The sequence below is a fragment of the Carlito syrichta genome, unplaced genomic scaffold (genome assembly GCF_000164805.1).
Source record: "Carlito syrichta isolate Samal-C Ts95f unplaced genomic scaffold, Tarsius_syrichta-2.0.1 Scaffold301776, whole genome shotgun sequence".
Classification (NCBI taxonomy): domain Eukaryota; kingdom Metazoa; phylum Chordata; class Mammalia; order Primates; family Tarsiidae; genus Carlito; species Carlito syrichta.
In genome coordinates, this window is record NW_007245872.1 from 19,101 (window position 1) to 91,189 (window position 72,089).

The 72,089-nt window shown below is 37.9% G+C and overlaps 1 pseudogene; it reads left to right on the forward strand.

Moving 5' to 3' along the window:
* Nucleotides 1-43,182: 43,182 nt before the first annotated feature.
* LOC103257502 lies at nucleotides 43,183-47,665 on the forward strand (annotated as a pseudogene).
* Nucleotides 47,666-72,089: the final 24,424 nt, after the last annotated feature.

Here is a 72,089-nt window from a genome sequence, read left to right on the forward strand (position 1 = left end):
GGCTCAGGCAATCTTTTCACCTCAGCCTCCCAAATTGCTGGGAATATAGGAGTGAGCCACTGTGCCCGGCCTGAGATTAACTTTTTAGCTCCCACATATGAGTGAGAAGATGAGATATTTGTCATTCTGTGTCTGGCTCTTTTCAACTAACATAATAACCTGTGGTTCCATCCATGTTGCTGCAAAATACAGAATTTCATTCTGTTTATGGATGAATAGTATTCCACTGCTTATATATACCATCTTTTCATTATCTATGTATTATTGATGGACACTTAGGTTGAATTCATATCTTAGCTATTGTCAATAGTGCTGTAAAGCATGGGCATGCAGGTAGCTCTCTTATATACTGATTTTTTTGCCTTTAGATAAATACCCAGTAGTGGGATTGCTGGATTGTATGGTAGTTCTATTTTTAATTTTTTGAGAAATATCTATGCTGATTTTCATAATGGTTATGCTAATTTGCATTTACACAGTGTATAATAATTTGCCTTTCTCCACATCCTCATTGGCGTTTGTTATTTTTTTCTCTTTTTGATAATAGCCACTCTAACTGGGGTTGGATAATATCTGATTGCGATTTTGATTTATATTTCTCTGATGATTATATAACTTTAAAAAAATGTAACTAGTGGCCATTGTACGCCTTCTTTTCAGACATGTCTATTAAGATTCTTTTCCCACTTTTTAATAAGATTATTATCATTATATATACATATATACATGCATACGTACACACACACACACACACACACACACACACACACACACATTGCTGCTGAGTTGAGTTCCCTGCGTATTCTGGATAGTAGATTTTTGTCAGATGAATAGTTTACAAATATTTTACCCCATTCTATAGGCTGTCACTTCATTCTGTTGATGTTTCTTTTGCAGCGTAGAAATTTTTTAGTTTAATATATTTTCGTTTGTCTATTTCTGTTTTGCTGCCTGTGCTTTTGAAGTAGTCATAAAATCTTTGACTAGAGTAATGTTCTGAAGTGCTTTTCCTATTTTTTTTCTAGTTGATTTACAGCTTAGGATTTTATGCTTAAATCGTTAATTCATTCTGAGTTAATTTTTTAATATGGTGAGAGAGAGTGGTTCAGTTTCATGTTTCTGCGTATGAATATCCAATTTGTCCAGCACTATTTATTGAACATACCCCAATGTATGTTCTCGGCAGCTTTGTTGTAAATGACTTGGCTGGAAACATGTGGTGTTATTTCTGGATTCTCCATTCTGTTCCATTGGTCTATATGTCTGTTTTTATACCAATACTGTGCTGTTTTCGTTGCTATAGCTTTGTCGTACATTTTGAAGTCAGGTGATGTGTGGCCTCCAGATTTCTTCTTTTGCTCTTGATTGCTTTGGTTATTTGGATTCTTTTGAGGTTCCATACAAATTTTAGAATTTTTTTTCTATTTCTGTGAAGAATGTCCTTGACTTTTTTACAAGGATTGCATTGAATCTGTAGATTGCTTTGGATACTATGGTCATTTTAATAATAATTATTATTCTGATTTTTGGGCATGAGATATCTTACTATTTGTTTCTTTTCTCTTCAATTTCTTTTATAAGTGTGTTATAGATTTATTGTGAAAGCTTTCATCTTGGTTAAATTCATTTCTAGTTATTTTCTTTTTGTAGCTATTATAAATTGAATTGCTTTCTTGATTCTTTTTGCAGCCAGTTGCTTACTGATATATGAAAACACTGCTGATTTTTATATGTTGTAATTATATCCTGCTATTATACTGAATTCATTTATCAGTTCTAAGAGTTTTGGGGTGGAGTCATTCAGATGTTTAAAATATAAGATCATGCTATTTCCAAAGAGGGATCATTTGATTTCTTCTTTTCCCATTTGGATGCCTTTTGTGTCTTTCTTTTGCTTGATTTCTCCAGCAAGGGCTTCCAGTATTCTGTTCAGTAAGAGTGGTGAACGTGGGCATCCTTCTTCAGGTTCAGATCTTAGATAAAAGGCTTTCAGCTTTTTCCCACTCATTATGATGTTAGCTGTGGGCTTGTAATATATGGCCTTGATAAGTTTCTTCAATGCCTAGTTTGTTGAGAGTTTTTATTATGAAGACCATTGATTGAGATAATTATAAGATTGTTCCCTTAATTTTGTTGATATGATGTATATTAAATGTATTGATTTGCATGTGTTGAATCATCCTTGCATTTCTGGGAGAAATTTAAAATTTATATTGCCTTTTTTATGTGTTCTTGGAATTTATTTGATGGTATTTTGTTGAAAATTTCTGTATCTGTGTTCATCAGGGATATTTGTCTGTAGTTTTCTCTTTGGGTTGTTTACTTGTATGTCTTTGGTATTCAGGTAATGCTGGTTTCATAAAATAAATTAGGAAGAGGTTCCTCCTCTTCAATTTTTTTAAATAGTTTAAAAATAATTGGTGTTAGTTCTTTATAAACTTGGTAGAATTAATCAGTTATCTATCCAGTACTGGCCTGGTCATTGTTGGGAGACTTTTTATTACTGATTCAATCTCATTACCAATTACTGGTCTGTTCAGGTTTTCTAGTTCCTCCTGGTTTCATCTTGGTAGGTTGTGTGTCCAGAAATGTATCAATATCCTCTAGATTTTTCAATTCATTAGCTTATACTTTTTCATGATAGTATCTAATTGTTCTTTGTATTTCTGTGGTATTGTATCTTTTTTCATTTCTTATTTTATTTGTCTACTCTCTTTTATTCTTGGTTATCCTAGCTATCAATTTATCAATTTTGTCTATCTTTTCAAAAAATAGAAAACCCAGCCTTTTGTTTAATTCAATCATTGTATTTTTTGCATCATATTTTTAGTCTTGATTTTGTTTACTTCTGTCCTGATCTTTATTATTTCCTTGCTTCTACTAATTGTGGTTTTGGTTTGTTCTTGCTTCTCTAGGTTCTTGAGGTGAATTATTAAGCTGTTTACTTAAAATCTTTCTACTTTTTCAATGTAGGTGTTTATTGCTATAAATCTCTCTTAGCACTGATTTTGGTATATTCCATAGTTTTTGGTATGTTGTGCTTTTTTTTTCCCAGAAAGCTTTGTATTTTCTCCTTAATTTCTTCAAAAAATCAATGGTTTTTCAGGATTATGCTGTTCAATTTGAATGTATTTGTACAGTTTTCAAAGTCCCTTTTTTGAGAGATTTCTAGTTTTATTCTATTGTGATATGAAAAGATATTTGATATGATTTTGATTTTTGAAAAAGTATGAGTATCGTTTTGTGTTCTAATATATGGTCCATGAGAATGTGCTATGTGCTGATGAGAAGACATGTATTCTGGAACTATTACATAAAATGTCTGTACAGGTCTGTTAGGTCCATTTGGTCTACTGTGGAGATTAACCTTGAGGATTCTTTATAGATTTTCTGTCTAGCTGATATGTCCAATGCTGAAAGTGGGTTGATGCATTCCACAACTACTATTGTATCAGAGTCTATCTCTCTATTTAATTCTCATAATATTTGCTTGGGTGCACTGGTGTCATATGCATATATATTTACAATTGTTATATTCTCTTGCTGAGTTACTCCATTTATCATTATATAGTAACCTTTTTTTAAAAAATGCCTTCTGACTTAGTGTCTATTTTGTCTGATACAAATATAGTCACTTCAGTGCAATTTTGGTTTGCATGGAATATTTTTTCCATTCCTTCACAGTTTATATATGTCTTTATATGTGAAGTGATTTGTTTTTGTAAGCAGCATGCAGGTAATTCTTTTTTATTTATTCAGTCAACTAGTTCATATATTTTAATTGGAGAATTTAAACCATTTACATTCAAGATTATTATTGATAGGTGATGACTTACTACTGTCATTTTGTTGTTTCCTGATTTTTATATATCTTTTGTTTCTTTCTTCTTTGTTTATGATTTGTCTTACCATTTGGTGTTTTTGTTTGTTTGTTTGTTTCGTAGTGATAACATTTGACTTCTTTTCATTTTTCACTTGTGTATATGTTCTATCAGTGGATTTTATATTTTCATGTGTTTTTATAATGGTATATATGATTCTTTGTTTCCAGATATAGGACTCCCTTATGCATTTCTTGTAGATTATGTCTATTGGTGATGAATTGTTTCAGTTTTTGCTAACCTGGGAAAGATTTCATTTCACCTTTATTTTTGAAGAGTAGTTTTGCTAAGTATAGTATTCTTTAAAAAAAATTTTTTTGTTTTTATTTTAAGGATGTGGAGTACAATTCAGGGTTAGGTATGCAAATGTCCATTACACAGGTACCCTTGTAGATGAGGTGTGCCCCTCCTTCCCTTGGCAGTTTCCCTCAACTGCCAATCCCACGCTCCCTTCCCTGGCAGTTTCTCACTTCTGCCAATCCCTTTCTTATAGTATTATGATAATTGTCTAAGGTCTGCTTATAAGTGAGAACATATGGTACACTGTTCTTTGTTTCTGTGATAAATTGCTGAGTATGATAGACTCTAACTCCATCCAAGTTGCTGCAAAGTTCATATGTTTGTCCTTATTTATGGTTGCATAATATTCCATTGTATATATGTACCACATTTTTTAATGCAGTTCAGGATTGATGGGCTCGTGGTTGGATCCATGTTTGTGTTAATGTGAATAGAGCTGCAACAAACATGCATGCGCAGGTATCTCTTTGGTAGAATTATTTGAGTTCCTCCTGGTATATTCCCAATAGGGGAATTGCTGGGACATATGGAATGTCAATTTCTAGTTCTTTCAGAAATCACCACACTATTTTCCAAAGAGGTTGTACTAGTTTGCATTTCCCACCAGCAATGTAGAAGTGTTCCTTTTTCTCCACACCCTTGTCAGCATCTGTTTTTGTTTGTTTTATTACTGATGGCCATTCTTACTGTGATTAGGTGGTATCTCAATATGGTTTTGATTTGCATATCTCTGATGATGAGTGAGACTGAACACTTTTTCATGTGTCTGTTGGCTGCCTGTGTATCTTCTTTTGAGATGTGTCTATTCATGTCTTTTGCCCACTTTGTAATGGGGCTGTTTGTTTTATTTCCTTTTGGCATGTTTGAGTTCCTTGTAGATCCTAGATGTTAGGCCTTTGTCAGATATAATTTCTCAACCAACTAATCTTTGACAAAGCCTCCAACAATAACCACTGGGGAGAGGAGAACCTATTCAGAAAACGGTATCAAGAAGCTAATGAATCACAGAAGATTGAAACAAGACCCCTACCTATCACCATAGACAAAATAACTCTATGTGGATCAAAGACCTAAATGTAAAACCTCAGGGTATAAGAATCTTAGAGGCTGAGGTGAGTGGATTGCCTGAGCCCGCGGGTTCAAGACCTGCCCGGGCAACTTGGCGAGACCTCATCTCTACAATAAATCAAAAAATTAGCTGGGCGTGGTAGCACGCACCTGTAGTTCCAGCTACTTGGAAAGCTGAGGCGGAAGGATTGCCAGAGCCCAGCAGGTCTAGGCTGCGGTGGCCAGGAGTGGCCTGCACTCCAGTCTGGGCGACAGAGTGAGACTCCAACTCAAAAAAAAAAAAAAAAAAAAGAATCTTAGAAAATGCAGGAGACACCATTATGGAAATTAGAACTGACAACCAATTACTGATCAAAACCCCAGGTGCCCATACTATCAGCGATAAGATAGACAAGCGGGACCTCATCAAACTGACAAGCTTCTGCAAAGAAAAATAAACCATCAAGAGAGTGGGGAGACAGCCCACAGAATGGGAAAAACAACTTTCCAAGTATAGTATTCTTGACTGACTTTTTTTTTTACTCAGTGCTTTGAATATATCATTTCATTTTATTCTGTCTATAGCGTTTCTTTGAGAAGTTCCCTGTGTGAAGGAGAGACTCTCTTATGTGATTTGACTGTTTTCTCTTGTGACTTTCTCAGTTACTACTTCATTTAGGTAGATTTGCTACTCCTTTGTCCAACTTTTTTCACTCTGGGACTTCCAAAATGTGACATTTGTTTGCTTTATGATGTCTAATATGCTATGCAGTTTTTCTTTATTCATTTTTTTTTTTTGGTTTTACTTGGTTATTTCAAAAGACCTGTCTTCAAATTCTGAAATTATTTATTCTGCTTGTTCTAGTGCACTGCTGAACATCTCAATAATATTTTTTATTTCATTTCTTGAATTCTTCTGTTCTAGAATTTCTATTTGGTTCTTTTTTATGATTTTTATTTCTCATTCAGATGATGAACTCCTTTTTTGGTATTTTGTATTGTTTACTTGTGTTATTTTGTGTCTCACTTAGTTTCTTTAATATCATTATTTCTAATTTGTTTTCAGGTATTTCATAGGTTTTCTGGGGGAGATCTTTTACTGGAGAATTATTGTGTGACTTTGGAGGTGTCAAATTCTTTTGCTTTCTATGTTTTATGTGTTGTTATATGTTAATTTCTGACATCCAGTATAATATTCATTTATTCTAATTTTATAGATTGGTTTTCTTTTATAAGATGCTGTTTTCTTATTTAAAAAGTCTTTTATAGACTTTTTCCTGTAGTTGTATCTACAGTGTTGTTTGGGTAGGGTTCTTTGGCTTTGATTCTTGATGGACCCAATGATATAGTCTCTATATAATTTTTTTCTTTGGCTGCAGTCAGTGTCAATGGTGTCTGCAAGTTCATCAGTAACTTAGGCTGTGGTTCTTAGTGGAGCCTGTGGTGAGGCTTCCCTGGGGATGAGAATGCCAGGGAGGTCATTCCTGAAGCACCAGTGGTGGTGGTGGTAGGCTAGAGGTGCCAGCCCTCAGGCCTCTGGGAAGCATACATGGACACTTGAGTTATTGGGTCCAGGTGGGCCTAACCTCAGGCCTTTACTCAGCAAATTTACATGTTGGTCAGCTGTAGTGGGCTGGGAGGTCAGTTCTCAAACCCCTGAGTGCCGTGAGTGGAGTCAACATAGGCAGTAAATGTAGCAGACCAACTCTTAGGCCTCTAAGCAGCTTGTGCAGCTACAAGTAGTGGAGACAGTGAGTTAGATGGGGTGGTCTCCATACTCCCAGGTGGTATGGATGGGTTGGTGCTGGCAACAGCAGTGGTAGACTGGATGGGCCAGTTTCCAGACCTCTAAAAGGTATGCATGTGCACTGGCAGTGACTGAGGTAGACCCATCCTTATGTTCCTGCATGGAAATCACTTGCCATGTTAGCAGCAGGCAGGGCATGCCTGTCCCCAGCCCCATAGGCAGCATGTGTGGGCAGCAGTGGCAAGTGGAATGGGCCTTTCTTCAGGCCTTCAGACTATGTGTGTGATTACCAGCAGTGGTGAGCAAAGTGAGTCAATACTCAGGCTCTTGAACTATGCATGTGAGTGCTGGTGTCAGTGGGTGGTATGGGCTTGTCTTCAAACTTCTTCACGGTATGCATGGGTGTCAGCTGCAGTGAGTGATACAAATCAATCCCCTTATGTTTGTATGGCATACTTGGGTGCTGGCTATGGTGGCAGTGGGTGAGGAGGGATTTTTCTCAGAGCCCTGGATGGTGCATACCAGCAGTGGCAAGCATGGCAGATCTGTTCTCAGGTCCTGGGATGGCATTCAAGCTGGCCAGTTCCCAGGTCCCTTGAAGGTGCATGCAGGGGTGTAGGAACCCTGTGACTGGGGTGGCAAAGTTGCTGTCAGTGACAGCAGACACAGGTATATGACTTTTAGGCTCACGGGTGAATTCTTAAGCTTCCTTTTTCCCAGGGGCAGCTTTCCTGGTGAACTAAACTGCCTGTCCCCAGGGTTTGAGACAATATGTGAGCTAGAGTTTTGGGGAACCAGCCACAAAGCTGGACCCAACTTTTGTCGCAGTGCCGCAATTTTCTGGGTAGACATCCTAAAACACATATTCTAAGAAAGCATCTAAGTATCTACCCTGCTACTTGCCACACCCTGAGTCTACAATTTTATAAGTCAAAAGCTAAGGGCCAGAAATACGACTTGCCCAAGATCAATCTTATGTTAGCAGAGGTTAGATCGGACCACTGTCTCCTAACTCCCAGTTTTATGTGTTTTCATGTTGAAAAGGCAGAAACTGAGAGGAAGTGAAAATCAAATGCCATTATTACAAAAGACATGAAGGGAGAAAATAGCCTTGTTCACAAAAATTCAGAATAAGATAACTTGGAGCCTCTTTCCTTAAAGTTTTAAAGATATAATTTTAAGGCAAATAAAAGAAAATCATATTATGCACAGTAGATGGCAATTTTATGCAATTGTTATTCTAAAAGAAGCATAGAGTAAAAATTGAAATAAAATCCCACAAGGGTTAAGTAGTCATAGAAGACAAATTAATAAAAGGTTGTTATTAAGGGAGGATACTAAGGGAATGTGATATGGTGCAAACAACAGAGAACTATAGATTACTGAATTCTAGACCTGAGTTCTGGCTTGCCACTGAGGCACTTGGAATCTTCATGTATGTATGTATGTATGTATGTATGTATGTATTTATTTATTTATTTATATTATAAAGATGTGGGGTACAATTCAGGGTTAGGTGTACACATGTTGATTATGCAGTTACCCTTGTTGATGAGGTGTGCCCCTTCCTCCCCTAGCAGTTTCCCTCAACTGCCAATCCCACCCAGAAATTTGGAATCTTAAGCAAAATTATTTTTTTCTATCTTTCAAATGGAGGAATTAGACTTGATCAACTTTACCTTAAAGTGTGTTCTTTAGAACATTAGTTCCATAAAATTCTATGCAAAGGGGGCTTACGTATCCAAATGATTTAAACAAATGTTACTTTTCTCTTAGAGTTTTATAATACACATTAGAATATTAAGGGGTTTTGGAAATGCTAAAATACATAGCATTATTAAACTTTATTTCACCTAATATTTTTCAAACTTATCTAATCACAAAAATTATTTTTCTTAGACTACTTACTAACATTATGCAAGAATTATGTTCCATGGAATCTTTTCTTAAGGAACTATACTCTTTCTTTGAGGGCTCTGGAAGCTGGTTAAGGAAGGCCTGGCATGCATTCTATGGTATACTGTCTTTTTATATAGGATAGAAAACAATGACATGTTTTGGGGAAAAAATATACACACACATATGTATAAATTCATATATACCTGTACACATGTGCATACATAAAAACATACATATGCCACGTATCTTCCATTTGTTCCTCAAAATCCGCTCCCAGGGAGGCTGACCTGAATAGACTTCATCTTCTAAATTCTCATGCACTTTGGGTTCATCCAAAAGAAAACAACATTAGAAAATTGGATATTCGCCAAGAAAAAGAAATAAAAAGTCCAAATAAACACAATCGGAAATGCGAAAGATCAAGTTACAACTGACTCCAAAGAAATTCAAAAGATTATCAGAGATTATTGTGTACACCTGTATGAAAACAAACTTGAAAAGCTAAATGAAATGGCAGAATTTCTGACATCACTCAGCCTCCCAAGTTTGAAATAAGAAGAAATTGAGACCCTAAATACACCATAACTACTCAGGAAATTGACTTTGTCATTAGAAAACTACTTTCAAAAAAAACAAAAACAAAAACAAAACCTGGACGAGAGGGAAATTCTACAAAACATACAAGGAGGAGCTGATACCAATCCTATTGAAAGTATTCCAGGCAATCAAGAAAGATGGAACTCTCCCCAAATCATTTTATGAAGCTAACATCACACTGATATCCAAACCAGGTAAAGATCCAACAAAGAAAGAGAATTACACGCCAATATCCCTAATGAACATAGATACAAAAATTCTCAACAAGATTCAAGCAAACTGGATCCTACAACACATTTCAAAAATCATCCACCATGACCAAGTAGGCTTTATTTCCAGAATGCAGGGCTGTTTCAACATTTGAAAGACCATAAATGTAATTAAGTACTTCAACAGATGTAAAAACAAGAATCACATGATTATCTCATTAGAAAAAAAGCTTTCAGTGAAAGCCAGCATTCCTTCTTGATAAAAACTCTGAACACCTAGGCATAGAGGGAACATACCTCAAAATAGTAGGAGCCATCTACAATAAACCCACAACCAACATATTGCTAAAAGGGCAGAGACTGGAAGCATTGCCCCTGAAAACCAGAACAAGAAAAGGCTGCCAACTTTCATCCCTCTTGTTCATCATAGGACTGGAAGTCCTAGCTAGAGCAATCACACAAGAGAAGGAAATCAAGGATATGCAAATAGGAAAAGAGGAAGTTAAGCTATCCCTTTTTGTGGATGATATGGTTCTGTACCTTGAAAACCCAAGAAAATCTGTCAAAAAACCTCCTAGCATTGGTAAAGGACTTTGGCAAAGTCTCAGCATACAAAATAAAAGACCAGTCACATTCTTATACACCAACAACAAACAGGCAGAGAAGCTAATAAGAACAATCTCATTCACAATAGCCACACACATCCACACAAAGAAGTATCTCAGCATCTTCCTGACCAGAGAGGTGAAAAACCTTTATGACAAAAACTACAAAGCACTGCTCAATGAAATCAAGATACAAATAAATGAAAAAATGTTCCATGTTCATGAATTGGAAGAATCAACATTGTTAAGATGTCCATCCTACCAAAGGCAATGTACAAATTCAATGCAATATCCACTAAAATGCTATCATCATTTTTCTCAGACCCAGAATCGACAATACAGAAATTCATATGGAAACATAACTACGAATAGCCAAAACAATCCTTAGCAACAGAAACAAAGCAGGAGGAATCATACACTTTCTTATATTCAACTCTACTATAAAGTTGCAATAATCAAAACAGTCTGGTATTGGTACAAGAACTGGCATATAGACCAGTGGAAAAGGACAGAGACTCTGAAAGTAAAACCTCAATTTCTCAGCCAACTAATCTTCAACAAATCCACCAACAACAGCCACTGGGGAGAGGAGAACCTATTCATACACAAAAATCAACTCTAAATTGACTGAAGACCTAAACATAAAACCTGAAACTACAAAAAATCTTTAAAAATGCAGAAGACATCCTTACAGAAATTGGAATAGGCACCAAATCCTGACCAAAATCACAAATACCATGCCATGAAAGATAATACAGACAAGTTGAGCTTTATCAAACTGAAAAGCTTCTTCAAAGCAAAGGAAATTATCAAGAGAATGGGGAGACAGTCCACAAAATAGGAAAAATATCTGCCAACTGTATATTGGACAAAGACCTAACATCCAGGAATTCAAACATGCCAAAAGGAAAAAAACACATCTCTATTACAAAGTGGGCAAAAAATATGAATAGACACTTCTCAAAAGAAGACATATGAGCAGCTAACAGATACATGAAAAAAAAATGCTCAGCTTCACTAATCATCAAAGAAATGCAAATTAAAACAACACTGAGATGCCACTTAATTCCAGTCAAGATGGCCGTCCTCAATAACTTAAAAAAACAACAGATGCTGGAGAGTATGCAGGAAAAGGGAATGTGTCTACACTGCTGATGGGAGTGTGAACTAGTAAAATCTCTGTGAAAAAAAGTGTGGTGATTCCTAAAAGATCTGAAAATTGACCTTCCATATGACCCAGCAATTTCCCTTCTGGGAATAGACCCAGAGAAACTCAAATCATTTTGTAAAAAGAACACCTGCACATGCATGTTTATTGCATCAACATTCACAATAGAAAAAACATGGAACCAACCATGTTGTCCATCAAAATTAGACTGGATAAACAAAATGTGGTATGTGTACACAATGGAACACTATCATAAAGAAGGATAAAATTATAGACTTTGCAGCAACTTGGATAGATTTAGAGTCTCTAATACTCAGTGATCTATCACAGAAACAAAGAACTGAGTACCACATGTACTCACTCATAAGCAGATCCTGAGCATTTATCATAATACTATAAGAAAGAGATTGACAGTAGTGGGAAACTGACAGAGGAGTAGGGGCACTTCATATCAACAAGGGTATATGTCTCAAACCAGGACCAAAGGGGGACTAAAAGTTTACCTGTAAAATGACCATTTATCTACCTAATCCTGAACTGTACCCCACATCTTTAAAATAAATAAATTTTTAAAAAGAAAAATAAAATTGGATAAAGGACAGTAAGGTCAGGATCATTATTACCCTTGGCTTCCTCTCTGAGAACTCGCCTTAGGAAGCCTGAGTTTGTGAAGAGGAAAACTCTTTTCAAGGTGAGCAACTTTACAAAACGACCACTTCCTCCAGATTCTAGCAACTATTCCATCCTCTAGTTCTCTTTTAATGGTAATAATATCTCAAGGGCTACTGTCTTGACTTGCTTCCCTATCCCTTGTTGCTCTCTTACATCTACAACTTTTGAAAACAGCCCCTTTGTAAAGAAGCCTAGATGAAATGATTTTATATTTAGGGTGTCATATACTCCCTGTTGGAACCCTAACTAATACACTGTTTTCAGCAAGATGAGCATGAAGTTTATGTGAAGTCTCCATGTGGAGAGATATAGTAGTTGGGAATTGTATCTATGAGTTTAGAGCTCAAGAGAGGAGGCTAAACAAGATTCATTGGTTATGGGAGGAAGTTGAAGCTATGGCAAAGGAGATAATTGCCCAGCAAGAGTGTAGAGTGAAATGAGGACTCAAAACAAGGAAGGAAAGTATATTAATATAATATACATGGAAAGCATATTACCTCCTGTAAAGCAAAATTATTACACAGAATAATAAGGTTGTTAAATGAGAAAGTACTCAGGCAAAAAGGAGGTAGAGTGATTCATACCTATAATCCCAGCACTTTGAGAGGCAGAGGCAAGAGTATTGCCTGAGCCCAGAGGTTTGAAACCAGCCTGGACTACTTGACAAGACTTTGTCTTTACAGAAATAGAAAAAAATATCCAGGCATGGTGGTGTCTAACTGTAGTTTCAGCTACTTGGAAGACTGAGGTAGAAGGATCACCTGAGTCCAGTAGGTTGAGGCTGAGGTAGCCATAATCATGCTATTGTACTCCAGGCTGGGTGATAGAGTGAGACTTCAACAAATAAGTTGGGGTGGGGGAGAGAAGATAGGTAATTTTAAAAGATATTTTATCAGCCGGCCTCGGTGGCTCAGCCTATAATCCTGTGCCTTTGGGAGGCTGTGGTGAGTGGATTGCCTGAGCCCGCGGGTTCGAGACCCGCCTAGGCAGTGAGACCTTATCTCTACAATAAATTTAAAAATCAGCCAGGCGTGGTAGCGCATGCCTGTAATTCCGGTTACTCGGAAGGTTGAGGCAGAAGGATCGCCGGAGCCCAGCAGGCGAGGCTGCGATGGCCGGGAGCGGCCACTGCACTCCAGTCTGGGCGACAGAGTGAGACTCCAACTCAAAAAAAAGATATTTTATCCAGACCATCTTTACCTATTAAAAACACTTATTCGAGTGACTTGAGTGTGGGAGTCTTTTAGATTTTGGTGGCACTTGGACTTTCCAGTATACATACTGTCAACTTCAATCTCTGACACCCTGTTTTTTTCTGTGTCCATGGTGATTCCTTTTCTTCCTGATTCACACATTATCCCTCTCAATGTTAGCACAATTGATTAAGTTATAATTAAGTCATTCTTTCTGCTTCAGGAAGAAAAATATATTTTCTCTTAACAGTGTGTGCTGATTCTATTGGTCATTTTCTGAAATCTGAGATTATTCCATTGTCTTTGTATATGCCACAAAATGTATCACAACAGAGTTCTCTGCCAAATTAACTACCAGGGGGATATCTCAGCTTTCATTCTTGCTATAATACAAAAAGTAGCCTAACCTACAAGACTTTAAGGATAGACGTATAAGAATATGCAGCTTAGAATTATAAAGGGTCCGTGGATTCGCAATCAGGAAATTTAAGTTTCAGGTCTAGAAATGAACTAAATTTCAGAGTTACTTTTGGCCTCAGTGTTTTTTAAATCTATAATATGAAATAATTGGACTAGATTGGTATTTTTCAAAATGTGTTTCTTAGGCTGGGGAATTACTTCAGAAGTCACCACAGGCAGCAATGGGAGACTGAGAAGGAGGGCTCTTGATTCATATTCTTGCTCTTTCAAAGCAGTTCTGCTTTTTCTCTTACAGATCTTTGATTCCATGTAAGATTTTATTTGAAGGAAAGACTTCATTGCAAACCCAACCGAACAACCAAAACAGCTTAGACGATTTTTGAGATCCCTTCTAGTTTTGACAGTCTAAACCTTTAAAGGTGAAAGCATAAATTAAAATGTCTTAAGTAAAGAGGACTGCTTTGTAAGATCCCTCTTTTTATTTTTTTTTTTTTGAGTTGGAGTCTCACTCAGTCGCCCAGACTGGAGTGCAGTGGCCGCTCCCGGCCACTGCAGCCTCGACCTGCTGGGCTCCGGTGATCCTTCCGCCTCAGCCTTCCAAGTAGCTGGAAGTACAGGCGTGCGTTACCACACCCGGCTAATTTTTTTGATTTATTGTAGAGATGAGGCCTCGCCAAGTTGCCCAGGTGGGTCTCGAACCTGCAGGCTCAGGCAATTCACTCACCTTGGCCTCCCAAAGCGTGGAATTACAGGCTGAGCCACCAAGCCCAGCCAAGATCCCTCTTTTTGCTACCAGGTATAGTCATCCTGAAGACAAAAAAAGTCACAGCTGACTAACTTTAGTCTTCTGGTTCTGGTGTTGTCTTAGTCTGTTTTAATCCTTGATATCCTGCTTTACAGTGGCAGAAAGGGGGAGCCTATGCTTTATTATGGTGCGCTTTTTGCCCTCCCCCAGGTGTGCATTATTCAGGATTATGTGGGAGAGAGTTACTATTTAGGTAAGATGGGCTAACCTCCAAAATGAGAAAGCAAACAAACTCGGAATGTTTCACTCACTAAATTGTGATCTCTACTCTCTCCCTTCCATCTTTATTTATTCTTCTGCTAATTTTGTGGTTGGAACAAGTCTAAATATAAATAAAATTTTCCCCAGCTGGCCACCCTTTCCAGCCAGATCCCAAAGTACAAGGAACTGTATTGCTATCACCATTCCATATACATCTGGAGTCTCAAGAAAGAATGGCATAACTTAGCCTATGCCTCCTAGCAGAGATTCTGATGGTGGACTGGGGGGATATTGAGCCAGAAAAGACAATGAAGAAAGCATCCTCTTTGTTTTAGGAAGGAATACAAGGAAGATAAGCTTCCATAGAAGACATGAATAGGTTGTTGGGAATGGGATGTGCAAGGCAGGCCAGAGAAAGACTAAATGATAGAAGCTGGGAAAAGAGGCAACAAACGTAATGTTAGAGGATCCACACAGTCACTTCTTTGTCAGGGCTGCTGCTTTTTCTCACTGCTGTTTTCTTCCCCTTATTCATTTCTAAGTGACATCAGTTTTCAAGTTTGTCCAGAGAATAAGACTTTTTAGATATTGACTTGGGTGCCTACTGAGTGATATATACCATGTGTTAGGTCAAGAAGTTCACAGCGTAATAGGAGAAAGAATAAATATGGAATTTCAACACAAAGCAGTAGGTTAAGTGATAGTGGTCGGAACAGAGTGTTACAGAAGCATGAAGGAGGGGCACTTGACTTAAAGGCACATGGTTTCATGGAACATCAAAGTTGGAAAGAATCAGAAGACATGCAGTCCAATTTCTTCTATTTATATATGGGGAAATGTGATGTCCAGAATACTGAAAGGACTAGGTCATTGAGCCAGTCAACAGCAGAGCTAGACTTCTATTTCTTCTAGTTTAGAGAATCAGGTTCAATCAGCCCTCTGTCATTCGGCACAGATAATGAATTTTTGGCTTGTTTAAAGATGGACACTTTGGCCTATAAATTACCCCAGGACTCTGGCCTGGCAACATATCTAAGAAATCTGGCTCAGGGTATCTGCAGTGTGGAGGACATGCCTGTTGATCACCTGGAAAGAGTAGAACTGTCCCTATGTGTTTTTTCTCTTCTTATGATGTGCTCCACATGAACTATCCTCACCTAGTTGTGTATACCATCACTTAGTTGTGTAGCAGTACTAGGGGACTCAGGTTTGTCATCCCAGAAGCAGTGAAATTCTGATTGGAAAAGGGAGCTCTTGGATCCCCTTCTTTCTCTGCCACTTTAACAGTTGTAGTTACTAATAATCTCGAGGTAGAACAAGGGTAGACAAGTTTTCCTAATACAGTTTCACTTAAAGGTTTTATATTTCAGCCAGGTGTGATGGCATACATCTAAAATCTCAGCTACTCAGGAAGCTTAGGCAGGAGGATTGTTTGAGTCCAGGAGTTTGAGACCATCCTGGGCAACATAGCAAGACCCTGTTTCTAAAAAAAATTTTTTTTGGTAATCATTCAACCCCTTCTTGTACACCTCCAGTAACAGGAATCCCACTCTTCTCAGGGATAAACTGTTTCATCTCAAGATAAATCTGATAGATGACACTATCTTATGGCCAATAGACAGCATCTAATTCCCTGAAGTGTCTGGACTTTGGGGATATTCTCATTATGTTGATCTTCTCTGCCTTTCAGAGATTTGAAGATCAAGATTATGTCATTTAGAGGGTTTTTTTCCCCCTCCAAGCTCAACAGTCTCACATCCTTCAGTTGTTTCTCATGTGACCTAAACTCTAGCCCTCCCCTTGACTGTGATACTCTGGACCTGTTCTTGCTAAGGCTCAAGAAGAGATTGTGTAGAAACATATATATATATGTTTGCATATTTGTTGAGAATGCTATTTAGCAGAGATTAAGAACAAGATAAGTTGTCAATATCTATAAACATTTTCAATATGTGTACCCTATGACTCAAGAACTCTACATCCTACAGAAAGAGCAGCATAAGAGAATAGATAGAAGAAAGATAGATGAGATATAGATAGATAGATACATAGACAGGTACAGAGATAGATATAGATAGATGACAGATAAGAGATAAAGATGGTATTGCTTATCACAGGAAGAAAACTGTAAAAACTTGTGTCTAGTAAATGAGCATTGATTTTTAAAGATTTACTATAAGTGTACTATGAAATAAAATGCTAGCACTGATATGATTAAAGTAGAGCTACATAATAATATGGAAAGATGCCAAAGGTACATTAAGTGGAAAAGATAAGTTAAAAATAAATATTAACTGTATGATTTCATTTTTGCAAAAAGAATTGCATACAGGAATATTTATATGAAAACAATTTTATAGACATATAAGGGATCTGAAAATAAATACATTAACTTACCTCTGAGAAGTGGACTCAAGGGGACATGCTTATTTCCTTAATCAATTTTTACGTTGGTTTCAATGAGCATGAATAACTTTTGAAATTGAAAATAAAATAAGATTATACAATAAAAAGATAGCTGAAGAAATCAAGTTGACCCATTCTGTCTACTTCCTCATTACAGTTCCTCATTCCTCATGACAGTTACCCCAAGGGTATCTATATAGAGGTAGGTATAACGTAGAGTTGACGGTGGGTCTTGGAACCAAGCTGCCGATGTGTGAATCTAAGCTTTTTGATTTAGCAGCATGTGACCTTGGTGAAGTTACTTTATACCTCAGTTTCTTCCCCTATGAAATGGGGATAAACAGAGTTCTTAACTCATGAAGTTGTTTTGAAGATTAAATCACTTAATACATGTAAAGCACTTAAGTGTTTACTGGCACAAAACAAATGCTTAAATAGATATAATAACAAGTACAATTATTATTGTCTTATAACCAATTGCATTCTAGCCTTTCCATTGACCAAGACTTGAAATACTCTTCATCTGTAACTTCTTTTCCCTCGCTTCTTACAATGTCTATTAACAAGTCCTAATTCTATTGGGTCAAGCTATATGCAATTTCCATTTCTGTAGAACAAAAAAAGTTAAATATAAGTCATTTCATATAGTTCAACCTAATACCCTTCCAAAATTTCACAAACTTTTTTGTTATTTTTCTACATTAGGCCATTAGCTTGTACTGTCACAGCACTCAGTCCTTTAATTAGTCTCCCCAATCCCTGGTTCTTTTCTTACACTAAGCTTCTTTACATACAACTCCTGATGAGGTTGTTACCCTAAACCTACTGCTCATGGCTCGTCTTACTCACAGAACACAAATGACTTCCTATTGATCACAAAAGCAATTTTCATCCCTTTTTTCTAAAAATTTACACATGACATGTAATTTTCACATGTGTGATACTCTCTCATGGACTTACTCAGATTTTGGCATATTCCACATCAAATTGTGCAGGGAAGTGAAGCACATTCACTGCAGATTTTTCTGATGTATTATTCATATAAGTGTTTTACGAAACTTTGAATAATGAAACCAAACACTTAAATTAACTTGGCTATTTTTAATGATGTCAGAAGAAGTTTACCTTGTAACTTTAAGGATTTTTTTTTCCATGTATCTGTTGGCTGCTCATAACTTTAAGTATTTTAAGATAACTTCTAATGACAACTTTATTTATTTTAATGAGAAACAAAGTTGATGGGAGTAACCTGCCAGCTTCTAGACAACTTGCTCAGGATTTGATTTGAAATGTCTCTTTAACTTGTTTGAAAGCATTGATCAAGTCTACCATGGCTAGACACTTTCCTGAACATGGCATTGTAGTTTACAATTGTTTCTCTCATCAGTCAAACTGAGCCTGAAATTTATAAATTCACCTTTGTGTTTATAATAATGTAAACAGTATATATTCATTAAGTGCGTGCTATGCAACAGGCACTATGCTTTTATGTGATCTTATTAGCAGAAACATTCATAGCCTCATTCTTGCTCATTTACAAAGCAAATATAGAGGTAGTAGTACCTTTTATTTATTTATCCTTGCCTTCTTTCTAATAAGGAATGCACCTTTGTGTAAACTTCAATAGAAAATTATTGTATAACTGCAAAGTTGCAGCTTACAAGCCTTATGACTTCCAAGTCTTTATAATCATGATCACTCACTGTAGAATAAATCAGCTATAAGACTGTAAATATAAGGATGAGAGTTTTATGTAACTCTTAGTAAGTTAACTTATAACTCCACCCAATCTAGTATTCTATTCAAGAAAGCACATTGGAAAACAAGTTAGTAAAGATGATCTTATTATAGGATAACTCTGAGTCCACTTTACTTGATTTTCTTTTAGGTAAATCATTTGCAAACTTTGATACTTTAACTCTTATGGGTAACAGATTACTTTTGACACATTGATGTGTTGCAACACTGGGTCTAGTCTTCTGAATAAAGTCCAAGGCCTTTTGGCTGGTGATCAGGAGAGGCTGTGCTCTGGCCCTATCTTTTGTGAGTACCATTCCCATACCGAGTTCTCTAACCAAATGGACCTCTTCACTGCTCTCTAGTCACATCAAACTGCAGTTCTTTCTCTTCATATCAAGAACCAGTGCTTGAACCAGAATTTCGTTTCAGGCAGGCAGTCTGGCTACAGAGTTTGGGCATTTAACCATTGCTCTCTATCGCCTCTCATATAGTTCTTGAATTATAATGCTTGTTGTCTGGGGCAAGAGGAAGGCAAAATGTCTTTTTCTTGTGCATTTGTGTCTTCTGTGGAAACTTGCATGTAGTAGGTCTATTCAGTTAATAAGTGTTGAATCAATACCCTAGTTGTCTGGTATGGTAAAAATCTGAGCAGCATTTTAAAATGAATGCATTAGAGTTGAGGGAAGTTACATTAAAAATTTTGCACAATGTATTTTTATATCACACCTTGGAGATAAAAAAGCAAACTGTCCTGTGATTCACATAATCTAAGTCATTATCAGCTGTGAGAATACAATTCACTATTTATTGCTTCACAAAGATGGTTTCTAACATAGCTACTCCAAGTTTAGAAGTTAAAAGCTCTAAAGCTACAGGACAATTTACAAAGTCCTGCTTTAGAATTTTACTGCTTCATGCATAGTATGTTTTATGTCTTCCACTTATTAGTTATTTGACATTGAGTGAGTTGAATGTCTGAGCTTTTTCCCATCTATAATATGGAAATAAATATTTCACAAGGTGACTGTAAGAATTAAATATCATGATGTATATAAGACACCTAATAGAGTGCTTGGCATCTATTAGAGTCCTCAAACATATTAGTTTTCACCCTCATCCTATCTCTTCACTGAGATTATACATTTCTAGCATCAGCTAACTACGAGAATTACAGGGGAGGATTATAGTACATACTGGGATACATAGGTTCTGATCAGTGGCTGTGGGAAGACAAAATTGACACATATAGAATGCTAACCAGCAATTCAGTGTAGGATTTCTTTCTTGAAATCTGAAAATCATAACTGCCTATTCTACATCACTAATTTCTCATACTAAATATAGCACCAACTCTTGTCTATTCTACCTCCTAAGTATCTTAGCAAAATATTTCCCTTTAAGGACTTTTTTCATCGGGGAAACAGAAAAAAAGCAAAAAGTTGCTCAGGGCGAGATCAAATGAATAGGGAGGGTGGAGCACGAAGGTCATGCCGTTTTTGGTTAAAAACTGCTGAGCACTCAGTGCAGTGTGGGTAGGTGCATTGTCATGGTGGAAGAACCAGTCATGTGTTTACCACAAAAAAATTCACTGAAGCCAAATGCAGACTCTCACAACAATGCTAGCTGGTACACTGATGCTGATTTGTTGTTCCTAGAACACTTACCTAGCAGGGGAAACCTGAACTATAAGGGGCCCTCAAAAAGACAATTCTGGGGTAGTTTAGATTCCCCATCCTATACACCAATGCTCTAAAGCCCTTACAGTGACCTAAAAGGCTCTATATATCTTTGCTCCAGTTATTGGATTGCTTTCTGTTTTTGAACACATTGAGCACACTCTCAATTTGGGGTCTTTGCACTTACTCTGCCTGAATTGCTCTTTCTCTCTATATATATACATGGATCCTTCCATTCATTCACATCTGTCCAAACATCATCACAACTCTATTTATAATAGCACCCTATTTTTTAATGCTTTATCCTCTACTCTTTATCTTCTTGTACTACTTACTTTCTTCATTATGTCTGATTATACATACATACATATATATATTATCTGATTATATATACATATATACAATCAGACCATGTGTGTCTGTAACACCCTCCCAAAATATTTTCTCCATGAGAGCAGAAACTATGTGTTTTGCTTGTTGTGACATTTCTTGTGCCTGCACAGTGCCTGTCATAATAGTCAATGAATATAAGTTAAGTGAAATGCATGAACACTCTTCTGTCTCAAAAACTTTTATTTCCTGCATTTCCAACCTTAGCCAGGGTAATGTGCATTTACTCTTCAGATTATATCTTTTTTTGCAGCAAACATCTGGGTTAGGCACCCTTCCTCCAACCTTCCCCAGTTTCCTGTGTTTTCTTTTATGACAACATTAATCAAATTATTTCTCTGAGAAAAAAAACGAATGGGCCCAGATCATGGTAGTCATTGAATGCCACATAAGGCTGTTCAAATTTCATCCTATTAGATGTGAAATCATTGAAAAAATTATTCAGGGACAATATTGTTCCTTAAAAGAAAGCCTTCAAAAGATTATAATGGCCACAGTGAGCAGGATATATCAAAGGAGAGGTAGGAGAGCCGAGAATTCTAAGAACAATGATATAAGGACTGACACAAGGAAAGAGATCTGAAGTATGCAGAATTGAGAACGAGTTTGGAGCTGTCATTAAGGAAAAGTTAACAGGATGATGTGACAATTGGATATAAGTAAAGATGTAAATAATGACAATGATAATAACAAGGTATTGAATCTGGATGGCTGTAGCATTTAGCTGGAATGGTTTGAAGGGAAATTTAAGTGGAAATAGTCATCAAGCAGTTGAAAATATGAAGTCAACAAAAGGTTAAAGATATCCTGTTAGGTTTACAGATCCCACTTGTTAGAAAGACTGTATTCTTTAGGAAGACAATGGAGAGGGAAGAGATCTCCACTTGTGGTGTTAATTTTATGGTGACACCTAAAGCTAAAACTCATTGCTCTTTTCGAAGACTAGAGGGAAGACTCCACTAAATAGAAAACAAGAAAAAATTTGTTAAGCTCTGCTCATGTTCTAGTTGCTATGCTATGCCTGGAGTAGGCACTTGAACTTCACAACAAATCTGTGTACTAAATCATGTTATTTCTATTTTATAGATGAAGAAACAGAGGCTCAGCATACAGCCAGCAAATGGTACAGCTCATACTGGAAACCAGATATTTGTGATTTCTTTCTACAGCACCACCTCCCAGTGAACAATTACCATCAGTAGACTTCTTTGTGAAAAAATATCGAAATATTATGTCCCATTTTGTTCCCCTATTGCTAATTTTTGGGGTTTGGGGATTACATAACTGATGAGAAAGAGGATTTCCCTGTGATGCATGTGTAGTAGAAAAAAAAAACCTCTATGGTTTGGTCTGAAATTGTAAGAGCCAAAGAGATTTATTGACCTCTGTAGCAGGCTGCCCACTCCCCATAACGTGTTATGGGCACTATCAGTGGTAGTGGGGACACTCTAGTACCTTATTTTAGAAATTAACCTGGGTTTATGGATGCCCTTATGGAAAAAAACAAAACTAACTTCAACTCTTTCCTAACTCTTTGCACTATGAAAAGCAGAGGCCTAAAAATCATATATGAGGGTGTAAACTCTTTTTTTGAGAAAAAAACCTAAACGGACCTCATAAGTATGAATATTTAAAACCATAATCTTATCCTCAAATGAGCAATAAAGAATTAAAATCCGTTTTAATTTGTTTGTAGTGGTTTGAAATTAGCTTCCTCTGTCTGAGGCTTATGGGATAGATTTGGGGTCACGGTTTCTGTTGAGGACTGAGAAGGTCCTAGAGAAACACCATCCGGCAACAAGAAGATAGGCTGAAAAAATGGGGCTTGTTAGATGGACTCCAGGAGCAGTCCTCCCTATTCAGTATAAATATGTCCCTTCTATATTGTAATTCCTTTCAGGTTGTTGCTTCCTGTGCCTTGGGGAATGAAGAGAGGAGGAAAGAGCCTGCATCTATTCTGGGAAAGAGGGAGAAAAATTGATACCTGGTGAATTGGTGGTTAAGAGACAGATTGAGAAGAAAGATAGAGAAGTTTGAAGTTATAGGTGATGAGAAACCACCAGGAAAGATTTGCAGCAAATGTAAGCACTCACCAGGGAGTCTCAGAAAGAGGTAGGAAGAAGAATCAATAACCATGGGGTTTCTTCTGCCATCCTAAAGTCCCCTACTATTCTGACAACCCAGGCCATTCTTTGGGTTGACACTACTGCAGTTCTTGGCTATATTTTGAAGTACAACTCCTTCTCCTGAGGCAATCTCCTCACTAGTTCTGCCAGTTTCCTTCTTCTAGTTCATAAGCCTTGCTGGTGGCAGAGAGGAGGGGAGCTTCTGGAGTTATCAGCCTGCATCATAATTCCTGCCCCTCTTCCCCCTAGGAAGCAGGGGTGGGGAAGGGGGGCTGCAGGTTGGAACAGCAAGCTACCCTCAGGCTATAGTGAGGGACAGGGGGCCTTTGATCAGTTCCCCGTTACAGGGCTGTTTTTTCTCATGTCTTTTTTTTTCTTCTGGTATTTAAAATTTATTTATTTATTTACCCATTTGGTCTATGCCAAGCAGACATGGGTAGCTATCTAAAGGTCACTAGGATGAAACCATTTGGCCAGAACCCAGTGTTTCAGCTTTGCCAGGGACACATTGTTCTACTGTACCTCAGCATTGTCAAAAACACTCAATTCAAGCCCATTTTATTTTTCTTTCCTTTCTTCTTTTTCCCTTTCTTCCTTTCTTTGTTCACTTTTTTTTGATTCAGTTACTCTAATTGTATCTGTCTTCTCTCTTTTTTCTCCTTCAATTATTTGCAGTCCCTCTGCTCTTTTCTTTGTGCTTCTCTTTCTTGGACTTGGCACCCTCTGCTTAAGCTGACTTAAAGCAACTCCCTATTGCCTTGACCAGGTAGTCTGAACAAGTAGCCAGTAGGAAATCCAGCAGAGTTTTGTTCACATCTCCAAAGTGAAACTAAGGTTAAGTTACTGGTGAGGTCTTGTACTGAACTGAGAGAGGAGCTAGTAAGAAGAGGGGAGACAGCCACATTACAGAGCAGGGTTCTCACTTGGGAAAAGACTAAGGACATGTGAAGGCTATCAACCAGGGAGACTAGAAGCTATATTTCTTAAGGGCAAGAGGGACTGAGCTCAGACATCTAAGAGGCTTTGGCACAGCCTATTGACATGATTTCCAGGATGACTTTATCCTGTTGACCTTTCTGTCTTCCATCCCTTTCCCCACTTTGGCCCATTATCTCCCCACCATCACCAAGACCATCACTATTACACCATTCAGTCCATTGTTTACTTTCCTCTTGTCTCATCCATCACTGCTGTCAGGTCTCTTGTAGAACCCTTCCCATCTTTCTTGGAACTGCCTCTGAATCCCTTTCTTAGTACCCTAGTTTACTGCTATTCTTCTTTGGGAAATTTATGAGAAAGCATAAAAAAGAGGGCAGGAAAATCCTTGCTGAATTCAAACACATAAATTTATATCCCAGCTCCTAGAACTAGGGGGACGTCTTCTAAATTTTCTCATGGGAATCAAAGCTCAGTTCCAGGGTCCTGCCTTTACCTGTTATCCCAGGCTATCTCCACTCAGGCAATGCAGACTATCTTAAACCAAGGCTCCAATGAAAAAGAAGGCCTAGTTTGGAGGATTAAAGATTGTCTCCTTTAAATACAATTAGACCTTAGGTTGGAGGAAGAGAAAATATCTGAAGAAAGGTGGTAAATAGTTCACGTGCATCTTTATGGAAATAGGAAGAGGTCTAAAAGGTAAGATGACAATTTTAGGCCAGATGAAACAAAAATCTTTGTAATAATGTGTTTTCTTAAATATAGCACAGATAACTTAAAAGTTGTTGCATTCTTCTCAACAGGTTCTCAAGAATGGGGTATCACTCTCTGCTTTGGACAGGTCAAGCTATATTCCCTAGAACTCCTGCAAGTAGTTCTAGGTTCTATATTTATTTATTATTTTCTTCCATTTTAATTTTTTATTTATGGAGTACACATATATGTTTGTTACATAGACATATTGCGCAGTGGTGGAGATTGAATCTCAGGAGTGATTCTGGGTTCTATATTTACAAAAGACATTGGCAAATTGGAGTTTGCCCAAAGGAATTTGAAACACAGCTTAAGTTATGTCCTAGATAGAAGAGCTGAAGAACAAAAAACATTTATAAAAATACAAGATCTATAGGTTACTGCCTTTAAAAACTGAAGATCTGCAACATGGAAGAAAAAACTGGATATTCTTTATGCCTCCCCCTATCAAATATATTTATTTTATTTATTTACTTACTTATTTACTTATTTATTTATTTTATAGATGTGGGATATAATTCAGGATTAGGTATAAAATTGGACATCATACAGGTAAAGTTTGGGCCTCCTTTTGGTCCCCACTTTGCCTGGTTTGGGATCAGGTATCCTTATTGATGTTATATGCACCTCCCCCCAACCCTAGCAGTAACCCACTACTGCCAATCCCTTTTTTATAGTATTATGGTAAATGTTCAGGGTTCACTTATGAGTGAGAACATGTGACACTCAGTTCTTTGTTTCTGTGACAGATCACTGAATATTATAGATTCTAAATCCATACAAGTTGCTGCAAAGTCCACGTCTGTCCTTTATGTCTGCATAATATTCTATCATGCATATGTACCACATTTTTAATCCAATATAGTTTTGATGGGCAGCACAGTTGGTTCCATGCTTTTGCTACTGTGAATAGTGCAGCAATAAACATGCATGTCCAGGTATCTTTTTTGTAGAATGATTTGAGTTCCTTTGGGCATATTACCAGTAGGGAGATTGCTAGATTATATGGAAGATCATTTTCTAGTTCTTTTAGACGTCACCACACTGCTTTCCATAGATGTTTAACTAGATTGCATTCCCACCAGCAGTGCAGAAGTGTTCCCTTTTTCCACATCCGTTCCAGCATCTATTGTTGTTTGCTTTATTAATGATGGCCATTGTTATTGGGGTTAGGTGATATCTCAATGTGGTTTTGATTTGCATTTCTCTGATGATTAGTGAAACTGAGGACTTTTTCATGTGTCTGTTGGCTGCCCGTATATCTTCTTTTAAGAATTGTCTATTCGTGTCTTTTGCCCACTTTATTTTTTGAGTTGGAGTCTCACTCTGTCACCCAGGCTAGAGTTCAGTGGCACACTCATGGCCACCCCAGCATCCACCTGCTGGGCTCCAGGGATCCTTCTACCTCAGCCTTCCAAGTAGCTCAAACTACAGGTGGGCACTACCACACCTGGCTAAGGACAAGGTCTCTCCAAGTTGCCCAGGCTGGTCTTGAACCCATGGGCTCAGGCAATCCACTCGTCTTGGCCTCCCAAAGTGCTGGAATTACAGGCTGAGCCACCAAATCTGGTCTTTCCCACTTTTTAGTGGGCTGTTTGTTTTTTTTTCCCTTTGGCACGTTTGAGATCCTTGTAAATCCTGGATGTTAAGCCTTTGTCAGATATATAGTTGGCAAATATTTTTTCCCATTTGTGGACTGTCTCCCTGCTCTCTTGATGGTTTCTTTTGCTTTGTAGAAGCTTTTCAGTTTAATGAGACCCCACTTGTCTATTTTATCTCTTATGTCATGGACACCTGGGGTTTTGATTAGAAATTGGTTGTCTACTCCGATTTCTGAAAGTGTCTCCTTCGTTTTCTAAGATTGTTATATTTTCAGTTTTTACGTTTAGGTCTTTAATCCATTTAGAGTTGATTTTTGTGCATGGAGATAGGTAGGGGTCCTTTTTCAATCTTTTGCATGTGATCAGCCAGTTTTCCCAGCATCACTTACTGAATACGTTCTCCTCTCCCCAGTGGTTGTTGCTGGCAGCTTTGTTGAAGATGAATTGGTTGAGAAATTGAGATTTTGCTTCCAGAATCTCTGTCTTGTTTCATTGGTCTATATGCCTGTTCTTGTACCAATACTAGGCTGTTTTGACTATTGCAGTCTTAATATTTAAAGCCTGTAAGTGTGATACCTCCCGCTTTGTTTCTTTTGCTAAGGATTGTTTTACAGTCCTTAAATATGTATCTGGGAATAATGAGGCCAACTCATGGAAATGAGAGAGAAGAGGCAGCAAGTGCAATTAAACAGGCAGAAATTTTGAGTAATCTTACCCTGTTTAAAATAGTCTTAGAAAAAGGACAGGCATATGAAACAGTCAGAGTCTGAGAACTTCTATTTACTTTTCTATGCCCTGTGAAGGGCTTACAGGACTAGAATATGAATATATGAATATTCATTGTAAGATTAGAGTAGATTTGATAATTAGGAGCAAATGTGTCCCAGTCTTCATTAGAGGTAACATAATCTTTGAAACCAGACTGGCCGAATCATCCTTCTTCCAGACTCTTGATAACCTTTTCATGTCCCTTCCAAACCATAACCCAATTCTTTTTTTTTTTTGAGTTGGAGTCTCACTCTGTTGCCCAGACTGGAGTGCAGCGGCTGCTCCTGGCCACCGCAGCCTCAACCTGCTGGGCTCTGGCGATCCTTCCGCCTCAGCCTTCCAAGTAGCCGGAATTACAGGCACGTGCTACCACGCCCAGCTGATTTTTTGATTTATTGTAGAGATGAGGTCTCGCTGCCCAGGCGGGTCTTGAACCCGCGGGCTCAGGCAATCCACTCACCTCAGCCTCCCAAAGGCGCGGGATTACAGGCTGAGCCACCGAGCCCGGCTCATAACCCAATTCTTAACCATTGAAGAGAAGGGACATCAAGAGTTTCCTCCAACTGAAGCTTTTTCACTTCTTGAAACTCACACATTCAGTTTCAGATGAGAAATGAAGAACCTCAAATGACCTGGCCAACCCTGAAATTATGGAAAATCTGCTTAGCATTTACCTCTATAATTTGAAGCATTTATAATTGTCCTTCTCTCTTCTTCTTATACTGTTTTTTCTTATGTGAGACCCTCCACAAAGGCTTTGAGTCTTACTGTAGGGAGACTCAAATTGCAACTCAGCTTCCCACTGCCCATGCAACATTGACCATTTATTTTATTTCTGGGAGTCTTCAATGCTACATAGGTAAAATGGAGGTAATACCACTCATATGATAGTATTGCTGTGAGGGCTGAACAATATATAAAGTGCTTAGCATAATGCTTGAAAATATTTCTCACCCAATAATTATTTTTATAAATACAAATCCCTCCAACTTTGACTCCAGTCCTTAGACTTACTCTGGGAATTCATTTCACATTTGTGTCTATCTAAACATGATACAATTACTTGAGTTTTACTATGGTTGTATGCTTGTCTGCTCAAGAGAAACCTTATGCTGTCCTAAAGATACACCATCTTATCATTGTTGACTAGATCAAAGAGAACTGTATTCTCTTTGAATCATTCTGTGTCAGTGTGAAGGTAGTTTACTTAATAAGTCTGGTTTTGCTTAATAGAGTCTAAAATCAAGGTCTACGTTTAAGCATATAAGAAAAGTATTCCATGGAAACCAGCCATCTATGCTTCATCTTAGCTCCCAGAAAAAGCCAGCCACAGTTACAGTGGGCAGATGACCTTGTTCCCATAGGTAAACAATAGAGGAGATTGAAGTTGGCTAAAAAACCTTCTTTCCTCTCCAGATGTCCCAGGATACATCTCTCAAAACCATAACTGTCTACTGAGGAAATGCCATGAGATATTGCCCCTGTATTTTGTTCCCTGGACATCCTTCAGGTCATTATCCAGAAAATCAGCAGGTCTTTTTGGAGATGAGCACCAAAGCACCAAGTGAAAGACCTATGGCTCAGCCCAATATTCTGCATGATTATGAAAACTGGTCTTACCATCAGCTGCTAGATAGACTTCACAAATAATAGGGTAGCTCCCCAAAGTTAACTAGATACTATGTAAGGCAAGAAGTATCATAGTAATATAAGACCTGCTGAGCTAGGTATGCGAGGAAAACTGAGGTTCTCATAGAACTACAGGATGGAAAATGGGAGTGAGGATGAGATAAACAGAAGGAACATTTTAATGATTTGCTGATGTGCAGCATTAAATAAATAGAATCCTGAAGTGTGATGGCAGCAAACCATGAGGTCTGTAGAACATAGATCCTGGGCATCAGTAACAAGGACTCCCAGGAGGCAGCAGAAAAAAAGATGCAAGAGGAGAGAGACTTTTTCGGAACACAGACCAATAGCAAACCATTGAGACAGAGAGACAGATAGCACCAAGGTTACTTTGATCTGTAAATGCTTCCTAAAAGATTGAAAATGAATCAGATGAAGCTCAGGTTCTAAGAAAGTTCTTGACAGAGGCAAGTGATAGACCTAAATTCACAAAATGGAGTTTTAAATACAAATCTAATCACCTGAGTACAGAATAACCAACTACAGGATTATAAAATGAATGAGAATGATCAACAGTCAGCATATAAATACCAACAAAAATTAGAAGTTGTAGCTCAGTATGACATAACAGGAATGTTATGGTTGCCCAGGAAGCTAATTTTTGTCATTATCAGAAAGCATTAATAGAAGCTTAATGTTCAAAGTAAAGAAGGTGGTAATATTACACTGGATCTAATTCTAAGATCCACAATTTAAGAGGCTCAATGACAACTTGAAAAGTGCTGAGAGGAGAACAAATAAAGTGATAAGAGTGGTAAAAATTATAAAATGGAGTATATCTGCAATAACTAGATCAATTTCGGCTGGAAAAGAAAAGATTTAGAAGTTAGGGAAGTCACATGAATTAGCAATTACTTCTGTTGTATATAAATCAAGAGTATAAAAGCAACATCATAATGGACATAATGGATTTAGAGCCGATCGAAATAAAAAAAAATTGTCCCAGGAAATGATAAATTCCCCAAAGTACTCATGAAGATTGTGAAACACCATGCATCATAAATACCATGCTGTGGAGTTCCCCCTTTGGCAGAAGGATGGGTTTGATCAACTTCCTTTTTAGCCTCTGAGATTGGGCCAGATTCCATTCTAAGTGACTTCTAGAGTCCCCAAACAAAGTAGTTTTTTTTTTCATGAGACATGAATGAGAGGTATTAGCACCTTATTTCTTTAATTGAATATAGATCATACCTGGATACAAGATCATCTTGAAACCTGAGTGACAAGTTTATTCAATAATTATATCATAGAAATTTGCCTGTATATATATTTGTTGTATACACTAGAATGTTCAAAGAAAGATAATGCAAGTAACATGTAATTTTTAATTTTCTAGCAGCAACATTATAAAAAGTGAAAAACTGCTAGGTGTAGCAGCATGCCCCTGTAATTCTAGCTACTCAGGAGGCTGACACAGGAGGATAATTTGAGCCCAAGGGTTGGAGGCTGTGGTAAGTTGTGATTGTGCCACAGTACTCCAGACTGGGACATCAATACAATCTTTAGTAAATTACCAGCAACATTTTTCACAGACCTAGAAAAGATGATACTTATAATTCATACAAAAGTAAAAAAGAGCCCAAATAACTAAGGCAATTCTAAGTAAAAAGAACAAAGCTGTTGGCATCACTCTCTCAGGCTTCAAACTTTACTACAAAGCTACAGTAACAAAAGCAGCATGGTACTGGTGCAGAATTAGACACATGTACCAATGGTACAGGATAGAGAACCCAGAAGTAAAAGCACAGACCTTCAAACAACTTATTTTTGACATAGCCAACAAAAACAAACATTAGGGGAAAGGAAGTCTTATTTGGCAAATTGTGCTGGGAAAACTGGCTAACCATATGCAGAAGAATAAAACTGGACCCTTACCTATTACCATATACAAAAATTAACTCAAAATAGATCAAGGGCTTAAATGTGAAACCTCAAGCTACAAGTGTCTTAGAAGGAAATTTAGAAAACATCCTTATAGACATTGGCTTAGAAAATGAATTTATGGCCAAGTCCTCTAAAGGAAATGTGGCAAAAACTAAAATTCACAGGAGGGACCTTATAAAACTAAAAAACTCTGCACAGCAAAAGAAACCATCAAGAGAGTACAGAGACAGCCTACAGAATGAGAGAAAATATTTACAAACTACGCATCCAACAAAGCCTAACATCCAAAATCTGTAAGAAACTGAAACCAATTAACAGGAAAAAAACAAATAAACCCACTAAAAAGTGGACAAAAGACATGAACAGACACATCTCAAAGGAAGACATACAAGCAGACAGAAACATATGCAAAATGTCCATCACCAGTAAGCATCAGAGAAATGCAAATCAAAACTACATGAGATATTGTTACACACTGATTGGAAGGTTATTATTAAAAACAAAAACACAGAAAGTATTGGCAAGGCTGTACAGAAAAGGGAATGCTTGTAGACTGTTGAAGAGAATGTAAGCTAGTTCAGTCTTTGTGGAAAGCAGTTTGGAGATTTCTCAAAGAAATAGAAATAGAGTTAGCATTTGACCCAGCAATTCTCCTTCTGGATATATACCCAAAGAAACACAAACTGCTCTACCAAAACACAACTGCACTTGTATATTTATTGCAGCACTATTCACAAAATCAAAAACATGGAACCAAAACATATGCCCATCGAATGTGGACTGGATAAAGAAAATTTGGCATATATACACTATGGAATACTACACAGACATAGAAAACTAAATCATATCCCTGGCAGCAACATGGATGCATCTGGAGACCATCATTCTATGTGAATTATCACAGAAACAAAAAACTGAATACCTCATGTTCTCACTCATAAGCAGTCACTAAACACTAGGCACATATAGGCACAAACATGGGAACAATAGATGCTGGGAACAAAAAAAGAAGGGAAAGAAAAAAGGAGAATAAGGAATACAAAACCATCTATTGAGTACCATGCCTGCTACTGGGGTTAGGAATTTTAATAAGAATATATTTTATTTAACTTGATATATAAATATATTTTGTTGATCCTAGATGTTAGGCCTTTGTCAGATATACAGTTGGCAAATATTTTTTTTCCAATTCTGTGGGCTGTCTCCCTGCTCTCTTGATGGTTTATTTTGCTTTGCAGAAGCTCATTAATTTGATGAGGTCCCACTTGCCTATCTGATTTCTTAAGGTATTGGCCTTTTGGGTTCTGAATAGGAATTGGTTCCCAGTTCCAATTTCCATAAGGGTGTCTCCTGCGCTTTCTAAGATTCTTATAGTTTGAGGTTTTACGTTTAGGTCCTTGATCCATTTAGAGTTAATTTTTGTGTATGGTGATAGATAGGGGCCCTGTTTCAATCTTCTGCATGTGGTCAGCCAGTTTTCCCAGCACCATTTACTGAGCAGGTTCTCCTGCCCCAGTGGTTGTTGTTGGAGGCTTTGTCAAAGATGAGTTGGTTGAGGAATTGAGGCTTTACTTCCTGAATCTCTATCCTGTTCCATAGGTCTATATGCCTGTTCTTGTACCAATACCAGGCTGTTCTGAAAGGGAAAAAAACAAACAGCCCCTTTAAAAAGTGGGCAAAAGACATGAATAGACACTTCTCAAAAGAAGATATACAGGCAGCCAACAGACACATGAAAAGTGCTCAGCCTCACTCATCATCAGAGAAATGCAAATCAAAACCACATTGAGATACCACCTACCCCTGTAGGAATGGCTATCATTAATAAAACAAATGACAGATGCTGGTGAGGATGAGGAGAAAAAGGAACACTTCTATACTGCTGGTGAGAATGCAGACTAGTACAACCTCTTTAGAATACAGTGTGGCGATTTCTGAAAGGACCAGAAATTGACTTTCCATATGACCCAGCAATTCCCCTCTTGGGAATATACCTGGAGGAACTCAAATTATTGTACAAAAAAGATACCTGCACACATATGTTTCTTGCAGCTCTATTCACAATAGCAAAAACATGGAAGTAACCATGTTGCTCATCAAAGCTGGACTGGATAAAAAAAAGTGGCACATATACACAATGGAATATTATGCAGCCATAAAGAAGGACACATCTATGGACTCTGCAGCAACTTAGATGGATTTGGTGTTGATCATACTCAGTGATTTATCACAGAAACAAAGAACTGAGTTCCATATGTTCTCGCTCATAAACTGACCTTGAACAATTATAACACTATAAGAAGTGATTGACAGTAGTGGAAAACTGTCAGGGGATGGGACGATGGGATCAGCAGTTGAGGGAAACTGCTAGGGGAGGGAGGGACATACCTCATCAACAAGGGTACCCACATGATCAATGTTTATATACCTAACCCTGAATTGTACCCCATGTCTCTATAATAAATAATAATAATAAATAAAATACATTTTTATTTCAGTTTGTAATCAATACTTTAAAAGTATTCGTATGATATTTTATAATTTTTTGTCATACTATGTCATCAAAATCTGATATGTCTGATATGCATTTTGTATCTACAGCATATTTAAATTGAAATCAGCCATAGTGCAAGTGATTCATAGTCATATATGGTATTAAATGGCTATATCATATAGCAGAGATCTAGAAAAAATTCAAAAGGTCACTCCCAATTGACCTTCTGAGAATCCCAGATGGGAGTGGGAACAGGCAGATTTGAAGCTGAACTCTGATTACAAAAGAGATGAAAGGAGTCTGAAAAGTAATACTCAGAGCAGAGGCAGCCACTGCAGCCACAGAAACAGCAGCCGCTGATGGCGCCATGGCCTCCATGGCAGCCATAGCGCATCACGCCACCCGTGCCTGAGGTGATCCACGACTTCAGTCCTTGAAGCCTCTGCAGGCAAGATCTGCTGGGATCACTGCCACCTCTGCTGCCACCTTGAGGTCCTGCCGGCCATGGGTCTCCGCCCGTGTGCCCTGAGGCAGGCTCCATCTCCAGCCTCTGCCCAGCTCCTGTCTGGCTCCATCCCCTCTGGGGCGAGCAGCTGAGGTAGCACCACCTGCTGGCGATTCAAGGTAACAACACCGAAACAAGAAAAGCAAGCTTCAAAAACAGACACAGGCCAGATTTGAGTGGTGAACTGAGGGTGATCTGAACTGTCCTTCACAGCAGGCCAGGGGCAACTGATGCTAACTGTGAACTAATTTACCAGCTTGAGAAGACAGCTAGAAATCAGAGCTGAAAGGACATTGGACTTAAACAAAAGTCTCAGGGTGTGCTCGATTGGTTCTGTTAGTTTAATGACTTGATTCTATTCTTCCTATTGTTTTCTTCTTTTTTTTTCCTCTTCCTTTTCTTCTCTTTTCTCCTCTCTGTAAGCCACATCTATGTATAGAGGAACAGCACACCAATAAGGTGGTTGGTTAGCTTGTATGTTAGTATCATTGTATGTTTTAATTTTTTTGTATGGGAGCTGGTTAGTCTGTAGCTGTGGTCTATTATTTTTATCTATTTCAGTTTAGGTCTCTCTCTCTCTACATTTGTTGATACATTCATCTGTTTCCCCCCTTACTCCTCTCTCTCTCCATCCCCTACTTTCCCCAACTGTCTGCTCCATTCTGTTCCCTCTGCTGATCTCATTATATTTCAGGGAGTAAACCTACAGCCCCACTGCACAGACAGATTCCAAGGCAGTGGGAAGTGGGTTTCAGATTGTACATACACCTGTCGGCGGATACCAGGACTTGCAGATAGATTTTGAATCACAGCTCATCACTTAAGTAAATCTCAAAACTGCAAAAAGGACCAACGCCAACCTACAGTGCAACTCCAGAATTGAACAAAGTAAGAGGGCATACATAAGAAGAATAGGAGATTGAACGAACAGAAGTAAAAGCAATCCCTCTATCCCCAAATAACAGAATTAAAGAAGATGGTGACATGGAGGGAAGGAAAAAATAGGAAGCGAAAAAAAATGCACAAATGAAGAAAAACCAAAAGAAGAATATAGGTCTCACACAGACCCCTGGGAGATCAGACACTGAGAAAACAGACTCCAGAACACAAACAACGAAGAGCCCCCAGAATGGCTGGTCACATGCAAAAAACCCGGACATCAAGATATTAATAGAGAGAATTTTTAAAATTGAGGAAAATAGGAAGGACCTGATGTCAGAAATAACAGCAGTATAGAATACTGTGATGGAAATAAATAACAAAATAATAAGCATGGAAAGCAGAATTAGCCAAGCAGAAGAAAGAATCTCAGAGCTCGAAGACCAAAACACAGAACTAACCCAAACTGTCAAAAGCATAGAAAAGAAGTTAAAAAAAAAGAACTAAACCTTAAAGAGATGAATGATCACTTCAAGAGAATGAACCTAAGAGTAATTGACCTTCCTGAGGCAGAGAGAGCAACAGAGGCCACACTGGAATAAACATTTCATGAAATCATTCAAGAAAACTTTCCTCATCTCATCAGTGATGAAAAAATTCAAACATAAGAGATTCATAGAACCCCTGCAAGACAACAAATGAGAAGACCAACTCCCAGACACATAATAATTCACCTAAACAAAGTAGGTATAAAAGAAAAATTCCTAAAGACAGCAAGAGAAAAAGGTCAGACTACCTACCAGGGCAAGATAAAAAGGTCAGACTACCTACCAGGTAAGACCAATTAGAATAGCAGCAGATTTATCTACAGAAACTCTCCAGGCTAGGAGAGCTTGGAGCCCTATCTTCAAAGTTCTAAAAGATAAACAATTCCAACCAAGAATAACCTACCCAGCCAAGCTAACCTTCCTCAGTGAGGGAGAATTGAAATCTTTCCCAGATATCCAATCCCTAAGAACCTACACTGCCACCAGACGACCTCTACAAGAAACACTTAAGAAAGTATTGAACACAGAAGAAAAGTAAAAAAGAACAACAACGTTCTTCACAAGAGTACAGGCAAAAGATTAAAAACACACATGATCCAACTCTAAAACCAAAAGAAAGACAACACACAAACAGGAAGAATAACAACTCTGTAAGAACATTATGATAGGAATCAACTCTCACATTTCAATAATTAGTTTGAATGTGAACAGACTAAATGCACCACTGAAAAGACATAGAATGGCAAAATGAATAAAATATCACCAGGCAACAATCTATTGCCTTTAAGAGACTCACCTCGTTAGAAAGGACACTCACAGACTCAAAGTAAGAGGATGGGAAACAAATTTTCAGGCAAATGGAACACAAAAGAAAGGAGGAGTCGTGATCTTAATCTCAGAAAAAAGTACACTTTAAGCTATAAAAAATTTAAAAAGATACAGAAGGCCACTACATAAAGATAAAGGTTCAATCCATCAACAAGAAATATCCATCCTAAACATATATGCACAGAACATAGGAGCACCAACTTTCATAAAGCAGCTCCTAGGTAAACTGAAAAAAGACATAGACTCCAATACCATCGTAGCTGGGAATTTTAATACCCCACTCACAACCCAAGACAGATCATTAGGACAAAAAAATCAGCAACAAGATCCAAAACCTCAATGTGACGCTTGATCAAGTGGACTTAATTGATACCTACAGAACCCTCCATCCAAAGACCACAGAATACATATTCTACTCATCACTGCATGGAACGTACTCTAAGATTGACCACATGCTTGGCCATAAAGCAAGCATAAACAAATTTAAAAGGACTGAAATTTTACTATGCACCTTCTCAGACCACAGTGGAATAAAAATAAACATTAACAACACCAAGGTCCCCCCAAAACCCACAAAGACATGGACACTAAACAGCATGAGGCTAAACAATTCCTGGGTCAATGATGAAATCAAAACAGAGATTAAAAGATACCTGGAAACAAATGAAAATGAATAAACAGCTTACCAAAATCTCTGGGATGCCATGAAAGCTGTAGTAAGAGAATTTATATCCCTACAAACACACATGAAGAAAATGGAAGGATCACAAATTAACAGCCTACAATCAACCTAAGGAAGCTGGAAAAGCAAGACCACAAAAACCCTAATTTCAGCAGAAGAATCCAGATCACCAAAATAAAGCCCAAATCCAGTACATAGAAGACAAAAAGATAATACAAAAAAATCAATGAAACAAAAAGCTGGTTCTTCAAAAGGATAAACAAGATCGATGGTCCCCTAGCTAGAATGATCAAGAAAAAGAGAGAAAAAGCCCAAATAAACACAATCAGAAAGACAAAAGATGAAGTCACATCTGATTCTGAAGAAATACAAAAGATCTTTAGAGACTACTATGTACACTTGTATGGAAACAAATCTGAAAACCTTTCAGAAATGGAGGACTCTCTGTCATCACACAACCTGCCTAGGTTGAAACAAGTAGAAATTGAGACTCTAAATAGACCAATAACAATCAAAGAAATTGATTACATAATAAGAAAACTACCTAAAAAAAAGCCCTGGCCCAGATGTCTTTCCAGCAGAATTCTACAAGACTTTCAAGGAGGAGCTGATACCAATCCTACTGAAGGTATTCCAGGCGATTGAAAAAGTTGGAACTCTCTCCAAATCATTTTACAAAGCTAACATCACATTGATATCCAAGCCAGGTGAAGAACCAACAAAGAAAGAGAACTACAGGCCAATATCTTTGATGAACATAGATACTAAAATTCTCAACAAGATCCTAGCAAGCCGGATTCAACAACACATCTCAAAAATCATCTATCATGAACAAGCAGGCTTCATCCCTGGGATGCAAGGCTGGCTCAACATTTGCAAAACCAAAAATGTAATTAAATACATCAACAGATGTCAAAACAAAAACAACATGACTATATCATTAGATGCAGAAAAAGCTTTTGATAAAATCCAGCACCCCTTCTTGATAAAAACCCTCGAACATCTAGGCATAAGGGGAACATACCTCAAAATAGTAAAAGCCATCTATGAGAAATCCACAGCCAGCATACTCTTAAACAGACAAAAACTGGAACCATTTCCCGAAAACTGGAATAAGACAAGGATGCCCACTCTCTCCCCTCCTGTTCAGTATAGTATTGGAAGTCCTGGCTAGAGCAATCAGAGAAGAGAAGGCAATCAGGGGTATCCAAATAGGAAAAGAGGAAGTCGAGCTATCTCTCTTTGCAGATGACATGATTGTGTACCTTGAAAACCCAAGAGAATCTGTCAAAAACGTCCTTATACTGATAAAGGACATTGGCAAAGTCTCAGGATATAAAATAAATGTGCAAAAGACAATCGCATTTCTTTACACCAATCATAAACAAACGGAAACCCAAATAAAAACAATTCCATTCACAATAGCCACAAAAAAATTGAAATATCTTGGCATCTTCCTAACCAGAAACATGAAAGACCTTTGCAATGAAAACTACAAAACACTGCTCAAAGAAATCAAAGATGACACCAACAAGTGGAAAAATATTCCATGTTCCTATGAAGATGTCCGTTACCTAAGGCAATCTACAGATTTAATGCAATACCCATCAAATTACCAGCAGCATTCTTCTCAGACCTACAAAAAACAACACAGGAATTCATATGGAAACACAAATGATGAAGAATAGCCAGAACAATCCTCAGCCAAAAAAACAAAGCAGGTGGTATCACAATACCAGACTTCGAACTTTACTATAAAGCTACAATCATCAAAACAGCTTGGTATTGGTACAGGAACAGGTATATAGATCAATGGAACAGAATTGAGATTCCAGAAGCAAAACCTCAATTTCTCAACCAACTCATCTTCGACAAAGCCTCCACCACCTACCACTGGGGAGAGGAGAACCTATTCAGTAAATGGTGCTGGGAAAACTGGCTGACCACCTGCAGAAGATTGAAACAGGTCCCCTATCTATCCCCATACACAAAAATTAATTCTAAATGGATCAGAGACCTAAATGTAAAACCTCAAACTATAAGAACCTTAGAAAATAAAGGACATACCCTATTGGAAATTGGAACTGGCATCCAATTCCTGGACAAAACCCAAAACCCACAGGCCATAAGAGAGATAATCGACCAGTGGGACCTCATTAAACTGACAAGCTTCTGCAAAGCCAAAGAAACCATCAAGAGAGCAGGGAGACAGCCTACAGACCTAGGAAAAAGTATGCCAACACCAGGTCTGACAAAGGCTTGACATCTTGGATCTACAAGGAACTCAAATGTGCTGAAAAGAAAAAAAACAAACAACCCCATTATAAAGTGGGCAAAAGAGATGAACAGATACTTCCCAAAGGAAGACATCCAAGCAGCCAACAGATACATGAAGAAATGTTCAACCTCACTAATCATCAGGGAGATGCAAATCAAAACCACACTGAGATACCACCTAACTCCAGTCAGAATGGCAATTATCAATAACTCAAAAAATAACAGTTGCTGGAGAGGGTGTGGCGAAAAGGGAACACTTCTACACTGTTGGTGGGAGTGCAAAGTAGTGCAACCTCTGTGGAAAACAATATGGTGATTCCTAAAAGCTCTAAATATTGACCTCCCATATGACCCTGCAATCCCGCTACTGGGAATATACCCTGAAGAACTCAAATCAGTGTGTCGAAAAGATACCTGCACATGTATGTTTATCGCAGCATTATTCACAATAGCAAGAACCTGGAAGCAATCATGCTGCCCATCAAAAGAGGACTGGATTTTAAAAATGTGGTACATATACACGATGGAATACTGCGCAGACATAAAAAAGAACAAAATCATGAATTTCGCAGCAACCTGGATGGAACTAGAGTCTATAATATTGAGTTACCTCTCACAGAAACAAAGGTCTGAGTATCACATGTTCTCACTCATACAGTGGACCTTGAACATCCAACGTAATACTATAAGAAAATGACTGACAGTGGTGGGAAACTATGGGGGAGTAGGGGAAAGGAGATGGGATTAACGGTAGTAAATATCTGTCTTGGGACGGGGAGACACCTCTTATCAACAAGGGTGCCTGAACGAAGCATATTTGTATACCTAACCCTTAACTATACCCCACAATATCATAATAAAAAATATTGATTAAAAAAAAGAAAAAATTCAAAAGTCCTCTGAGTAGCAAGAACTGTATGAATGCTCCTAAAAAGAAGGGTTAGAGTCCCAAAGGAAATGTGCAAGTGTAATATTATTATGTGTAAACACACATTCTGTTTTGACTAGCTTGGTTATCTGATTTCTTCTGCAACCTTTTATTTCTGCCTTAAATCAGAGATTTTCAAACTTTATGAACACACATACATAAAATGAAAACAATAATTTTATGAAAGAATATCCTTTGCAATATGTAATGCCCTCTAATACTTTATTTTCTCTGATTTCTTTGCTACTCTAACCTATTTCTTTTTTTAACTCCTGATCTTGACCCAAGGAATTGATTTTACAGCCTACTAATGCCTTCAATATCAACTGGGAATGCATTAGAAGTTGGGTAGAGAAGGCAAGAAAGGGAGATCCTTGCTAGAAACAGATCTGCATCAGGCCACAAGCAAAACAGTAGCAAACTAGTCAAGAATATGTTCGTACTCAAGAAAATATATGAAATTTTCTTAGAAATGTGCCTCGCATACAGCAGGTGTTCCATAGATGATTGTCTTCCTGTCCCCTCACTGTTTTTGTTCTGTGTAAGCACCTTTAGTTTGACTGAATCCTCTTAATCAAATGTCTATACCCAAGGAGGAAGATGGGAACTGAATGACCCTGGCTTTGTTATGGTTCACCCTGAGTGTCTATGAAGGTAGGGCAGGCTATGAATATAAAAACCACCTCAACATCCTCATGCCACAGGACAGATGCAAGGTCAAATTTACATAATAATTACATCCTTATTTTTTAGGGAAGGCTCCACAGCATTGTAAGTAATGGAACAGAGTTTAATATTGAAAGTAGGTTAGCTCTGAATACAGAGTAGGCAAGTGGCATGGTTTGAAGCATACTGGAATGCCTATGTTTCAAACATTTTCCTCACTACACACTACTGGGTCAAAAATTTTACCATTAAAGATTCAATCCTGGGCCAGTCATGGTAGCTCATGCCCGTAATCCTAGCACTTTGGGAGACAAAGGCAAGAGGATTGTCTGAGTCCATGGGTTCGAGACCCGTCTGGGCAACTTGGTGAGACCTCGTCTCTACAATAAATCAAAAAATTAGCTGGGTGTGGTGGTGTGTGCCTGTAGTTCCAGCTACTTGGAAGACTGAGGCAGAAGAATTGCCTGAGCCCAGCATGCCTGAGTGTGTCACTGCACTCCAAACTGGGTGACAGAGTGAGATTTTCACTGAAAAAAAAAAGATTCAATCCTTTGGGTCTTAGTCTTCCAAAATTACCCACGAAAAGGCAGTGAGCTAGATACTGGACTTTGAAATCTCAACTATAAGCCTCTTTTCGGGGAGAAAGGCTTATATATACACCAGCTGTTTCAGTTTCCTACTATTAGTTTTGTTTTAGTTACAGGACCACTGTAACAAAGTACCACAAACCGAGAGGCTTAGAATAACATAAATGCATTGTTTCACAGTTTTGGAGACAAGAAGGCCAAAATCAAGGTGTCAGCAGGGTCATGCTCTCTCTATAACCTATAGAGGAGAATTCTTCTCTGTCTCCTTCTGGCTTCTGGTGGTTTGCTGGAAATCTTTGACATTTCTTTGCCCCAGTCTTTCGCCTTTCTATGGCATTCACCTTGTATCTCTTCACATAGTCTTCCTCTGCATGTATGTCTCTGTGTCTTTTTTTAAAATAAGGACATCACTCATACTGGATTAGAACCTACTCTTATGACCTCATTTTAACTTGTTCACCACTAAAGACCTCATCTTCAAATAAGGCCATATTCTGCAGTTCTACGGTTAGCACTTTATCATAGCCTTTGGTGGAAAGGAGTATACAATTCATCCTATAAAATCAGCCTTACAAGTAAGAAAGTGTTTGCGAAACAAAATGGGTTCTATGATCCTATTCTAAATGGTTCAGAGGTCTGTGTCATCTGTCTCTATTCTGTGGACAGACCAGTTGCCACAGATATGGCTGCCATCCTTTGCAAAAAAGAATACCAGATTCTAGAAAAATATGATAAGGAAGTACTGACAGAACAGACCCATCCAGGGTTTTTGTTTTGTTTTGTTTTTTGTTTTTACTTTAAGAATGCTTTAAAGCCTAGTTTTTGATGTGGTTTGTGTTCTAACCGAGGCTTTCCCAAGAGCTAATATGCTTTTTGCCTCAGATGAATTATACCCTTTTGTAAACAAGGGAAGAAGAATCCTCTTTCTGAAAGTTGACTTATACAATTCTAATCACCTCTGAGGAAGAGAGTCAATTTTGGTTAAGTTTGCAGGAGAAATCTTCCTGAATAACTTTTCTCACAACCAAGCTGATAATTAATATTTTAAACTGAGCTCTCTTGAAAAGGTAGGAAGAGAGAGAACAGACAGAAGAACTCACTTTCCATGTACCTATGAAGGAGTTTTTTCAACTTTTCATGTGCTCTTCTTAATTCATTCCATTTATAGGGAGCTATTTTTTTCAGAGCTCCTTTATGTTGATTAAACATATTAATTCCAAACTAATTACAATTATGTAGTAAATACCCTTTATATCAAATTTCTATTGTTCACAAGGGAACAATTGATATGATTCTGAGAAGTTTGTGGGGACTCAAAAAGAACAAATGGAGTCTAAATAGTAGAATGTATGTAAGGAGGCGCTTGGATGAACCCCATGAAACTTTGTTGAGCAAAGTTTTTAAGAGAAATTGATGTTCTATGTGTTATCAGTATAGGGCAGAGACAAAATGGAGGTAGATTTCCCACCTCTTCTTCTCTTAGTCTTTAGTCTTGGGAATGGAGCAGGGCAACTGTCCCACAACATGTCAGGAAGCAAGAGAAGAAAGCTAACATTAACAAAATTGGGACCAGCCTCAAAAGGCAGGCCACTATATGGGGGCTTCCAGAACATGTCTTCAACTGATTTCTTCTCCCCAAGAAGTCTTACAGTATCAAGAGAAGAAGAACTAACTATGTGATAAAGCTTATCATGGTGGTCTTAAACTGAAAGTTGCCTACATTCACTGCTGCTTAAATCCAGGTGTCATAGAAGAGATCAAAGAGCTTCTAATTTTTACTTGTTGTGTGCTACCTTCCCCCGAATTTTTTTTTTTGAAACAGGGTCTTGTTCTGTCACTTAGGCTAAAGTGCAGTGGGGTCCATAGCTCATGCAGCCTCGAATTCCTAGGCTCAAACATTCCTCCCACATCAGCTTCCTGAGTAGCTAGGATTACTTTCATGTGCCACTGTTCTTGACCTTTTAAAAAAAAATTGTGTAAAGACAAGTTCTTCCTATGTTTCCCAGGTTGGTCTCAAACCCCTGGTGTCAAGCTATCCTCCTGTCTCAGGCTCCCAAAGTGCTGGGATTACAGGTATGAACCACAGCACCCAGTCGCCTTCCCCCAACTTTTTAGGTGGCAAGTTATCTGTATTTCTCATGCCAACAAATTTAGATAATTTAGAAGGTAAAATCTTCTCTGTATCAGTGAGAAAAAATCAAGAGCATATGTTCTAAGCACACATGTAAAAATACCTATCGTAATACCTGAAACATGAAAAGTGATGATTATGCTGAGTGCTTTATTTTGTTTGATTGTTTTGTACTCAGTTTTCTACAGTAAGGAACAACTTAGGCACTGTCTTCCTTGTGCCTCACCTTTTTCAGCTATAGATCATCTCTGCTGTCTGAGACACAGTTCTTGGGATTTTTAGAACCTTTCTTACTAAAATCTATAACCAATCTTGTCACTGCATTCTCATTAGCCTCCTGGCTCTTAATCTCCTTCATTCACCCCCTGTTGCCCTTTAAGTTCTGGTCTAAGAAAGACCTTCCTTTCTTATGTCAGTTTCCAAAATGGCTTATTTTCTAGATATCTAATCCTAACTCTTATTAACTTCAGCTTTTCTGTGTTTCTATCCAGTGCTGAACTCAGAAGTTGCTCAGGGTAGCTATTACTCTAACTGTACCTTCTTCCAAGTACTGAAGTCTTTGCTCCATCCTTCTTTCAGTTTGTTTTAAAACAGAGTCATATCTTTCTGTTACTTCCCAAGGCTCACAGCCTCTTCTAAAACTATCCTGTTTGTGGCACCCACTTTCTAAATCAAAGGTACCCACCTCTATCTCATTTAAATTAAACTATATAATATAACTTTCTTAAAAAGAGACTACAATTTATATAAATCTCTCTCTCTCTCTCTCTCTCTCTCTCTGTGTGTGTGTGTGTGTGTGTGTGTGTGTGTGTGTGTGTGTGTGTGTGCAGAAGAGAGTCATGAGATTACAAGAACCACAAAACTGCACTTGTTTAGTCAGTCTTTATAATCCAAGGGTTGTCAAATTTCTCCTGTAAAAAGTCAAGAAAAAAATAGTTTAGACTATGAGAGCCATCCAATTTCTGTTGTAAGTATTTAGCTCTGCCACAGTAGCACAGCAGCAGCCACAGATAATATGCAAACACATTGTATTACTGTATTCCAATAGAACTTTATTTGCAAAACCAGACTGTGGGCCAGATTTGACCCACAAACCAGAGTTCCCTGACCTCTGCATCTAGTATATTGATCCTTATCCTGATAAGTATTAAGGGGGATCCCCACCAAAAAAAACAGAATTGCCTTTTGGAGGTCAGGCCTCCATAGTACACTTGGAATTTGTCCCTCCAGATAAAATGGTTAACCAAAGTTTTTGTCTGTAATTTTTGAGAAGGTTGTGTCACAATTAGTTAAAGTAATGTCCTGAGTTGTGGTAAACAGGTGACTGATTCTTCTGTCATGACAATACACCTGCCCACACAGTGCTACTCAGTGTAGCTGTATCAGTGATAAAACATCAAGAGCACATGTTCCAAGCACACACATAAAAATGCCTATGACAGTATCTGAGACATGAAAAGTGATGAATATGCTGGTTGCTTTGTTTTGTTGGATTGTCTTGTACTCAGTTTTCTATAGGAAGGAACAACTTAGGCACTGCCTTCCTTTTGCCTTACCTCTTTCAGCTATGGGCTATCTCTGCTGTCATTCAACAGTTTTTGACCAAAAATGGTGTGACCCCACTGCCCCACCCTTCCTATTCACCCAAATTCATCTTGAGTGACTTTTTTGTGTATCCCCGGATTTAAAAAGTCCTCGAAGGGAAATGTTTTCCTGATGTAGAAGAGGTGAAACAAAAAATGGCTGAAGCACTAAAAGGCATCACAACTGACAAGTTCACAAACTGTTTTGAGCAGTGGAACAAGGGTGTCAATAGATGCATTGTATTAAATAAAGAGTACTTTGAAAGTGACTCAAGTTCAAACATGTAAGAATAAATACACAATTTTTTAGTAAATAGATTTCAATTTTGGGGGAGTGTCCCTCGTACACACTCCTCACTATACTCCAAGCCAATATGGTTATTCATACCGGGCAAGCAGCTATTTGCAAGATTGATTCATATCAAACAGAGCACAAACTCTGTCTTCCTTATGGATTAGTTGACACAATTTGTGAATTGTCAATGACTCAGCCAGGAAAAGTAAGGATGATGTGAAAACCTGAATGTTTGAAAACAATCCAGTGGACACCTAAGGATATTTATATTGAACTTCTGACTTAAGGAGCTGTAGGATAACACATCTGTGTTGTTTTAAGCCACTGAGTTCGTGGCAATTTGTTATGGCAGTCACTGAAGACTAATATAGGCTATAACCTCAGCTAAGTCCCTAGCACCTAGTGTAGTGCCTTGGCCCTAGAAACTTAGTAAGTTCTTGGGGAGTTAATTGAAAGGGGCATGTTTCAAAATGTTTCTCTACATATAATAATGTAAGGTTCTTCTTCCTACCAAGCCATATCTTTTTTCTATTTACCATGCCATGTTATTCAAGGACCTTTCAGCATCAGTCCATGCCAAATGGGTACAACTATTATTTTCTAGTCACAAAACTCAGCCTATTATGCTGTTTATGCCCTGGCCATCTGCATCCAAACTAATTTACTTGGTTATTCTAAAGCATCTTTACAAACCAAAAGCAAAAATCAACATATACAACCACAGTCCTTGTTAACTACTCAGGCATTTTCTGCCTTGTCATTCAGAAGTTGAGAGGCACTAAAGGTGGAAACAGGGGTGAAGAAAACTGTAAGATTCTGCCCTGAAGAAAACTGGAAAAGCACTAAACTGAGAAGCTGGAGACCCAGATTACTATCCCAACGAAGAAGATATCTAGGCTAGTGAGTTTTAAATGATGTTAATGCAGAATCCCTTCCTGGGTTATGGCAGGCACAGTCACAGGCCCTGGGACTTTAACAGCCTTTGATTTATCAGTGGAAGATTTCATTTGAAGAAAAGCTTCCATGAGGAAATAACTCAAACCCCAATCTCTAAAGTCTCTTCTAGCTCTGTCACTGAACAAGCTAAACTAGGAAGAGAGTTTTGTATGGCAGTGAAAAGCCTGTGCTTTGGATCTGGACTGCCTGAGTTCAAAGTTTCTTTGTTTTGGTGCTCTCTGGTTTCCCTATGATATGTCTAGGTATTGCTTTCTTGTTGATTATCTTTTATTAGGATGAGTTAAATTTTCTATATTTTAGGATTCATATCTTTCAACAATTGTGAAAAACTATCAACTAGGACAAAAGAAAATGAAACAAAACTAAAACAAAGCTCATCTCTGACACGATATATCCATGTATCCTCAAGAAACACCTTAAACTGTTCTCTGCCCATCTCCTCATCTAAAAACAGAGACAGTGATTGCACTTACCCTGCCTCACTCCATGGTTTTGTGAGAGTTAAAAAGTTAATTATGGTCAATATAGATGAAGTACTTAGAAATATGCCTAGCATATAGTGAATACTCAATAAATGCTTCTTTGGGGGAGGTCAAAAGGGTATCATGCCTGTTTGGGTAAAAGTTTTCATTTCAGTTAACTCTTGAAAAAGTAAAACCAATTCTGGAATACTCTGCACATAACCGCTTTCTCTCCCTCTGTAAGGTGAAAAGGGCTCTGGAGAAAGAAAGAAAAGAGAATGCATTCCTATTCTCCTTTCTCACATCTCAACATTGAATTCTTTTTCACCTCACTGTATAACTGATCTTAGACACATAGCCATAGAGAAGCCTGAAGAGTATGAGGCAGTGGCTAAGCTTCCTCAAATCTAGCTTGGTCCTCCACAGGGGAGCAACAAATATCTGTTGGATATAATTGAAAGATCACTTGCAAGAAAATCTCAGCTCAGATGGATAGACAACAATTATGTTTAACCCAGGACAATGTTTCTCTTGGTTGAAGGGCTGAAAGGATGGCTGCTTACAGATGCATTAGAATTGCCTGAATGCTTATTAAAATGCATATTCAGGAGGCAGCAGTTGGGCTCTCAGCGAGTGGACAGGGTCAAGTCAGTGCATTCACATGAGTTGGAATTGAAGCCTCTTAAAAGGGCAGATGATTTAGACTTCAGGATACGAGATGCAGGAACCTGTTACCTACCCGTTGCAGTACTCAACAATACGTAAGAATAGCTTTATGGTACTCAAAGGCCAGCTGTGTAAGATCATTGAGATGTCTACTTCGAAGACTGGCATGCACGGCCACACCAAGGTCTACCTGGTTGGTATTGACATCTTTACTGGGAAGAAGATATTTGCCTGTTGACTCATAATATGGATGTCCCCAACATCAAAAGGAATGACTTCCAGCTGATTGACATCCAGGATTGTTACCAATCACTATTCCAAGACAGCAGGGAGGTGCAAGAGGACCTTTGTCTGCCTGGCAAGGAAATTGAGCTGAAGTACAAATGTGAAGAAGAGATCTTGAACACAGTGCTGTCTGCCATGACAGAGGAGGCAGCTATTGCAATCCAGGTCATGGCAAAATAGCTAACTCTCAGGGTACTGGTGGTGGCAGCAGTGATCCTCGAGCCTGCAAAGGCCTCCTACCTCAGTCTGGCCTGGCTATGGCCTGGCCCTAGACTGGACTTCTTCTACACAATTTATTTGACTTTTTTTTTTGGTTTCCCCTACTCCTTTAATCTGTTGGGGAGCCCCTTCCCTTCACCTAGCTCCCTTGGCCAAGAATGAGCAAGCTAGGTCCTTGGTAAAGCTACCCTCCTCTTCTCCCCTCACACTACAGCCCTGGTAGGGGAAAGGGATGTTGCTTGTGGTTTAGTTTTTTATTTTTCTTTTTCAATCTGGAAACAAAAAGCTGTGGATTCTGGCAAATGATCCTTGTGCCCTTCCTCTGCTCATCCCTGGTCTGGTCCCCTGTTCCCCATAGTCCTTTATCCTAAGCACCACCCCCACACACTGGGGACCAGCCCCCTCTCCTACCTGTGTCTCTCCCCAAACCCCATTAGATAGGGAAAGAAGAAAAGAGAGGAGGGAACCTATTCCCTCCTCAGGCATCTGGGAGGGCCCTACCCCCATGTGCTTCACTCTTTCCTGTAGTCTCTCTCCCCGACACATTTGCTAAAATCAAACATGAATAAAACTCCAAGTTTAATATGAAAAAAGAATGCTTATTCCTGTGCACCATTCCAGATATACTGAATCGGAGCCTTTGGAGGTCCAGACTGGGAATCTATATTTTATTCCATTTTTAAGTGACTTACTATTGTCCTAGATATTTTTTAAAGGGCAGTGTGGAGGTAGCAGAGGAGAAGGTGTCAAAATAGGTAATGGTAAAAATAAGATCTCTGGAGCTAGATTGCCTAAATTCAAATCTCAACTAAAAAACTTACTGGTCCCTGAATTGTACTTCACATTTTTAAAATAAAAAAAAGTTAAAAATCAAAATAAAACTAGGTAAAAAAAAAAAAAAAAAAACATACTGGCTATGCGACCTTGAACAAGTTATTTAAACTCCCTGTGCCTCAGAGTATTCATCAATAAAGTGGTATAATTTATAATATGCACTTCATAAGATTATTGTGAAAATTAAACTACTTGATGCACATAAAATGTCTAACATGGTGCCTGATATAGGATAAAAGCTCAATATATATTAACTATCATTGTTATTATTACAGATTTTAAGAGGGTGGGCCTCATTGAGGTGGTGAAGAAGTGAAGACAATGTTTTTCTCAAGACAAGTTGGCAGGAGGGAGTCTGTGTTTCATAGTAGCAAGTTTCTAAGGTAAAGGAGGTGGCAGCCGGACATATGAGATGTAGAAAAAGGGGGAAACAATCATATACTACTGAAGCCTACATAGTTTTCAATACGTTAATGACTCCTGTTCCAAAATCACATAATCATATAAATAAGATATAATTTGTTTGTCATTGGTGAAGTTCAGTTACCCTGTTACAGATTTAACCTACTCAAGGCTTCCACAAAAGAACTAGGGAAGACACTGGGTAGATGCTGTGCCCATAATGGAATCACAATTTGTATGTAACATTTAATATATTTTGTAGTTGGGGTTGAGAACAGTGATCAACTTTATGTAAATTTAGGTCAAGAAGAACCTGAACTTCCTGTTTGAATGAAAGTGGTCAATAACTTGTGAATTTTTTTTTGCTTTTTTTGAGGTGATGGTGAAATATGACTGTCTCATCTCAAAATAACATGAATTTAGGTTGCATTAACATATTTAGCATCTATAATACGGAAGACAGTGATAGTGTCTCACGTCACTCTCCTAGTCATATCTGGAGATTTCTGACTTAAAAATGTCAATTAAGAAATACCTTCAGTCATCAGTAAGAAGAGGCAAAATTTCAAAATCCACAACCTAGGGAAAAAAAGAAACTCAGTAACTGAATAGAGAGAAGACAAGTGGAGGAGCAGAATTATTGTCTTCCAGCTGCTGAAATTTTGTTTTGTGGAGGAGAAAAGTTGACTTAGTTCTGAAACCATAGAGAGAACAAGGGCTAATGGTAGGATCCATGGGAAGAGAGTTTACAGCTACCTAGGAGAGCAATCTAAATGAGTCCTTTGACAATCAAATGATGGGAGATTTACTACTTATTAGGTAATGAATTCCCTTTCACTGGAAAAAGTTAAGCAAAAAAATTTGACCCCTGTGTACTAAGAACATAAAGATAGTTCACATATCAGATGCTAGGCTTCTTAACCCATTATCTCAAATAAAATTCAGGAGGTTCATGAATTTCAATAGGAAAAAATACATTTTTATTCACACTAACTTTACACATTTATAGATATTATTATACAAAAGGGTAAGTTAAAATGGCTGACAGGGAGAAATCGATTTGAGACATAAAACGTATTATGGCTGAATGTCTGAACTGTTGCCACTTAAGGTCCAGAAATGTGAGTAAGCCTTTGAGGAAACAAAGTAATTGCATGGAATTTGAGGACAGGGAAATAAAGTCTAGATTACTCCCTGATTGTGAAGAAAACTATAAAGGCTACTGTAACTAAGCGGTCTCCAAATGAAAGCTTCTCGTAAATCGACATTTCATGAGAGCTGGGCATTTAGAAAAACCAGCCAATGACTGAAATATAAAATAATGTAATTGAATCAGGGAAGGAGGAAGACATAACAAAGGAGAAATATCACAACCTAACATACCCAGGTAGACTTTAGAATGAAGTTGGGTTGATTGTTAGCTGAAGGAACCTGGGCAATGAGAACAGAAACACTAAGAGTTACAGTGTTTCACATATCAGCTCATTTTACAGTGAGAGAAAGCATTAAGAGGAAGAAGAGTTATTTTTATCTTTATCTCATTTTGTAGTTTGAAGAAATTGATGATTAGGTTAATTAACTTGTTCAAGGTCAAATAAATGATAAGTAGTTAAACCAGGATTTAAAACCACTTTGGGCTAACTATAAAGTTATTAACCACAACACTATGCTGCTTTTCAAGGTTTAATATTCAAATGAGGCTTGTCTTTTACTACCTGTGTTTCCTTTGGCAAGTCAAAACCAATGAAATTAATAAAACCACTTGCAAAAGACTGTTAGGAGGAATGGAGATGGTGAATGTAAAGTAACATAAACTGGAGAGTAACTGTTAGCTTTCAGCTCTTCCTAAAGTGTGTGTGTGTGTGTGTGTGTGTGTGTGTGTGTGTGTGTGTGTGTGTGTGTGTTTGTATGGGGGAAAGAGTGATTGGTAGATTGGTAAAAATTAAATGATATGACTCATAAAGCACCTAACTCTTAGCCTGAACAAACAGTAAACTCCATGAGGTCAGAAACTGTGACTACTTTCTTCTTCCTTGAATCCTGAGTGCCTAGAACGGAATAAACACATAAGTAGGAAGAATACAAGAAGTTTTTTTAATGAATTAATTAAAGAATACATGCATTTTATTTAGCAATAACTTTATAGTACTACCCTGCATGAATGATTGCATGGTATCCCAAATAAAAGTTATTTTCTGCAGGAGACAGCACACACACACGTGTGCAAACACAACAGCAACAGAGAGAGAGAGAGAGAGAGAGAGAGAGAGAAAGTGAAGAGGGGAAGCAAACTCAGACAGTTATGTTATTAATGGTTTCTGAGAGCTAACCAATTAACCTACCTCTACCACCCTAACAAACTGACATCTCTTGTCTGGATACCTCCAATAGTAGCCTCCTTTCTGCTCTCTCTGCTTACCCTACTATCCTCCTGCAGTCTGCTCTCCTTACAGAAGCGAGAATAATCTTTTATAAAACACAAAGTAGATTGTATTTATTTTCCATTTAAAAGCACTAATGCCACGATGCCTAAAATAAATCTTTATCATGACTAGAAAGGCCCTCCATGACCTAGTCAATGCCTACCCCTTTAAATTCTGTCTCTTACTTTCCATACTCCTTTTATTCATCACACTTCACTCACACAGGCCTTCCTAATAGTCCTAGAATCTTTTCTGTTCATTCTTGTCTCAGGAACCTTATGCTTGCTGCTCATTCTACTCAGAATACCTGACTAGCTTGCTCACTTAATTGAAGTCTTCTGAAATGCTATTTACTCAGGGAGGCTGTTCCTTATCATGTTATTAGAAATATCAAAGGCCACTTGACACTCTTTTCCATTTTACCCTGTTTTATTCTGTATGGCCCTAAATACTACCACAAATGTTGTGTTTTGATGTATTTATATGTTGCTGTGTCTCCACAAATAAAATGAAAGCTTCATAAGGATAGCATAGTACAATGGTTAAGAGTGCAGGTTCTATTACTGAACTCTAGATTTAAATCTTGACTCCATCAGCTTCTTTTTTTATTTTATTTTTTATTATGGAGATGTGGGGTACAATTCAGGGTTAGGTATACAAACGTTGATTATACAAGTACCCTTGTTGATGAGGTGTGCCCCTCCCTCCCCTAGCAGTTTCCCTCAACTGCTAATCCCACCTCCCTCCCCTGACAGTTTCCAACTACTGCCAATCCCTTTCTTATAGTATTATAATTGTTCAAGGTCTGCTTATGAATGAGAACATATGGTACTTTGTTCTTTGTTTCTGTGATAGATCACTGAGTATGATCAACTCAAAATCCATCCAAGTTGCTGTGAAGTCCATATATTTGTCCTTTTTCATGGCTGCATAATATTCCATTGTGTATATGTACCACATTTTCCTTATCCAGTCCAGCTCTGATGGGCAGCATGATTGGTTCCATGTTTTTGCTATTGTGAATAGAGCTGCAACAAACAGGCATGTGCAGGTATCTTTTCTGAAGAATGATTTGAGTTCCTCCAGGTATATTCCCAATAAGGGATTGCTGGGTCATATGGAAGGTCAATTTCTAGTTCTTTCAGAAATCGCCACACTGTCTTCCAAAGAGGTTGCATTAGTTTGCATTCCCACCAGCAGTGTAGAAGCGTTCCTTTTTCTCTGCATCCTTGCCAGCATCTGTTGTTGTTTGTTTTACTAATTATGGCCATTCTTTCTGGGGTTAGGTGGTATTTCAATGTGGTTTTGATTTGCTAAATAGATTAATTTAATCCTTACACCAGCCCTATAAGGTAGGTGCCCCATTTTGGAGCTGGGGGTCACTACAGCACAGAGAGGTTAAGTCACACAACCATGGTCACACAGGTAATAAAAACCAGACTTAAGATTTGAACCCAGGCAGTCTGCCTCCAAAGCCTGCACTTTTACTATACTATCCCACTTTCCTTAGTAGATACTCAAGGAATATTCATTGAGTAAATGAATAAATGCTTACGATGTGAGTGACTGTACATGGTACAGTTACATACATTATTTTATTAGACTTCTTACAAAAGCCTTTCCTAGCAGGGTAGGTGCAATCATCTCCATTGTTCAGATGAAGAAACTGAGGTTCAGAGATGTAAAGTAACCTGTTCTAGATCACATAGCTAAGGAAGTAGCAAGGCCAGGACTTGCTTCCCATTTCTCCAGCTTGCTCTAGTGTCCTGCCTGGCAGGAAGTCCCAGGGAAGGATGCAGGGGTGCTTTATTCTCATCCTTTGGCACATAGAGGGGAGCAGGATTTCTGAACTCAGAGATTCCAGCATCCCGAGAGGTCAAGATCAGTTTCAAACTTATAATCTTGAAAAAGTTACTTAGCCTTTTTGTTTTCTGCTTTTCAGTTTCTTTATCTGCAAAATAGGGCTAAGGATAGTAACTATCACATAAAGCTGTGAAAGAAAAAAAATAAGATAATTCCATGCAAATAAGCCAAAATAGTACCAATATATAGTACCTATGATCACAGTGCTATGTAATTGTTAGCTATTGTTCTTAACGTTTTTTTTTCTGTGCTAGCACTTGCAACAGCTTCTGCAGCCATATATAGCAGGCACTTAATAAATATTCATGGAATGCTAATGTGTGTGAGTTGTGAGTCTGATTTTTAGGAAGATGTATGGACAAGTTAAATTGCAAGTATTTAAGCTGGTCTCGGTGCCTCAGCTTGTAATCCCGCGCTTTGGGAGGCTGAGGTGAGTAGATTGCCTGAGCCCGTGGGTTCGAGACCCGCCTGGGCAACTTGGTGAGACCTCATCTCTACAATAAATCAAAAAAAAACTAGCCAGTTGTGGTAGTGCGCACCTGTAGTTCCGGATACTTGGAAGGCTGAAGCGGAAGGATCGCTGGAGCCCAGCAGACTGAGGCTATGGTGGCTGGGAGCGGCCACTGCACTCCAGTCTGGGCAACAGAGTGAGACTCCAACTCAAAAAAATAAATAAATAAATTGCAAGTATTTGAAGAGAGCAGAGCGGTTGATGCTTCTGACTAATATCTCCTGGCATGCCAAAGCAATGAAATTGGCAGGGAGAGCCGGGCTCGATGGCTCAGCCTGTAATCCCGTGCTTTGGGAGGCTGAGGTGAGTGGATTGCCTGAGCCCGCGGGTTCGAGACCTGCCTGGGCAACTTGGCGAGACCTCATCTCTACAATAAATTAAAAAAAAAAAAATTAGCCGGGCGTGGTAGTGCGCGCCTGTAGTTCCAGCGACTTGGAAGGCTAAGGCGGAAGGATAGCCGGATCCCAACAGGTCGAGGCTGCGGTGGCCGGGAGGGGCCAGTGCACTCCAGTCTGGGTGACAGAATGAGTCTCCAACTCAAATTTTAAAAAAAGGAAGTTGACAGGAAAAATGAGAAAGTTACTCAAAGGTGAAGGAAAGAGGCATCATATAACCCTCAAATTTTGGAGTGATGCTAAATTGGGGGTATAAATAGTCAATCGAGAGAGGCAAAGGTGTATGTGTTCATGTGTTTGAGTGTGTGTGGGGGGGTGGGCAGGGGAGAAAGAGGGAGATTGTGTAAGGGAGAGATGAAGTACACAGTAACAAAATACGTTTCAGTCAAACCCACTTGTCTGCTAAATATGTAGCCCTCCCCTTAGTAGACAGAATACCAAGGAAAATGAAGGTCTGGACAAATTTGTAAATGGAGTTAAAAGAATCATTACCCCTTTTTCCCCCAGGAGTTTGGGATTCAATGAACACCCATCAATGAATTACTTTCCCGGAATTCCAGGTGAAAGCCAAACCACTTATGTGAATACCTGAGCAGTCACATCTGTTTATAAAAAGACCTCAGGTAGGAAATGGGATTGTTGGGGTGAAAAACTTTTAAATCATGAGTGAACAAAAGCTTAGATTATTTCCCTCAAAAGCAGAAAAGTATCTATCAACTCCTCTTCCTCCCTCTAGAATCTTTCATCAGAAGCTGGGTAGTGGCAGAGGTCATGGGGAGGGGCTTTTTCCATTTGGTAAGGAAGTGAGAAAAACCATAGGACATGATCTAGCTATATAGCCCCTTTCCCTTTGTCACCAGAGGAGGGAAGCAAGCCAGAGGGTTAGTCTGTCAAAGACTTTTCTCTACTGCTATGCCACACTCACTTTTTGCTATAGTCTAATACAATGAGAAGTAGACTAAAAATAGTTACTTTCATTTTGTCTGCTACACCCTCAGCCCAAACTTTGTCCTACAGGGTCTTCTCAATTAATTATCTTGACCCAAATGTGTACTCATAAGGGATTTGTCATACGTCTCTGAAAACTCAAGAGATATGAAAAATCTATCAGAAAAGAAACAACAAACTGACTGGAGACTCAGTGTCTGCCTATGCCACACCAAGTGTTTCAACCACTCACTTTGGTGGAAAAATCTCATCAAACTGTGACTAGCCAGTATGATATAAAGTCCATCAAGTCACCCCTTGTAAACTGGGGCGGTGTTGAAAGAGTCAATTCTCCCACCTCCTTCTTCTGTTTCATGGGGCTTTAGTGGATGAAGGGGATAAAAGCAAAGCCATAAATTCAGCTATTGAGAAAATCCTGAACAATGTGTTACCAGACCTCATTTATATAAATTGGACTTACAGAGTCATCCCAAGGGTATGGCAAATCAGGGAAATTCATTCTTACAAGCTCAGATCTTTAAAGCTGTAAAGGCCCGGAGAGACCATATAATCCAGCTTCTTTATTTTACTGATGGTAAAACCATGGGACTTCAAACAGCAAGCTAGTAGCAGAATTCAGTCTAAAACCCAAATCTCCAAAACACTCATCTAGTATTTTATCCAATGTACCAAGGTGTCCGGATATTTAGAAAGGTATCTCTTCTATTATTCTTGGAAAAGTTAGTGCTTTGTGCTTTGAATACGAGGGTAACTGTGGACTTTCTTCCTGTCCCTACTTCCAAAACACACATATGAAATGGAAGAGCAATTTTGCATACGTTTTTAGGGTTTAAGAGATCTCAGATTAAAAACCCTTGCTTAGGGGAGCATTCTGATACCCAACTTCTTAACATCCTGCATCATACTCTAATATTAAAGCAACCACTGTGTCTTTGAGGCACTATAACCACTCCACCCCTGCCATGCACCCCACCCTCAGATCAGCTAATTTAGCCCAGATCTGACCATGTCTATTTTTTAAAGAATTTTACTGAGTAACTAAAAAAATGGAAAAAGAAAAATCAAAAACATAAACAATGGGAATCCGTGTATATATTTCAAAACTTAAATATCTAAATCTGAATGACTTGCTTGAGATTGGATTTCTGGATATAACAGAACATATTCTATCACATCTAGGAGAAACCTCAAGTTACAAAAAATGTCTCTAGCCAACTTGCCATAATAGGTTCTAATAAGTTCTCCACAAACAGCCCCATTAAAAAGTGGGCAAAAGACATGAATAGACACTTCTCTAAAGAAGATATATGAGCAGCTAACAGACACATGAAGAAAATGCTCAGCCTCACTAATCATCAGAGAAATGCAAATTAAAACCACATTGTCATACCACCTAACTCTAGAAACAATTGCCATATCATTAATAAAACAAAAAACAACAGATGCTGACGAGGATATGGAGAAAGGGACCGCTTCTGCACTGCTGATGGGAATATAAACTAGTTCAACCTCTATGGAAAACAGTGTGATGATTCTTAAAAGAGCTAGAAATTGACCTTCCATATGACCTAGCAATTTCCCTTATGGAAATATACTTGGAGAAACTTAAATCACTCTACAAAAAATACCTGCATACTGTATGTTTATCGCAGCACTATTTGCAATAGCAAAACCATGCAACCAACTGTGCTGCTCATCAAAACTGGACTGTATGAAAAGAAATGTGGTACATATACATAATTGAATATTATGCAGCCATAAAGATGAACAAAATTATGAACTTCACAGCTACTTTGATGGATTTAGAATCTATAATACTGAGTAATCTATCACAGAAACAAAGTACTGAGTACCACATGTTCTTACTCATAAGTGGACCCTGAACATTTACCATAATACTATAAGAAAGGGATTGGCAGTAGCTGGAAACTTTCAGGGAAGGGGGGTACATAACATTAAGGGCACCTGATCTCAAACCAGGCAAAGAGGGGACCAAAGGGAGGCTCAAATTCACCTGTACAATGGCTACTTTTATACCTTATCCTAAACTACATCCCACTCTTTAAAATAAAATATGTTCTACATTATTCTTTCCCAAAGTAAGTTATTCACCTCAACTTTGTGCTGGCCTTTACAAATAAGTCCCTTCTTAGACATGGCCCTGAGCCCTGGGTGAGAAAGATTACATTTTAGCTGAGCTCCAAGGGGCACAATCTCCCTATCATTTCTAGAGGCTGCAACAATTTTTGGCTTCTGTTCCTTCAAGGATCTGTAACTTTATTTCTGGAATTCAAAGACTGGCAAAACTGTCAGTGTCTCCTGGTACAAGGAATTCCTTGAAAGAAGTGGTTTTTCCAGGATCAAAACTTGAATACCCTGACCAATTCTAATCTCAACTTGACCTATTTTTCTGTGCCCTGTTGTAAGTGTTAAAAGCCCTTGTACTGGGTGGACAGCAGCAGTCCCCTGAGCTATCGTGGGAAGATGAACTCATCTCTGTTCTCTGTGTTACTCTCCCTTGTTTAACACCCATTAACAGAGCAAAAAATATTGATACACACAATATTTCATGAAGACCTAGTTGCTCTCTAGTTCAGGTTTCCTGTTTCATACATTTAGAAAAAAATTAGATTTTTTTATTTGGGTGGTACTATCTTCTTTCTCTGAATATTGAGTACTCCAAATCCAGTCTCAAAACTCCACAGTGCCTTAGTTACATGTGCGCAGTGCTGGCACTGGGTCTTTATGGCAACCTTCTGTAAATTAGAAATAGGCACGCATTGAATTCATCCCTAGACCAGGGCACATTGACCCAATTCATCTCAGTCAGACATCATTGTTCAGTAAATAATCTGCACAATTTTATGCAGCAGTTTTGTAAATCCACTATTACTCATTGTCATACATAATATGTGAATGTGCATTGTGGGAGCATTCAGAAGTGAATAATGTGGTTTTGCCACCTGGCAAAAACTTGAGGCATCCTTTCCAGAAGTCCTTGATGGTCTCTATAAAAAATAAATAAATGCAATAAGGAAGAAGTAAGAAAAGAAGCAAAAATGGAAGGAGAAAGTAGTCTGTTGAGAAGTAGGAAGTTTGGCAGCGCCTAAGTCATGGGATAAGATACAGAGAGGTGGGAAGGACAAGGCAGAGGAAAAGATGGAAGGAACTAGAAGTGGTTGAGAACCTACTGTGAGGTAAGCATTCTGCTAGGTGTTTTGCAAGCATCATAGCACTGACACCTCAAAATCCTACAAGATAATAGCTCCATTTTTTCTATTTACTTTTATTAATTATGATAAAATACACATACTGTAAAATTTACTGTCTTAACCACTTTTTATTTCAATTTGTCTTTTTTTTCTTTTATTTGAAAGATGTGGGGTACAATTCAGGGTTAGGTATACAAATGTTCATTATACACATACCCTTGTTGATGAGGTGTGCCCCTCCCTCCCCTGGCAGTTTCCCTCAATTGTCAATCCCACCCTGCCTCCCCTGGCAGTTTCTCACTACTGCCAATCCTTTACTTATAATATTATGATAATTGTTCAAGGTCCACTTATGAGTAAGAACATATGGTACTCTGTTTTGTGTTTCTGTGATAGATCACTGAGTACAATTACCTCTAAATCCATCCAAATTGCTGCATATGTTTGTCCATATGTTTGTCCTTCTTTATGGTTGCATAATAGTCCATTGTGTATATGCACCACATTTTTTTAATACAGTCCAGCTTCAATGGGCAGCAAGGTTGGTTTCCTGTTTTTGTGATTGTGAATAGACCTTCAACAAACATGCGTGTGCAGGTATCTTTTTGATAGAATGATTTGAGCTCCTCTGAGTATATTCACAATAGGGGGATTGCTGGGTCAGGTGGAAAGTCAATTTCTTGTTCTTTCAGAAATCACCATACTGTCTTCCAAAGAGGTTGCACTAGTTTGCATTCCCAGCAGCAGTGTGAAAGCATTCCTTTTTCTACACATCATCGACAGTATCTGTTGTTTCTTTGTTTTATTAATGATGGCCATTTTTACTGTAGTTAGGTGGTATCTCAATGTGGTTTTGATTTGCATTTCTCTGATGATGAGTGAGGCTGAGCACTTTTTCATGTGTCTGTTGGTTGCGGGTATATCTTCTTTTGAGAAGTGTCTATTCATGTCTTTTACCCGCTTTTTAATGGGGCTGTTTGTTGTTTTCCTTTCAGCGCATTTGAGTTCCTTATAGATCACAGATGTTAGGCCTTTGTCATATATACAGTTAGTAAATATTTTTTTCCCATTCTGTGGGCTGTCTCCCTGCTCTCTTAAGGGTTTCTTTTGCTTTGCAGAAGCTCGTCAGTTTGATGAGGTCCCACTTATCTACCTTATCTCTTATGGTATGGGCACTTATGGTTTTGAACAGGAATTGGTTGACAGTCCCATTTTCCATAAGGATGTCTCCTAAATTTTCCAAGATTCTTATAGTTTGAAGTTTTACATATAGGTCTTTGATCCATTTAGAGCTGATTTTTGTATATGATGATAGGTAGGGGTCCTGCTTCAATCTTCTGCATGTAATCACTCAGTTTTCCTTGCACCATTTGCTGAATAGGTTCTCCTCTACCCAGTACTTAACCACTATTTATTGTGCTAAAAAAATCAAAATTAATAAAAAATAACATAAAATTGGCCATCTTAAACATTTTAAATATACAGATCAGGTGCATCAAGTACATTCACATTGTTGTACAAAGGTCATCATCATCTATCTTCAGAACTCTTTTCATCTTACAAAACTGAAATTCAGTATCCATTAAACAATAACTTTCCATCCCACTTCCCTTAAGCTCCTGGCAATCACCATTCTACTTTCTGACTCTATGAATTTGACTACTCTGAGTACCTCATTCATATAAGTGAAATTTTACTGTGTTTGTCTTTTATGACTGGTTTATTTAACTTAGCACAGTGGTTTCAAAGTTTATTTATGGTGTTGCAAATGACAGGATTTTCTTCTTTTTAAAGGCTGAATAATATTTCATTGCATGTATATACCATATTTTTTTATCCATTCATCCATCAGTGGGCACTTGTGTTAGAACTTTTGGCTATTGTGAATAATGCCGCCGTGAACGTAGGTATAGAAATATGTATTCGAAAACTTGCTTTAGATACTTTTGGATATACATATACTCAGAAGTAGAATTGCTGGATTATATAGTAATAATATGTTATTTTTTTAAGGAACTTCCGTTCTATTTTCCACAGCAGCTGCACCATTTTACACTCCCAACAACAGTGACCAGCGGTCTAATTTCTCCACAACCTTACTAACACATATTATTTTCTGTTTTGTAAGCATGTATATAGTGACCATTCTTGTTTCATTTTAATTTAATTTTAGATCCAGAGGGTACATGTACAGGTTTGTTACATGGATATATTTCATTATGGTGAGGTTTGGGCTTCTAATGTACCCATCACACAAATAGTGAGTATTGTACCCAGCAGGTAATCATTCAGCCTTCAGCACTCTCCCCCATTATGGAGTCTCCAGTGAATATTATTTTTATCTTTATGTTCATGTATACTCATTGTTTAGTTCCCATTTGTGAGAACATGTGGTAAGTGATTTTCTGTTTCTGAGTTAATTCACTTAGGATAATGCAGCCTCCAGCTCCATCTGTGTTGCTACAAAGGACATGATTTCCTTCTTTTTCTATGGCTGCGCAGTATTCCATGGTGTATATATACCATATGTTCTTTATTTATTTATCTATAGATGGACACTTAGGTTAACTCCATGACTTTGCTATTATGAATAGTGCTGCAGTCAATGTACAAATTCAGGTGTCTTCTAAATAAAACGATTTAGTTTCCTTTCGTTAGATTCATAATAGTGGGATTGCTGAATCAAATTATAGTTCTATTTTTAGTTATTTGAATAATCTCCATAATGTTCTTCATAGAGGTTTACTAATTTACATTCCCACCAATAGTGTATGTGTTCTCTTTTCTCCACATCCTCACCAATATGTTATTTTTGTTGTCTTTTTAGTAACAGTCATTCTGACTAGTTGTAAGATGATATATTATTGTGGTTTTAATTTGTGTTACTGCAATGATTAGTGATATTGAATATTATTTCATTGTATGTCTTCTTTTGAGAAATATCTGTTCTTATTCTTTGCCCTCTTTAATGGGATTGTTTGTCGCTTTCTTGTTCAGTTGTCTGAATTTCTTGTAGATTTTGGATATTAAACCTCTCTCAGATGCATAGTTTGCAAATGTTTTCTCCCATTCCATAAGTTGTTTACTCTAGTGATTGTTTCTTTTGCTGTGTTATTTAGTTTAATTAAGTTTCATTTGTCTACTTGCTCTTTAGTTTAATTAAATTCCATTTGTCTGTTTTTGTTTGTGTTGCATTTGCTTTTGAAGTCTTAGTTATAATTTATTTGCTTAAGCCAGGAAGAGTTTTCCCTAGGTTTTTTTCTGGCATTTTTATAGTTTCAGGTCTTATGGTTAAGTCTTTAATTCATCTTGAGTTAATTTTTGTATATGGGGAGAGGTAGGGGTCCAGTTTCATTCTTCTGCATATGGCTAGCCACTTTTTTCCAGCATCATTTATTAAATAGCATGTACTTTCCCCATTGTTTATTTTTGTTGATTTTTGTCAAACATCAGTTGGTTGTAGGTGTATGGCTTTATTTTGAGTTTCTCTATTCTGTTCTGTTGATCTATGTGCCTGCTTTTGTACCAGTACCGTGCTGTTTGCATTTGTTATTGTCTTGTGATATAGTTTGAAGTCAGGTAAAGTAATGCTTCCAGTTTTGTTCTTTTTGTTTTTACTATTCAGGCTCTTTTTCAGTTCCATATGCATTTTAGAATTTTTTTCCTAATTCTGGTAATTTATAAAAATTGTGTTTAATCTGTAGATTGCTTTGGGCTGTATGGTCAGATTAACAATATTAATTCTTTCTATTCATGAGCATGAGATATTTTTCCATTTATTTGCATCATCTATGATATCTTTCATTGTGTTTTACAGTTTCCTTATAGATGTTACATGTATTTCTGGGCATTTTTTTGTGTGTGACTATTGTAAAATGGATTGGATTCTTGATCCAATTCTCAATTCTAGCGTTGTTGGTGTATAGAAGTGCAACTGATTTTTGTGCATTGATTTTGTATCCTGAAACTTTTCTGAAGTTGTTTACAGGTCTAGGAGTCTTTTGGAGAAATTATCAGGGTTTTCTAGGTATTATGTCATGTCCTAGGTGTTTTTTGATTGTCCAGCTAGGGCTTCCAATTATAGGATCATGATTGGTGGTAAATATCAAGAGGAGGTGAGATAATTATATTGCATAAAGATTTATTACTGATCCATCTACCTTGCAAATTTTGAAGAATCGGCTAATATTCCAGAAAAATATGGTCTTGATAGAATGGATTTACTGAAATAAACTGTAGATCTCTTTAAGCAATCTGTAGCTTATTCCTTTCTCTGTTGGTGGTCTGTCAGAAGATTGAGGAGGGGAATAGAGATATTATTCTTGCCTTGATCTTTCTTACTTCTTCCCTGAAGGCAGAAAAATGTGTTTAGACCTTCAATCACTACTGCATCTTTTGTTGGGAGCCAATGGAGATTTTAAAAAAGTTAATTACAGGGATACTCTGTGTTTCTTGGAAAGAGTCCAGTCCATACAATTCAATGTTTGTGGCCTGTGTGTAATAGGTGATATTGATGTCGTTTGTGCAACTCAGGCACCAGTCTCAAGATGTGGGTACTGAATTTTACTTGTGGCTTGCTGCCCAAGGCAACTTCTTTTACATTTGAGAGACTCTCATTCTAATCTCCCAGGATATTTGTATTTGCATTTTCCTTCTTCTCACCCTCCATTGCAGGAGCCAGACAGGAGCTTTACATATAACCCCACTGCCAGGTTTGTGCTCAAAGAATACTGGCATGGTGATCCTTCACCTTATGCAGTCACCACCTATTGCCTTGAGGGAAGAAGCTGGACAAGTCCTCTTACTTTTTTTTTGTTTTAACTTAAGGTTGGCTTTATTTTCAAAAGACTCCTCTTTACTGCCTACTTAACCAGAGTCAGAGATCATGGACTAGAAGAAGGGAAGAGAATGGTAAAAAGACTGCACCGGGCTTTTAGGAGTATTTAGCATTTTACCTTACACCCACCACCACGGTCTGCTTCCAAGTCTCTTTTCAAAGCCCCAACAGTAGCCTGTACAAAAATGTAAATGGCCCTTTTGTTCCTGAGTCTTTCTGAAAAACGAGGTGCAATCCATCCCATCACGTCTTTTTTCAGTGAGTGCAAAACCACAAGGGTTGGCTCCTAGCAAATTATTCTCTCCCCTGGGCTGCAGAAGTTTACCTCTATCCGTAGAGCACCTCTTTTAGTGGTAGAAACTTGCAGTTGCATTTGTAAAACCTTTATATTTTAACTTACTATTTTAACATCTCCTGAGATACTTTTTATTAGGGCTAAGAGTCCCCAAAGTAGATCTTTATGCTGTGGAGAATTATTTCAAGAGGAATCTGAAGACATAAACAAAAATCAAAGATTTTTTTTAACTGTCTCTGTAGGGGACACTTGGACAGGAAATAGGCTGCCTATTCTAAGAGCAGAAAATAAGATGAAAGGTGACACAAACAGAAGTCATAATGTAGCTCTGACTTCTGGGTTAAGATCTGCTTACTTCAAGCTGATTTTCTCATAAAATCATGAACAGTTTGCCCTCCATAGTCACAGGTTTTGCATGTGTGAGTTAAAGCCACTAGATTCAATAGAAAATATTTGGAAAAAACAATAAAAATAATAATACTACAATAAAAATAATACAAATAAAAATAACCAAATGTTAAAAAGTATTTACATAGCATTTATATTATATTATACATGTAATCTAGAGATGGTTTAAAGTATATGGGAGGCTTTGCATAGATTATGTGCAAATACTATGTGCCATTTTATCTAAGGGTCTTGAACATCTGCAGATTTTGGTGTTCATGGGAGTGCTGGAACCAATCTCCCAGGGGTATCAAAGGACAACTGTATTCATCTCAGAATTGGAAGGAATCCCCGGACTTCTCTTATCTAATCCTTTGGAGGCCAAAGTCTCCTTTTGAGTATATTTGCCTAATGGTTTTTAGCTTCTGAGTGTTCACTTCTAATAGCTATAAACTCATTATCATTGATAATGAGTTTAGACATCCTATGTTTGAACAACTGTGACCATCAGAAAATTCTTTTATTTTTAAATTGAAATTGAACTCTGTGTGTCCTAGCTCTGACTTTGGGGCCACAAGTAATGTATCTACTAGTCTGCTTCATCTTCCCTGTAACAAATCCTGCATGTTCTGGTCTCCAGACTAAAATAACTGACTCTTTCAACTCTTTCTATTTCTTCTACTTGCATCTTCCTAAGGGCATCCTCTAATTTGTCCGTACTTTTTTTAATGTATGACACTCAGAGGTGCAACTGAAATTGATGGTGAGGTCTGACTGACCCAGGTAGTACAAAGCTATTACCTCCCTTCTGCTGTCTGTATATAGAAATGCAGCCAGATGCCACCTTACCACATTGATCTGTCACATTATAATCTTGTGCAAGCCATAAGAGCTACTTAGTGTTATTCAGCTACACCCTTGTTCTCTACCACATCCTTAATGTATCTCTGTCCTACTCTTCAGTATCCATGGGAAAGTCTCCTCTGTCACTGTATTGCATTTTTACATCCTTTTTTTGTCTCTCTATCTTCACTCAGTCCTGGTTATCTTTAGATCTGCTCACAATCAGTACTCCCATTGAGCCTTCTCTATCATCTTTCTCTTTTGCCAGTTCATGAGAAGTTGGACTTCATCTTTCTCGCAGGTCCCATGTTTACCTATTAAATCACCACAAACCTTGGTCACTTGTCCACTTAAACTCACATGTTGATAGGTTAAACCACAGCTAAGGTCAGAGCCAGATAGGAGGAGAGAGGAGTTTCTGAGGACCAAATATGACTGTTTCTTAGCTCAGACATAATAAAGTAGGGTTGTGTGTGATTCCATCTGAAAGCAACTGGGCCTGGGCCCAGATAGTCTCATGGGAAGGGCAGGAAGGAGCTGAGGGAAATTTACTGAGGTTAAACCACTTCTTATAAAGAAGTACTTTGATGTCAAGCCCATGTGTGGCAAGTTTTTCAGTTTCCATTCATACCACTTTTCTCATGTGGGAGGAATATGAGTTATTGTTCATTACTCTGATTTTACCAATACAGAAAGTGGGGCTTAGAGACATGGGATGACTCACTGAACATCATAGAAGTGGCCCTATCAGGAGTGGCCATATCAGGCAACAAGTAGGAGTGGCCATATCAGGCAACAAGTAGGAGTGGCCATATCAGGCAACAAATCCTGGGGAAGAGATAAAACAAATGTGAAAATAGTTTGCTTCTATTTCCTTGGAGTAAGCCATTTGTGACAGAGCAAAGAGTGGAATCAATTGTTCTGTCTCCCCATGAAAATAGTATAAGCTCCAGTCAGGAGTTTGAATTAAAATGTAAATACACTTCTAAAATTTCAGAGAAGAATGCACAGTTTGAAGCCTCAAATAATACCTCAGCCCTGAGGCCCGTGGTTTATAACTGTTCATGAAGGAGAAGATGCAATCTGACAATTTGTAGTCAGGGTATTGTTACAAGCAACATTTTCTATGGTCTTAAGGCTAGTAACAACTAGAAACCTCTTTTAGAAATGGAGGCATAATCTTTATTGATAAAAAAATTGAAACAAGAACATATATAAATAGAAAATTGTTCACTTAGGATAGAATATTAAGCACTTAACTTTGTTGTCTTTTTTCCTGCCTGAACCAAATGGAAAATATTCTAAAATATAGAACCACAGAGAGAAGTCTAGGGTTGAGATATGGCTTGCATTTGAGTCAGACATTTTTTTTTAATTTTTAATTTTAAAGATGTGGGGTACAACTGTTCATTAAGCAGGCATCCTTGTTGATGAGGTGTGCATCCCTCCTCCCCTGGCAGTTTCCCACTACTGCCAATCCCTTTCATATAGTATTATGACAATTGTTCAAGGTCTGCTAATGAGTGAGAACATGAGATACTCAGTTCTTTGTTTCTGTGATAAACCACTCTGTATTATAGACTCTAAGTCCATCCAAGTTGTTGTGAATCTCATAATTTTGTCTTTCTTTATGGCTGTGTAATATTCCATCATGTATATGTACTACATTTTTTTATCCAGTCCTCTTTTCATATTTTTGCTATTTTGAATAATGCTGCAATAAACATACATGTGCAGACATCTTTTTTCATAGAGTAATTTGAGTTCCTCCTGGTATATTCCCAATAGGGGAATTGAGTGATCGTATGGAAGGTCAATTTTTAGATCTTTTAGGAATCAACAAACTGTTTTCCACAGAGGTTGTACTAGTTTACACTCCCATCAAACAGTGTAGTAGTGTTCCCTTTTTCCACATCTTCTCCATCACTTGTTGTTTTTTGAGTTATTGATGATGGCCATCCTGATTGAAGTTAAGTGATATCTCAGTATGATTTTAATTTGCATTTCCTTGATCACTAGTGAGGCTGATCTTTTTTCATGTATCTGTTGGTTGCTCTGTCTTCTTTTGAGAAGTGTCTATCCATATCTTTGCCCACTTTGTAATGGGGCTGTTTGTTTTTTCTTTCAGCATATTTGAATTCCTTATAGATCCTATATGTTAGGCTTTTATCAGATATACAGTTGGCAAATATTTTTTCCCAGTCTGTGTGTGGGTTGTCTCCCCATTTTCTTGATGGCTTCTTTGGTCTGGCAGAAGCTTGTCAGTTTGATAAGGTCTCACTTGTCTATCTTGTCTCTTATGGCACGGGCATTTGTGGATTTGATCAGGAATCGGTCAGTTCCAATTTCCATAAGGGTGTCTCCTGCATTTTCTATGGTTCTGATAGCTTGAGATGTTACATTTAGGTGTTTGATCCATTTAGAGTTGATTTTTGTGTTTGGTGATAGGTAGGGGTCTTGTTTTACTCTTCTGCATGTGGTCTGCCAGTTTTCCCCACACCACTTACCAAATAGGTTCTTCTTTCCCCAGTAGTTGACAGTGGAGGCTTTGTGAAAGATGAGTTGGTTGAGAAATTGAGGTTTTGCTTCCGGAATCTCTAACCTGTTCCATTGGTCTATATGCCTGTTCTTGTACCAATACCTGGCTGTTTTGATTATTGTAGTTTTATAATAAAGTTTAAAGTCTGGGAGTGTGATACCTCCTGCCTTGTTTTTTATTGTTGTTGTTTTGTTTTTTGTGTTGTTTTTTTTTTTTGGCTGAGGAATTTTTTGACTATTCGTGGTTATTTATGTTTCCATATGAGTTCCTGTACTGTCGTTTCCAGGTCTGAGAAGAATGCTGCTGATTTTTTAATGGGTATTGTGTTAAATCTGTAGATTGCCTTGGGTAAGATGGACATCTTAACAATGTTGATTCTTCCAATCAATGAACATGGAATATTTTTTCCATTTGTTTGTGTCCTCTTTGATTTCTTTGAGCAGTGTTTTGTAGTTTTTGTTATAAAGGTCTTCCATGTCTCTGGTTAAGAAGATGCCAAGGTGTTTCGATTTTGTTGCGGTTGTTGTGAATGGGATTGTGCTTTTTATTTGAGTTTCTGATTGTTTTTTGTTGTTGTTGCTGCTGTTGTTGTTTTGATGTATAAGAGTGTGACTGTCTTTTGCACATTTATTTTTTACTCTGAGAGTTTGCCAAAGTCCTTTATCAGTGCAAGGAGATTTTAGGCAGATTCTCTTGGGTTTTTGAGGCATAGAATCATGTCGTCTGCAAAGAGGAATAACTTACTTCCTCTTTTTCTATCTGGATATTCCTGATTTCCTTCTCTTGTCTGATTCCTCTAGTTAGGACTTCTGGTTCTATGTTGAATGGAGGGGAGACGGTGGGCAAGACTGTGAAAATTCAAGACTCTTGGTCTTGTTCCAGTTTTCAGGGGAAATGTTTCCAATTTCTGTCTGTTTAGCAGTATGTTGAGTGTGGGTTTCTTTTAGATGGCTCTTACTATTTTGAGGTATGTTCAATCTATTTCTAGATGTTTGAGGGTTTTTATCAAGAAGAGATGCTGGATTTTATTGAAAGAATTTTCACATCTAATGATATAATCATGTGGTTTTTGTTTTTATGCCTGTTGATGTGTTTATTTATGTTTATGGTCTTTCAGATGTTGAATCAGCCCTTCATCTCAGGGATGATGCCTACTTGGTCATAGTGGATGATTTTTTAGGTGTGTTGTTGGATCCTGTTTGCTAGAATCTTGCTGAGAATTTTAGCATCTATGTTCATCAAGTATATTGGCCTGTGGTTCTTTCTTTGTTGGATCATTACCCAGTTTGGGTATCAATGTGGTATTAGCTTCATAATATGATTTGGGGAGAGTTCCATCTTTCTTGGTTGCCTGGAATACTTTGAATAGGATTGGCATCAGCTCTTCCCTGTATGTTTTGTAGAATTCTGCTGGATAGCTATCTGGGCAAATTGGATAAAATATATGAAGGAACAAAATGTTGTCTCCAGGAAACTCATCTCACCAGATAGAACACTCACAGACTCAACGTAAAAGGATGAATGGAAAACAAATTTCAGGTTAATGGAACACAAAAGAAAGCAAGAGCTGCAATCATAATATCAGAAAAAATACCTTTAAGCTATTAAAAATGTTAAAAGATATAGAAGGTCATTGCATAATGATAAAAGGTTCAATCCATCAACAAGAAATATCCATCCTAAACATATATGCACCCAACATAGGAGTACCAACTTTTATAAAGCAGCTTCTAGGTAAACTAAAAAAAGATATTGACACTAACACTATCATAGCTGGAGACTTAAATACTCTACAAACATTCTAGACAGATCAAGAAAAAAAATCAACATTGAGTCCAACCTTTACCAAAGTACCTTAGTTGAATTGCTTCCCCTCTTTGGACCTGTTTCTTCACTTAGAAAATAAATACGCTTACTCCCATTGGTTAAGGCAGAATAGTTTCAAGAAATCCATCAGAAAGATATTGAGGGCATTCAAGGTAATTCTATTAAAGCAAGAAATGTCCAAAGCAAGAAACAATTTCTGAGAAAACAAAAAGGCATTTTGTTTAGCGATATGTGAAAACAGGCTGAAAATTTCTGTTCCAGATAATCATCAAACTGGTACTCTAGAGACCGGGCAAGAGAGAAAGATTTTCTGTGTTTGTTGAGAAAGAAATCTAAACAGGGCTTGGTGCTAGATCACCTAATAAGCAGATCAATTTTGTGCTTAGGGTACCAGTGAACAGATACTCCAAAAAAAGTTTTTTGAAATGATCTGGTACCTGATATAAAAAAACAAAACAACCAAAATATCTTCAATTAGTCATTCTGAGGAAAACTAAGACTTCCTTTCACTTATTTTATGGTTCAGTAGGGTTTATTTAAAAATTACATATGGGGAAAGGGAATCTTGAAATCTTATTGGAGTTTAGGGCCCCTAAATGTCTTATTGTGGTCCTAATAGATAATTTTTATTAATGATGTATCCTCTGATGGTTGTTTCACTTTTCCAGCTCCTATCTCATATGACTTAGTCCAATTTGTGGTGGAAATGCAGGCACATCATTGTCATTCTTCCAAGCCCAGTTCAAGGATAGCCATGCCAAATTCTTCAGTCTAGCATTTGCCTCTATGCTTACTACAAGCCAACATCACTGTGGGGAAGGATCTTCAAGAAGATATTTTATCCTTCCTACTGACTCCTTTAAAATCAAGGAACCAGAGACTAGTATGACTCTTGTGGTTTATTTCAAAACCAAAAATTTGAGAAGGCTATTAAATGGGGTTGGAAACTCTGTTTAGTTTGTTCATTCATCAAAGGACTAGGTAGTGTAAGATTCTCTCTTGGAAGATTATTCCACTGTCTAAGAGCCCTCATTCTCAAGAAGTTTTTATTTAAAACTAACTTAATTTCTCTTGCTGCAGTTTAAGCCTATTTCCATTTACTTTGTCTTAGTTTTTTTTTTAGAAGAGAGGAAGAATATTATATTGGAAAGGGCTCTGTTCTGCCAAAAAATTCATGAATGAACAAGGCCAAGACCCTTCTTTCTTTGGGTACCAATTTCCTCATATGTAAGTCAAGGAAAACAATCTTTGCTTAAAAGATTGTTGTGACCATTCAGTGATAAAGCATCTTTAAAAAGACGGCACCAGTGTCGGGCATATAACAGGTGTACTCAGGATGGTTTTCTCAATTCTACATCCTATGGTAACAAACTCGGATTTTCTGATTTCTAATTCAGTGTTAGGAACAGTAATCATTATCATACTTCTGGAAGTATCTGACCTGCAAAGGGCTAGAAAATAAAGGTGAATGAGAGAATAAGGGTTACCGGTCTTGAAAACTGGATAGAGAAGTCTGAAAAAAATTGAGACTCCCCCTCAGCCAGAATGAACAAGTTAAAAGTCTTTACAGAGAAGGTCTCCTTCCACATATCCAAGCCCAGTAATCTTTACCAGCTTCATCACTGACTCTGCTCTTCTTAAGGGTGTTCTTGCTCCTCCCTTCTACAACCTCCCTTCACTTCTATGGGGGCTAAGCACTTCTCACTGAATTTCAATGTGTGTGTGTGTGTGTGTGTGTGTGTGTGTGTGGTTTTTTTTTTTTTTTTTTTAGTTCCAGGAACTTGATGCACTTATCTCTCTGCTACTGGCCAGGGTTTGATAGTTACCATCTGCAATGCTGAATTGTTTTCAGCCAAAGACACTGGCAGAGCCATTCCTGGTCTTGTGATTCTAGGACTTTTCAAAAATCAAAACTGGAAATGTCCTTGATAGATCATGTATTTCAACAGCATCATGGTAAAGATTTTTTTAAAAACTGGAACCTAGAGAGAATGTTGTAGTTGGGAGTAGGGGAAAGGACTCACCCCATGTCACATAGAACCTATATCAGAATCCAAGTCTTGTAACCTCCAATTCAGCATTATTTTCACTAACCCCTGATGTTTCTCCTCAGCCCATCCCTACTACTTATGTCCCCAACTTTGCTCCAGCAATTCTCCTCCAGGGGAACAATTTAATTCATACCACCTCCTCCCACCTGCCTCAGAAAATACCAAGAACTGGTCTCTTTATTCTACTTTCTTCTACTCTAGGGGTCCAACCATAAGTAGTTGTCTCAACCAGCTCCCTGACCACAGCTGAAACCCAAGAACAGACCAGTACACCTCTAACTTGGTCCCTGGGAGATATCTGCCAAGACTACTTGTGAATGCAATCCCAGTCAGTGAAGTAGCAAGCAGTAAACTGTAATTTAAAGTTCCCTAGCACTAGGCTTAACTGAAATATTTTCATCTACCCTGGAAAAGGAAACTGGCTGCCTGTTTGCAGAACTAGACCATGAAGGAAGGGAATGAGAACAATTATGATACCAAAATTCTCTCTTGCCTGACAAAATAACAGTAATAATAAGCAAAAACCAACCGAACAAAAATGGGCAAGAAAACATCCCTGTAAAAATCCAAAGTAAAAATTCAAAGTAAAAATTCAAAGTTAGCTGTTGGGACTGCACGAAAAGGATGTTCTCATTGTGGAGGTAGATGGGAGACTTCCATGTCCCCTGTGTCAGAAGCTGTTCAACTGACTCCTTGAAAGACTTGTTCCAGGGACAGCTATTAGATCACCTCAAGATAGGGTGTGCACTTAAGCATTTCCCCCAGCCAGTCTCTCAAACTGTATAAAACTGGGCAGTAACGTTTAACTGTAGGTTGGCTTCAAAGGCCAGATCTGATTACTATAACCAGTTCCACGTGGTGAGGCAGCGAGGTGGACACAGTGGGTTAGCAGATCTGATTTGGAAAGTGAATTCCACAACACTAACAAGAGAAAGGTTAGGGCATCCTAAAGATATGGAGGAGGTAGGGAAAGACAGGCTTATCTGAAGTCTACTAAAAGTGACACAGAGTTGGAGCA